The sequence below is a fragment of the Lissotriton helveticus genome, chromosome 8, assembly GCF_964261635.1.
Source record: "Lissotriton helveticus chromosome 8, aLisHel1.1, whole genome shotgun sequence".
Lineage (NCBI taxonomy): Eukaryota > Metazoa > Chordata > Amphibia > Caudata > Salamandridae > Lissotriton > Lissotriton helveticus.
Window position 1 is genome coordinate 862,369,985 of NC_136069.1, and position 72,089 is coordinate 862,442,073.

Below are 72,089 nucleotides of genomic sequence, written 5' to 3' on the forward strand. Positions count from 1 at the left end.
CAAAACGAAAGCCCGGCTGAGGAACAAAGTCTGGTTTCCTGCCATGGACAGCATGGTAGATGACATGGTACGATCGTGTCATGCTTGCACCATCACCGGGTCAGATCCAGCCCCAGCTCGGATAATCACTGAAGACGCGCCAACAACCCCCTGGACTCACCTGAGCATCGACTTCGGGAGCTTCCCGGATGGCAGACACACGCTGGTGGTAGTAGACTCGTTCTCGAAATTCCCAATTGTGGAGATCATCACGTCCATAGCGTTTCATCAAGTCAAGAAAGCGTTAGATCACATCTTTGCCATGATGGGGCTCCCGGAAGAAATAAAATCAGACAACGGGTCGCCGTTTCAAGGAAAGGAATTTCAAGCGTATCTGGAAGGCCTCCGGAAAAAGCACAGGAAAATCACACCATTGTGGCCACCAGCGAACGGCGAAGTGGAACGACTCATGCGGACCCTCAGCAGGGCCCTCCGCATCGCCGTGGACAATGGGAGTGACCCGGAGGCAGCTCTGGATCAATTTCTAAGCGCATATAGACAGACCCCACACAGCACCACGAAATGCGCCCCGCGCACGTTCTATTCAAGAAAGCTCCACGGGGAAACATACCAACATCCCCCACCTGGACACCAGAAACAAGGGACAGCGATGCAATTCAGTCGCGAAGAATTAGTACCAACCAGAAAGCGAGTGAGGCTCGACATGCGAAACAACCTGGATTAAGGGAAGGAGATACCGTGGTGGTCCAAGATCGTCATCCAGGGTGGAAATTCAGGACCCCATTTGAACCAGAGAGGTGGACAGTGGAGAAGATCCGGGGAACCATGGTGACCGCACGCCGAGGCAGCCAGACTGTCACCCGCAATGTATCTTGCTTCAAAAGAGTAGGAGGGCCGGACGGCACCCCCGCAAACATTGAGGAAGCGTTGGGTGCAGAACCTGACTGTCAAGACGAAGACGGACTGTGGGCAGAAACCTCGGCACCATGCCTGAACCCGGACAGATCGGATGAGAACATCAGACAACAGAACACCCCTCGAGACACCGTAGCAAGACCTGTGTCTCCAGCACGGAACGCCGAAGCAACCCCGGCTGGGGTTGCCGGCTCCCATGCACGCCAAAGCCATCGGTATCACCTAAGGCCCAATCCCGGCCCAAGCCAGAGACTACGAGACTTTATGTGGACATCACCTTAACAATGAAAGAAATAGTTCCCAAAGCAAACTAAATTGAAGGAGGGATGTAGAGAGCCACCCGGCCTCTAACCAACAATGTGTCCATTCTGAACACGCATACATGCACCCTCGGGGCGGGCACGCCCCGAGGTATATAATAAATGGCGGAAGACCGCTCGGGGTCTTTCCGGCTTACCTGATACACAGTGTATCTGCGTCCTTACTGTCGGTCCACACTGATCACGTGCGAGGCCCCGACCTCGCACCTAACAGGTGGTAACATCTGCCAGATCTCAGCAGTGGAGGGAGAGCACCAGACAGCAACACAGGCAGGGGTAGGCTCCCCGAGAAAAACACAGTGGATAAAGACTTGAAAGGCAAAGTGGAGTGAGAGGCAGCTATGGCCGTCTACAGTCCCAGGCATTTTAACATTGGGTTCTCCCTTCCCTAGCCCTACGGCAAAGCACGCTCCCATTGGGGAACTGTATAACGCCTCTCCCCTCCCAAAAGCAAGCCAATTCCAGCTGGGCATGTGTAAGTTGTATTATATTATTTATATATGATTTGCTTGTATGTAACCTATAATTAACTGCTGCCCGACTCAGTGCTGAGAAAGATCACGCTACTTGGGGCTTAATTTCGCAATTAGCTCTGACGGCATAGCTGAAATCACGCAGACATTATGAGCTTGGACCTCATTAAAGAAGTGTTCTTTCAATGTTGTTACTTTAGATGAGACATTTTCTCGTTATTCAAGTGAACACAGTTACAAGCACTTATTCTTCGAGCAACTATCACCGGTCGACAGCCACCTTTGATATGGTGTGAAGCATACACTGTTGCCTGATGCAGTGTAAACATTGAGGGCCATGATATTATCAAGAAAGGGTGATACATTATGGCTGCTTTTATCGGCAGGAAACTGCCGCTAAAGCGGTGATAATGGGCTTGATAATATGTCCTTGTGAATTCCCATAGCAGCCCAGGTTCTGGTGTTAACCTGGGCTGCTATGGGAATTCACAAGGGCATATTATCAAGCCCATTATCGCCGCTTTAGCAGCAGTTTCCTGCCGATAAAAGCGGCGATAATGTATCGCCCTTTCTTGATAGTATGGCCCTATGTTTGGCCAATTAGCACAATGGTGACCTTCGTATAGTTTGTTATTTAAACAGGAAATAAACGCACAAACAAGGGATATTCATACTCATGAATTTGGTGTTATTACAATACCATTTTCACAGACTAAAAAACCGTTTAAATGCGAAATGTAAAGTACTGAATGTCTGATACTTTTATTTATATAGATCTAAAGAGGTGATTATGCAGCCTGGTATCGTTTTTGTGTACTTCTATGGCAATAATACCTGCAGTATATGGTATGTTACTTAGGGTAACCGATAACACATTTCTGCTATCATAATAGGGGATCTAGAAACTACAACTGCAGTAAATATTCTGCATGAATTCGAAGAAGTCTCTGGGAAGGAAGAAATGCACTTTATATGCATGTTTTGACACCCTGGTTCCTTTGAAAGATGCACGCAGGCCTTGCGCACTTCAAGTAGAAGTATTTTTTCACGTTTCATTGACTCTCTAAGAATATAGGTTGCCTAGTGTTGTCTTCACACAAAAGCTCACTGCATTTTCTTTGTCTCACTGAGATTAAGCGGCTTATATCACAGAACAGGAATGCCAGAGTTTAGATGCCCCCGATTTTAAGTTGAGGTACCCAGTTCCGTGCCTCTTAAAATAAACCTTTGCTTTGAATTTTTCAATCAATGTAGGTTTCGCCAGCATGGATTTATGTGTGAAAAATTATTGTACACCTAGATTAACCTGAAGTGCCTAATTAGTAATACATATCAGCACTTTACTATGAAGTGTGCTCGCTGTTTGAGAGTTAGGGGAGGTGAAATTGCAGTCTCTTCGCATACAAACAACACGCGTGAGCTTCACTTGCATGTGCACAGTTTGTCATTTTATGTTGGCTTCTTTGGATGTCTGAGAACTAACTAGTGGCGGCGGTCAAGCAATAGTTCATATCAGTCTGAAGCCTAACAAATTATGCAAAACTCGAGCTATCATCTAAATGTTGCTTCCAGAACAGATTGTGAATATAGTAGGTGTTCAAAAATAACACAAACCACTACTCTTACTGAAGGAATAATTTATTGTTAAATAATGTTTTTCTTCTCTCAGTGAAGAAGGTGGTACAACTGTATCTTTACTCTGTGAATTTTTAGAGCCCTCTCTTTGGGAAAAGCACGTAATTTATTTTTATATGGTTGCAATAGCACACATTACAGAACAATGTGCACTACATAATGAGGTATATGTCATCAAACAACATCATGATTCCAAAATGACCATTGCATCTGTTTTTTTCTGTGCACAGTTTTTAAACTGTTGTTTACTACATATTATTGAGTAGTGAGTGTACATGTGTAGTGTACAGCTTCCTTACACAGAAGTAATGAGGTAGGTGGCGGGAACATACAAACAGGCTTCTTTATTTTGTAAGCTTCAGTCATAAAGGAAACAGATATGTCCAGCTCCTCTGCCACAGCAACTCCTGCACAGAATGCTGGACAGTGGAACCTCACTGTGTTACCATCTACCAACCTCTACATTCCATGTCGCTTTGTAAGCATACAAACCATAATACCCCCTAATAATAAAACAATACATCTTCCCATAACCCCTTGTCCCAAACTAAAGGTAACAAGCATTTGCAATGCAATAGGTCTTGCATTTGCGAGAGTTTGAGCGCCTGGCATTGTAAATGACAGGGCCTTTTGTGTATGTGTTTTTTAAAGCTGCAAGGGGTGTATAAACATGCACTTTGCACTTATAGTCATTGCTTTCGAGAAGCAAGACTGCACCTTTTTTACTGCCAGCCTTGGTTCTCGTAAGCAAGGACTATAGTTACCAAGTGCGTGTTTACGCACCTCTTGCAGGTTTTTAAAAGACATAAATAAAAGGCACTGTCATTTACAATGCCAAGCACTCAAACTCTTGCAAATGCAAGACCTATTGCATTGCAAATGCTTGTTTTATTAGCTGTGTGGCGTGTTGCTGTGGAAAATATGGGCCAGACTTACATTTGTGTGAGTTTGTGAAAAGGATGGCCGTGTCTTTCTCTGGAGCAATGAGCTACAGGCTGGGAGCTGCCGAAAGCAGATTGGGTTGCCCAGCTTTGTTCAGCCACAGAGTCAAAGCCCTAAAGTTATTGTTTTACATTCCTCACTTCTAAACACAAACGTGAAGCTCTCACTTCCTGACTCTGCCCTCAAAAAAGGTGGTGCTCATTTATTCAGTGAACTGTACTTCTTGTACCCTAGGCTACAGCATGTAAAGCTCCCCTTTTTGGGCAAAATAAGGCTTTACTAGTCCTACACTTTTCTTATGTGCCTTTCTTTTATTGTCAGATAAAATTGCCACAGCGCACACCTGATAGAATTATAGCACTGGATGATTCATTCTGCTGGTCGAGTGGCTGACATTTTTTAGTAATTCCGTGTTACAAAAGGAATAAGGGTTACTAAATTCCACCAATTCTGACAGTGGAATAAACAATTCCGCCCATCCCTAGTCATTACTCTGCTGTATTATCTGCCTGCCTGTAGATGCAGATATGAAAAGTAGATGCTGTTTCTTTGCTGAACATTAGTTATTATGCATATTGTATGCGCTAGGATAAGACTTTAATTATAAATACATGTTGAAAATATATCCCTGTTTTCCTGGTGTTCTTGAGTGTACCCTTACAGGATAAAAGAGAGTTTGGGTTTCACTAATTCTCCAAGCGAAATCTCACAGGTTTGATCGTTACCTAGAATGCATTGCAGTCAAGTAATGCTCATCAGGTTGTATGGTAGTCTCAGACTGTCTCGTTTTCTGTTTCAGGTTGGTACATTGACTAATTCCTTGGTGCTAGCTGGTTCAGGACACCTATTTTGTGACATTTTCTGAAAAGGAATCTAGAAAACTATCAGTACAATGCTTCTCCTAACTTCGCTGATCGTTACCGCCTTCCCCTGAGGAAAGAGGCCTTCTCCTGTTTACCTGATCCATTTGTGGGTTTGGCCTGCTCTCTTTGGAGCTACCTTGAGCATCTGGTTGCTGGAGGGATACCTCATTGTTGTGGATGTGGGTGTTCTTGAAAGGCCTAACTGTACTGAACTCATCCTGGAAAAGAGAATTTTCATTGACAGCAAGTAATTGGACATGACAGCGCAAGTCATCGTCATCACTTCAACCCGCTTCTATGCCCTGAAGATGCTGAGGAAGATCTACAAAGGCCTCCCAAGCAACACTTGAAAAACTTTCACTTGCCCTAGTCTCCAAAAAGTTGGACAATGGGATCACCCTCTACACCGGGATCACCAAGCACCTCACTAGAAGACTACAAACCATCCAGAACTTGGCAGCATGGCTCATCCTCAATGACTTACAAAGAACTCACATCACAACACCAGTAGCTCCCAATACACAAAACACCGAATTAAAAGTCATCACATATTTCAAGGCAATAGACAATTCAAGCCCCACCTACCTGAACAGTCACATCTCCATCCACAAACCACCTCTGTTCCTCAGGGCTCCTACTCACACACATTACTCACATACACACAACCATATCAGAAGGAGAGGAGTTTTCTTACATTGCTCCTAAAGTGTGGCACGACCTCCCATTCCACATAAGAGCCTCCTTCTCTCTTCTTGAATTCCGCCAGATGCTGATGACCTGTTTTTTCAATTAAACAACCTACTCTAGGCAGGGCTATGCAGACACACACCTACTCAGTGCCAGTGTACCCTCCAGGGTGATAGTGCACTTTACAAATACACATAACATAACATATAATAACATAACACAGTATAACAAATATAGATCTGTATTGCATATACAATATCAGAGAAACATCAAGCAAAAACCATCCCATGAAAGAGCAAATCCTATCCACTATTAAACTCTACCTACTGAATTCCTATGAATTCATCCTTTGACAAGGATGTTGCTTATAGTTTGGGGGCTATCCAATACCCCGTGAGTCTTGATTAATAGAGATTATTTGTTTATTTGTCTTACTAAATATCCAGTTACATTTCATGTTGTGGAATTTGAGGTTCTTTAATACATTTGGCCCTTTAAATGGCGTTCATTCAGTGATTATTGGTTGGCTCTCCTTTTCCAGCAGGAAGACTCCAATTCCAACATGTGGCAACCGAGGCCCTCATATCCCCCACTCTTCACCTTGTGTAGATTGATTCTGAACTTATTCTCCACTATACATTCATTCTTATGGAATGAGTGCAATCAACAGTATTGAAGTCTAACATTTAGGGACTTCTAAACAGAACTCAACCCTTAATCTGTACCACTTACATTGAGAGCATTGTGTCCTTGAACATCCTTCTTGAAAAAAATGGAAAGTGTCTTTCCGTGTAATGAAACCTAAGGGGCTTATCAATCCTTCATTCAATTTCCTGCAACATCACTTCCAGGCTGGGTGACTTTGCTGGTTCCATCAAGCCTTTAGGATTCTCTCTAGACTCTCTGTAACTTAATCTACAGAAAATTACAAAATATGCTTCTTATTAATTTATTATTCTCCAGAACATTACGTCTCATATAACTGTTGATTCTCATATCATGAGGAAGACTTTAAAAGTGGTGTAACATCACTTAGCTTCTCTCACATCAGGAAATACTGAACTGTAAGGTAAACTAAATCCACCTTGGCTTCAAAAAAGGTCGGCCACCATGCAGCAGCTTGTTTAATTACAAAATCAAAGAAATCTAATCTCAACACATTGGTTCCCACTCAATCTCCACAGTTAAGGAAAATATTCTGCTTAGGCCGTTGTTCTAATTTACTCAGAATTCCCTATGTGGGCTGAAACAGGAGTGTGTGCTTAAATTGGGAGTTTTGAACAGGGCAGTCACTTTGCTAGTGGTCTTCCCACGTGCAGAATGTATACGTTTACTATGTCAAATCAGACAGAATATGCCCCCAAGGTATTTCCCCATTCCATTAAGGAGAGCTCATGATCCCAAGATAATTCTGCTTCCCGTAATTACAGATAACCACAATATCTCTAACTCGAAGGGTGAATTACAACATAAGGAATTCCGTTCTGTTCTTTTCTTGGTGTTGCATGTTCCCTACTCCCTTGAAAATCAATCAGAACCAGCAAGATTGTTAAACTCGCAGTTTCCAAAAGGTTCCCAAGGGTAGGGGGGAATGGGAGGAGAGAAAGAGACAATACACTGCCTGGTTGCATCTGCGAGTCTTCGAGAGGATGCCTCTGGGTGAATTCTGGGAGATGTAGGTGTTTTGACTTGACCAAGTTTGTGGGTGTTGTCCTAGAAGAATAAACCAACAGATAAAAATGAGTATTTTTCCAAATAATACTGACTGGGTTTTAGTCCTACTATCTTAATACATAACATACCATGCTAGTAGACAGTGACTCTTGTACTCTTTTCTTGTATTATTGATTCAGCACTTTCCCATATTACTAGTTGGTCTGACTTGTCTAAATAAAGACAAATAAATAAGCACACTTAATTCCTGCTAACAATTCTCTTGTAATTTAGGGCCATATTACTAGTTGGTCTGACTTGTCTAAATAAAGACAAATAAATAAGCACACTTAAGTCCTGCTAACAATTCTCTTGTAATTTAGGGCCATGTGTATGAAGCGAAAATCCCGTCGCAAACGCTGCGAATCGCTAAAAATAGCGTTTGCGACATAACAAATCGCTAATCACAATGTATGAAGGTGAAAATCCATGCAAAAGAAGGAATCGCTATTTAGCGAGTTCCAAACCTTGCGAAAGTGCTAAATAGCGATTTCCATAGCAAATTCCAAATTTGCGCTGAAACCTGTTAGCGAAATTCGCTATTCTGGAAATCGCTATTAAGAATTCGCAATGGTATGTATCAACCATTCGCAAATAGCGATTTAAGCAAAATCGCACTTACCATCAAGTGGGAGCAGGTGGTAACCAGGTGCAAAATATAAAAAGAATCCCAGAATGCAACACACTCTTTTCCACAATGTCTGGGCTCTACATGATACTGAGGAGGCGAAGACTGAGAGCTGTGGCGCAGAGGAGGAGGCGGCAGGAGAGGATATTCCGTTTGTGCACCACCATCTTCCAGCGCACTGAGGAGGACATATACACCCATTACAGACTGGAGGAAGAGAGCATACTTGATTTAATTGAGGAACTCAGGCCCCACCTAGAACACCCCACCCGCAGGACACAAGCCATACCCACACACATCCAGGTCCTGTGTTCACTACACCTGCTGGCCTCAGGTAGTTTTCAGGGGGTCATAGCCTCACCAGGAGGGGTGTCACAAAGTGCCCTGTCGCGCTTCTTTCATGCGTTCCTCAACGCCATGACACATAGGATGCAACACCACATCCACTTCCCCAGCACCCCACAGGAACTAGCACAGACCAAGCAGAATTTCTACAACATTGCCCAATTCCCCCACGTAATAGGATGTATAGATGGGACACATGTTGCCATTTCACCCCACTCAAACATACAGTATGTATTCCGGAACAGGAAATGCTACCACTCGCTCAACATACAGATGGTGTGTGATGCCAAAAACATAATCACCGACATAGTGGCAAAGTATCCTGGAAGCACACATGACGCCTTATATTCCGTCACAGTGGGCTATACCGTAGACTCTCAAGAGGTGAATTTGGAGAGGGATACCTACTAGGTAAAAGCACACAATGACAGGCCACATTTCTAATGACTAGCATGTGCATTACAGTGACTGCATTACAGTGACTGACCTTTAAACATGTTCACCCACAGGGGACAGTGCCTATGCAGTCCGGGATTTCATCCTGACACCCTACCTAAATCCTGCCAATGCTGGGGAGCGGCGCTACAACCGGGCACACATTTCTACAAGAGGAACCATCAAGAGATCATTAGGCATATTGAAGAGCAGATTCAGATGCATACATAAAAGCGGAGAAGCCCTCCAATACAGCCCTGAAACGTGCTGCAAAATTGTAGTAGCTTGTGCCATGCTGCACAACATTGCAACCAGGAAAGGGACACCAATGGAGCTGAGTGACTCAGAATCCTCTGACGTGGAGGGACCTGGACCTGTACACATGGAAGCTGGCGTAGCTGTTGCTGCAGCAGGGTGACAGAGGCGTGATGAGATCATGCGCAACTACTTCTAGGTGAGTAATAATGATACAATGACAACTTAAGCCTTTGCTAATGTGTTTAATTCCCAATAGCAACAATGTCACACATCCAAATAAACAGAAAAGAACTCTCCCAATCCAATGCACATGTTGAAATCACAGTGCAACAATTTTAGTGTACTAGCAGCAAATGCTACACTGTTGCTGGCCCTATTTCTCCCCTGTGAGTTATTGTCATTTGGCAGCAGTTCCTATTGGTGTGTGGCAGGCATGTTGCTCCTGCCACTACGGCGCCTCTCAACAGTGGGTGGTGGGGTGTTGGAGCTCCGCACTGACTGGGAGCCCTTCTCACTGGGGGTCAGCACCCCTGGACCAGCAGTACACAGGGCATGCATTTCATCAAGGGCAGCAGTTGACTGCACTACCACAGTGGCGATATCCTGAATTCCGTGAGAGAACTCACGCTGGGTCTCTGTGGTACGCCTTGCCAGCATATTGGTGGAGGAGGCCAGCCGGATAATTGCGCGAGTGTAGTGGTCCATGCGGGCAATCTCTTTGTGCCTGGCTGCGCGTTCTGCACGCAACTCTGCAGTTAGCTCCTGCACAGCCCCCTTGATTTCTTGGCAAATTGCCCTGTTCCCTGCCCTAATCTCTCTCTGAATTGCCTTCATATTTTTTGCTTGTAGGCGGTGTACCTGAAGCATGTGCCATTCGAGCCCTGCAAAAATAGAATCATCCTGATGCTCCCTGGAGCTGAAGCCCATGCGGGGTCTACGCCTGCCTGTGCCGCGTGGTCTTGACTCCTGCTGCTGGGAAACTGGTGCTTCAGACTGCACTGACTCATTGTTGTCCCCATCCTCTTCTTCCATGATTCTCAATGGCCTCACAATCCTCCTTCTGTGTCCCTGTGGTGGGATGAAAGGACTGTCCTCCCCATCTGTGTACTGGCCCTGGCTAGCTTCTCCAGAGGCTTGGGGTCCTGTGTCACATGCACTGGCTGTTGCATTTCCACTTGCAGGTGCTGTGGATAGAACAGCACACATCAATTCTTTGTTCCTGTCATATGATGTTCAAATAAATTATTTCACACTTTTCCCTAACTTTACATGTGTCATTCACCTTCCCTGACCTGAACATGTGAAATTGCATTATATGGATGCTACTTCCAACATTACTAACTATTGTGACTACATGTCCCATAATGCATTGCTGTGACTGCCTGTGTACTTGCTCTAGGCTGACATGTGTTTCCCCTTATCCCTAGGTTGCTGCAGGGGGTTGCTGGGGGTGGTTTAGGGTGGGAAGGCATGCTTCTTACCTGGTCTTGCAGCTGGTTGGGCTGAGCTGTCGAGCACGGACACGCCCGCAACACTCTGTGGGGGCAGAGTGCCCTCTACCAGTTCCTCCAGTGGTGTTGAGTCTGTGACATTGGAGGTTCCCCCACCGGTGAGCTGGGACTGCCCCAGCCTGGCAGCCAATTTCTCCTTGGAGCGCTGGCGCAGGTCGTACCAGCGCTTGCGCAACACTTCTACAGTCCTGTGTGTCACTCCAAGGGCATTTACTTTGGCTTGAATGCCTTCCCAGATCAGTCTCTTCCTGGTTTCAGGCACCTTGTGTGAGTTCCTCCCAAATAAAATGTCATGGTTTGGCACCATCTCTGTAATGAGGGTTTCAAGTTCTGCCTCAGAGAACTTCAGCTTTCTCTTCCTGGCTGCTTCCCCATCTTGCTGCTCCTGCTGGGTTGCTGGAACATCCTTATTTCCACCTTCTGCCATGGCTCCTGAGTAGCAAACAACACTTTCACACTCTCTCCCAATCAACACTGCTGCACCATGGGAAATCACTCACTTCCTGGATGGTGATGTCATCATAAAGCATCAGGATAGCGATTGGATGTTTCCAGAAAATCGCTAATTAGCTAATTTTCCCGATGGCAAATCGCAATTTTGCGATTTTCATGGTGCAATCGCGCAATTTTGTGATTTTTTGGGTGCGAACTCGCAAATTTGCGATTTTATGGGTGCGAAGTCGCATTTTTGCGAGATTTTACCGATTAGGGAATCGCTATTGCCCATCGCGCTAATATTTAGCGATTCTGGGCGAATCGCTAAATATTTGCGAATGTGTTGATACATGCCGATTTGCGATTCTGAATTTGCGATTCGGTAAAATTCGCAAATTCAGAATCGAAAATCGTGTTCTTGATACATATGGCCCTTAGAATGTTAACATGCATTTAAGTACTCAGTACCTTAATTACACCTGTCCCAGGTTCCAAAGGGGGTTCTGTAATTATAAATAAAAGAATACAGAAGAAACAAATAATCATACAAACAGTCACAGATTTATGCTTTCCTCTGTGAATGTACACTGTGGCTTTAATCAGCCATCCGTGAGATTTTTCAATAAACACAATCACTTCTTTTTTAAATGTCTTTTTGGAGCTCCGATAATTACACACTGTTAAATGTTCAAGAAAAGAAGTCTTTTAGTAAGTGCACTCAAGAGTTAAATAACTGTCTTTGAATGACTCTTGAGCGTTTAAAAGAATGTCTCATAAATAAAATCCAAAACGTGAAACAATGAATACCTCCGAGTGGAAAGCGCTCAAACATTCAATAATCTTTTGTCCACAAGCGGTATTTAAAGTCTTTCGATAATTCTTGTCCTTGTCAAATTATACAAGAGTTTTTCGCTTAACACTTTATTGTTTTAAAAGTAGACTCAGCAAAACTCACAAACCCATTGTCTTGGCAACGATTTGGTAATGTTCTCTTTCTTTTCTTTGCAGGAAGCGGAAGCAGGAATCCAGAGGAAGTCCTGTGCCGTAAGGGGAAGCCAGAGACAGAAGGGGTTTATCTGGGTTTTGGGCATGAAAAGATTTTACAAGTCATGGAGCATGCACATGTGTGTCAGGTTCCCAGGAACGTTCTGAAGCATCATACCCTTTCCAATCTATCAAGTAATGTAATCGATCATGGATACGTTTTGCATTCAATATGCAATTTACTTCGAAGTCTACATGATCTCCCACTACAATTGGTGGCAGGGGATGATCCTGTCTTGTATTTGGGTCATGTGGCTTCAAGAGATATACGTGAAAAACTGGATGAATAGTGAAATCAGTGGTAAAGTTAATTTTATGGAAACAGGATTTATGATTTTTTTCAATTTGATAGGGAGCAATAAATCTTTTTTCAGCCTCTTAGGACCTTCAAGTTGAATGTTTCTATTGGACAGCCAGACTAAGTCACCTATGTTGAATGCTGGTGTTGGATTCCTATGCTTATCTGCGGCACTTTTCATTATTTCTTTGTTCTTTGCTAAACTTCTCTTAGCTTTTTCCTGCAAGTCATGCAAAAGTTGAATCCTTTCAGTCACAGCTGGCATTGTGTGGTAGGTATCTCGCAAGATGGTTGGAAGGGATCTGGGATGTGTGCCAGTAAGGAAGAAGAAAGGGGAACAACCTAAGGCTAAATGACATGTGTTATTGTAAGAGAATTCTGCGAGAGGCAGGATTTCATCCCAATTGGCGGAAACAGTCGAGGTTAGACATCGTAAACTCTGCTCTAAATATTGGTTGAGTTTTTTAGTCTGACCGTCGGTTTGTTGGTGAAAGGCAGATGATAGAGCTACCTCAATTTTCAGATGTTTACAAAGTTGATTCCCAATTTTTGACACAAATTGAGGGCCCCTGTCTGAAATTATTTTACTTGGCAATCCGTGTAACCTAACAATGTGTTTTATGGAGATGATACTAAATTCCATAACAGATGGCAACTAAAGGAACAAAATGTCTTATTTTAGAAAGCTGATCTACGACTACAAGAATCGTTGTTAATTTATGAGGTTCGGGTAAATCCATGACAAAATCTGGACTAATCGTGTGCCAAGGGGATGATGGAATGGGTAGAGGCTGTAAAAGCCCAGTGGGAGATTAATGGGATGCTTTCTGTCTAGCGCAAGTCAGGCATGATTTTACGTACTGTAGAACATCGTGACTAATATTTTGCCACCCAAAATTTTTTTGACATAACTCCAGTGTTTTTGAATTCCTGGTTGACCTGCAGTACTGCAATCATGGTTCCATTGTAGGACCTGCTGTTGCAATTCCTTTTGAGGGAGAAAAATTCTATTTTTGTGAAAAAGATAACCGTCTTGAATGGAATTTTCTTTTTGTTTTAGCCAATCTTGTTTGTTAATAATTTGAGAGAATAATATTACTTGAGCTAGGAATGTCTCAGCTGTTGTGATGGACACTATTTTTTCAGAAGGAATGATGTTGGGTGAATTATTTTTTCCTCTGATTTCTGGTCACAAACTAACCTTGATAAAGTATCGGATAGTAATTGCTTTTCTCCTGGTTGATATGTAATAAGGAAATCAAATTTACTAAAGAAAATCAACCATCGCATTTGCCTGAGGGTTAAAGCCTTGATGGTTGTAAACAATTGTACATTTTTATGGTCTGAAAAAATGGTGACCGTGTGCTTTGCTCCTAATAGATGATGTCTCCAATCAAGAAATACCACCTTTATGGGTAATAGGTCTTGCTCAGCAATTGTATAGTTTTGCTCGGCTGCCAACCATTTACGCAAGTAAAAGGCGATTGGATGGAGTCGTCCAGAAGAGGAATCTTTCTGCAATAACACCCCTTGTTGGACTTGGCCCTTCTGGCGGGTTCACCCCTACACTTTTTTGCTTTTAATGGTGACCCAGTAGTAGTGATTTTTGGTTACTGCGCACTTTCACTGTGTCCCAGTAGAAAGTGCATGCGCACTCTGAGTGCATGTGGTGAGATAGGCCTGCCCTCCCATAGGAATGCATGGGGAAAGTATGTGTCCCTGGTAGTTCCTGATGCGTGGGGTGTACAGGCTCGAGTCTGGTATGTGCGGACTCGAGTGATTGAATGCTGCGAAATGATGTATGTGGCGTGTATGTGTCTAGTGTGGAAGTGCCACTTCTAGACATGGCTGTATGTGTCCTGTAAAGATGCTGGTATGTGATTGGCTGGAGTTGGCTGGGATGCCAGGCTCCATGAGTCATGATGGGTCTGCCCGGTGGTGAGTGTGGAGATTAGCATGCTGATGGCTGGGGAGGAGTGCACCTGGGTCCTGAATGTGGCTGGGCTTTCCCCACACAATGCTGGCTCCGCCCCCTGTGGTGCGTCTAATGACCCCAACCCTGCCAGTGACTGGAGTGAGGGGCTGAGCACATCAAGGGTGCTCCCAAACCAGCTGCGACTGGTTTCTCCGCCACCCTGCACCTCAGACAAAGGAATTTACAGTATAAGAAGGGGCTGTGTCCCCTTACAATTTGTTCTCTTCCTGATCCTACTTGAGGGGGGCTGCTGCTGCTGTCGCCAGGAGGAACCGCCACTTGGGACTGCCTTCCTGTCTTGAGGGCCCAGTGAGTTGGCCCCTGGCCCAGCCTTGCCCGCCCCTACCTTGCTCTTCTGAAGGACCTTTTGCTGGACTTGTTGCTTCCTAGCGCTGGCAGCGCTTTATTTGCTCCTCTAGCGCCTGGGAGCGCTGTATTTATTACTAGCGGCCAGAGCGCTTTATTTTTACTCTAGCGGCTGCCCACGCCGCGTATTGCCGTGTCCTGGCCCTAATTTGCCTTGTGCCCGCTTTTTGCACCCTAGCGGGTGCTCACTCCAGATTGTGCCCCAGATTGCCCCTGCCGTCGCCCGGCGCCCGAACCGGAAGTCAGGCAGGCCGGGGGCGGGACGAGCGGGACAACACAAAGCTGACGGGAGCCCACCCCGTGCTCCTGCACCAGAAGAGATAGCCGGAAGCTGCCTGCCAGGGCTCCCATGTGAAGGAAGAGCCCCGGGGAGAGAGAGAAGAATCCGCCGCCTGTAGAGAGCCTTGCCCTGCTCCCAGAGCCCGCTCGCCGCCTTTAGCAGTACCCGGTCCCCAGGAGCGGGACCGGGTGACCAGGAGGGCGCGGCATTCGCCGAGGAGACCGGCCGCAGCACAGAGGCAGCAGCCGCGGCTCCAGAGAAGGAGAGCCGCCGCAAGACAAGAGGCCCGGTGAGTGTGGGCGTCTTGAGGCTCCGGGGCATTGCTGGTGTTCGGGCCCAGCCAGGCTCGGGCCCCCGACGGCCTCTTCGTTCTCCCGAGTCCAAGAAGGACTCCAACGATGGGCCACACTTGATTTAGAGCCAGAGAGGCTCTACCTACATTCAGGGGGCATTGTTCGGTGGTAAAGCGACACCGGCAGACAGATGGCCGCTCCCCCCGTTGGTGCCACATTTGTATTTACGAGCTGCGAGGCTCGAGGTGGCATTCCTCTTGTCTTAGAGTCTCCAGGACGGGGAATCCAACGACGGCCCATTTGTTTAGTTAGAGCTTGAAGGGCTCTGAGGGCATTGCTTGTTTTTGAGCCCAGCAAGGCTCCAACGACGGCCGCATTCTTGCAGAGTCCACAGAGGCTCTGGGGGCATTTCTCATTTGTCTTGAGTCCAGCGAGTTTCCCAGGGGGCAAGTTGTGCTCAGAGCCTGCGAGGCTCCAACGTGTTGGCCCCATCCTTGTTGATTACAGCTGCCCAGCACTTTGTGGGCAGCTGCCACGTTTAGGCCCCTGACATTTGGGACACAGGGCGTCCTAGCCCTAGAGAGGCCAGTTGGCCTAGGGACTGCCACAGGTGGTGGCTTATGTGATTTTCGTGCAATTGTTTTTACACCTCTGAATGTGTTGTTTAGGCATCATGTGTTCTCCTGTGCGGCACCTCTGAATGTGTTGTTGATGCATCATGTGCCTTGTTCTTACACCGCTGATTGTATGTTGATGATTCATGTGTTTTGTTCCCATGCTTATACCCCTACAGGTATTGTGATACTTAGGTGGTTGTTCTTGCTAGTACAGGTGGTGCTAGTGAGGTCCTGGTTCCCTGCGTAATATTTTCCTAAGGTGGTTAGGGTTGTGTAAGTGGTACTTAACATTTACCAGTGGTTACTGGTTGTGTACTTTATGTTCTAATTTGTGCTACAGTGATTATTATTATATGTTCTAAGTGCTAATTCTACCAAGTGCTAAGCTCTAAAAGTGCTGATTCCTGACAGTGGTCCAGGTGGCCCTGTCTTGTACATATCCCCTGTAAATTCTTCCCGTGCCTGTTGGCACATTGTAAAGATTTTTTTTTATCTAATGTGTTTTGGTGTAATACAAATTCTATTTTTATACATAACCTTGTGTGGAGTTTCCTTTGTGGTGGGCCTTGGGTGTTGTTGGTGGGGGTGCATGCGCAAACACTTAACTTACATTGGCTCCGAGTTTAGCCTTAATGCTCATGCTACGTTACCAAGGGGGTGAGCAGGGGTTATCTTGGTGTGTAACTCCCTTGCCCTGACGTGGAAGTGGTGGTCTCTGACTGACTTTGGCACGAGCCCTGGCCAGCCAGGTATCCCATTTCTAACATTGGCGGCAGCGGAAAGGATAAGGATTTGTGTTTGTGCTGTACCACAGTGGCAACTGGCCGCACTACAAAACTCTGCATTTAAGATAAATCACATTTTGGGGGATTATTGTTTCTAAATTGTTCTTAAAGTCATTTCTTTGGAAATGTGTTTCTTGTGCACTGTGAGTTAGGTGTCACTAGCTCTGGGTGTTTTTCTATGCCCTAAGTGCAGTTTGAATTTTCTGGATTCACCAGAGGGTGGGATCCAGTGGTAGCAGCATATTAGTGTCCAGTACATTTGTTCCCCGCCCTGCGCCCAGAGTCTGGTACCTGTGTCACGTGTGGTCAGGTTGAGAAATCAGGGGTGGTAGAAACTGCCTTACTAGTTCGGGGGGGTGGGGTTGTGTGTGGATGAATGGTGTGTGGCACTAGACAAGTGAGTGTGAGTTCTCTGGGATAGGGAGCTCGCTGAATGTTTTGTAAATTTTGTACTCTTGCTTCAGCTCTGACAGTTAAGTCCCCTGTGTTGCACGTGTCTATGAGCATCCTGTCAAGATGGAGTCTGCTTTTAATGTCTGGGGTCTGTTTATGCATGAGCTGAGAGAGTTTTGCGAAGAGAGAGACATTGCAGTGAATGAGTCAGACACCCAGTCCCAACTTAGGGGTAACCTAATCCAATGGCAGAAGGATGACTGGGAGCGTGAGCACAGTGAGGAGAGGGCCCGGGTCTCACAGCATGAGGGTGGTGGGTCTGAGGGGAGCCCTGGAGAGTCTGAAGAGGAGGAAGAAAATTAGAGTACAGGGACGCCTGCTAATAGTGAGGGCTCCATAGATAGGGAGTCCCTTGCTGGGTCCAGTGAAGGAGGCAGTGCCTCATCCCTTTTCCTGTCCCCAGAGGAGTGGGAAGATAGGAGGAGAGAAAGGGAGCACCAGCTGGCTTTAGAAAAGCTCAGGTTAGAGCATGCCCAGGCTATGGCACAGCTGGGTGTTAGAAAGCAACAGCTAGAGACTCAGAGTGTCTTAGCGCAGGAGAGGATAGAGGAGGCTGAGAGGGCCTTCACCAGAGAGAAATTACCTCTGGAGGGTAGACTATCCCCTGCGCGCAGTTTTAATTTTCTGGACTCCCCAGGGCGGGTTGAGTCCAGTGGTGGCAGCTATATAGAGCCCAGTGCGAGCAGTCCCATTCCCAGTTCCCAAAGTATGGTACCTATTTCCCAAGAGGAGGAGTTAAGGTTGAAATTCAGGGGCAGTAGGAAACTGTCTCACCAGTCTTGGGAAAAGTTTGAGGATGAATGTCATGGAGCACTGTTTGATTGGGTACAGGTTCACAATGAAGATGATTTTGACGTATTGTTCGGAATGATTGTCAAAGAGCACCTGCTCAATTGTTGTTCACCAGGGTTGCGCCAACACCTATTGGAATGTGGGTTTACTGATCCAGAGTTCCTTGCAGAGGAAGCAGAGCACTGGGAAGGTGCTAGAGGTTCTCTAGAGTCATTAGGGAGTGATTCCAAAAGTAGTGGTTCAGGTATCTTCCAGCCCAGCATGGTGGAAGAGGTTCAGTGTAGCCCAGCTAGGTCCCAGGATAGCGAGGAGGGTGTAGGGGCTTACTGCCTGGCTCAGTGGAGCAGGAGTAAGTGGGTGACCGAGGGTCCCCAGATCCACGAAGCCCTGCCTCAGGACTTGAATGGTTTCTGTAGGGAACACCAGGTTGGGGACCTAGGCTGTCCTGTTAGTCCATTTGAGGAAGATCTCCTAGTGAGTAGAGGACCTGGAGCATCTGTAAACAGAGCTCCTGAGGTTCTAGTGTCTGGCAGTACCGCTCCGGTAGGGAGGGTACAGGAGTCCAGCTTGAGGAGTGATTGGGGGATGAGTTCCCCAGTGGAAGAACCATTGGGTCAGGGACTACCCAGTTGAGCGAGGTTCCCTTGTAGTGACCATGGTGACACCACTTCTGTTCTGGGGGATCTTCGCGCACTGTCAGGTGGACAGGGGATGGGAGATCTGCGCCAGACAGACAGTCACACAACATATGAGTCATATGTCAGCCTCAGGGGGATGGCGTGTGAATTCCCAGAAGTCCTAGGGTGCCAGGCAATTATTCCACCAAAGGTTCTAGACCCGAGGTTGGAAGGCCAGGTTCAGGATCCGCCTGACCTGAAGGGTAGGACTTCTGTAAGCAGCGTCCTGACCGGTTCTTCTTCCAGAGGTACCGCTCCAGTTGGTAGGGAGCAGGACTCTGGAAGGGGGTGCAGAGGGGGGAGAGCCCACCTCTGACCCCTGTGCGACCTGAGGGGTTAAACCCTGGGTTGGAATGGCGTTCTAGGTGTACCCCTCGCAGGAGGTGGAGGAACCCTAGGAGAAGAGGTAGGGGGAGGAGAGCCTTCCCTGAGACTCTTGGTCCACCTGAGGTTGTAGACCCTAGGCTGGAGATCCAGTGGCAGTCTAGTCCTGTCTTGCAGACAGGAAGAGTGGAGAATGGCTACTATGTGCCAGGGGTTACTACCCCCCGCTCTGCGAATAGGCAAGGACCAGTGGCACCTGGGTGGCCCAGGGCCTGGTCCTGGCCGCGGACAGCTTGGTAGTACCAGTGGGGTAGCCCAGTTGTTCCAGACAGTGGTTTTGGAAGGAATCCCATGGGTTCACCGTGGCGTAGAACAGGAGGGTGTCCCTGCAGTTGCGGGCCCGCGTCCGTGTTCTATTGCCCCAAGCAGGGAAGTCCATCACGTTGGTGATTGGTCTCCCCTGCGTTTTGGCTGGGAGGGGGTTGTGTTGGACTTGCCCCTTCTGGCAGGTTCACCCCTAAACTTTTTGCTTTTAATGGTGACCCAGTAGTAGTGATTTTTGGTTACTGCGCACTTTCACTGTGTCCCAGTAGAAAGTGCATGCGCACTCTGAGTGCATGTGGTGAGATAGGCCTGCCCTCCCATAGGAATGCATGGGGAAAGTATGTGTCCCTGGTAGTTCCTGATGCGTTGGGTGTACAGGCTCGAGTCTGGTATGTGCGGACTCGTGTGATTGAATGCTGCGAAATGATGTATGCGGTGTGTATGTGTCTAGTGTGGAAGTGCCACTTTTAGGCATGGCTGTATGTGTGACGTAAAGGTGCTGGCATGTGATTGGCTGGAGCTGGCTGGGATGCCAGGCTCCATGAGTCATGATGGATCTGCCCGGTGGTGAGTGTGGAGATTAGTATGCTGATGGCTGGGGAGGAGTGCACCTGGGTCCTGGGCTTTCCCCACACAATGCTGGCTCCGCCCCCTGTGGTGCGTCTAATGACCCTAACCCTGCCAGTGAATGGAGTGAGGGGCTGAGCACATCAAGGGTGCTCCCAAACCAGCTGCGACTGGTTTCTCCCCCACCCTGCACTGCAGACAAAGGAATTTACAGTATAAAAAGGGGTTGTGTCCCCTTACAATTTGTTCTCTTCCTGATCCTACTTGAGGGGGGCTGCTGCTGCTGGCGCCAGGAGGAGCCGCCACTTAGGACTGCCTTCCTGCCTGGAGGGCCCAGTGAGCTGGCCCCTGGCCCAGCCTACTTGCTCTTCTGAAGGACCTTTTGCTGGACGTGTTGCTTCCTAGCCCTGGCAGCGCTTTATTTCCTCCTCTAAGCGCCTGGGAGCGCTGTATTTATTGCTAATGCCCAGAGCACTTTATTTTTACTCTAGCTGCTGCCCACGCCGCGTATTGCCGTGTCCTGGCCCTAATTTGCCTTGTGCCTGCTTTTTGCACCCTAGCGGGTGCTCACCCCGGATTGTACCTGAGATTGCCCCTGCCGCCGCCCGGCGCCCGAACCGGAAGTTAGGCAGGCCGGGGGCGGGACGAGCGGGACAACAGGAAGCTGACGGGAGCCCACCCCGTGCTCCTGCACCAGAAGAGGAAGCCGGAAGCTGCCTGTCGGGCTCCCATGTGAAGGGAGAGCCCCAGGGAGAGAGAGAAGAGTCCGCCGCCTGTAGAGAGCCTCGCCCTGCTCCCAGAGCCCGCCCGCCGCCTTTAGCAGTACCCGGTCCCCAGCAGCGGGAGCGGGTGACCAGGAGGGCGCAACCCTCGCCGAGGAGACCGGCTGCAGCACAGAGGGAGCAGCCGCAGCTCCAGAGAAGGAGAGCCGCCGCAAGACAAGAGGCCCGGTGAGTGTGGGCATCTTGAGGCTCAGGGGCATTGCTGGTGTTCGGGTCCAGCCAGGCTCGGGCCGCCCGAAGGCCTCTTCGTTCTCCCGAGTCCAAGAAGGACTCCAACGACGTCCCACACTTGATTTAGAGCCAGAGAGGCTCTACCTACATTCAGGGGGCATTGTTGGGTGGTAGAGCGACCCCGGCAGACAGCGGGCCGCTCCCCCCATTGGTGCCACATTTGTATTTACGAGCCTGCGAGGCTCTAGGTGGCATACCTCTTGTCTTAGAGTCCCCAGGAGGGGGACTCCAACAATGGCCAATTTGTTTAGTTAGAGCTTGAAGGGCTCTGGGGGCAGTGCTTGTTTTTGAGCCCAGCAAGGCTCCAATGACAGCCGCATTCTTGCAGAGAGTCCACGGAGGCTCTAGGGGGCATTTCTCATTTGTTTTGAGTCCAGCGAGGCTCCCAGGGGGCAAGTTGTGCTCAGAGCCTGCGAGGCTCCAACGTGTTGGCCCCATCTTTGTTGACTACAGCTGCCCAGCACTTCGTGGGCAGCTGCCACGATTAGGTCCCTGACATTTGGGACACAGGGCGTCCTAGCCCTAGAGAGGCCAGTTGGCCTAGGGACTGCCACAGGTGGTGGCTTATGTGATTTTTGCACAATTGTTCTTACACCTCTGAATGTGTTGTTTAGGCATCATGTGTTCTTCTGTGCTGGACCTCTGAATGTGTTGTTGATGCATCATGTGCCTTGTTCTTACACCGCTGAATGTATGTTGATGCATCATGTGTTTTGTTCCCATGCTTATACCCCTACAGGTATTGTGATACGTAGGTGGTTGTTCTTGCTAGTACAGGTGGTGCTAGTTTGGTCCTGGTTCCCTGCGTAATATTTTCCTAAGGTGGTTAGGGTTGCGTAGGTTACCAGTTACCAGGTTACCAGTGGTTACTGGTTGTGTACTTTATGTTCTAATTTGTGCTACAGTGATTATTATTATATATTCTAAGTGCTAATTCTACCAAGTGCTAAGTTCTAAAAGTGCTGATTCCTGACAGTGGTCCAGGTGGCCCTGTCTTGTACATATCCCCTGTAAATTCTGCCCGTGCCTGTTGGCACATTGTAAAGTGTGTGTTTTTATCTAATGTGTTTTGGTGTAATACAAAGGCTATTTTTATACATAACCTTGTGTGGAGTTTCCTTTCCACTTAACTTACATCGCCTCGGAGTTTAGCCTTACTGCTCGTGCTATGTTACCAAGGGGGTGAGCAGGGGTTATCTTGGCGTGTAACTCCCTTGCCCTGACGTGGAAGTGGTGGTCTCTGACTGACTTTGGCACAAGCCCTGGCCAGCCAGGGATCCAGTTTCTAACACCCCTCCCAAGGCTGTTTGAGAAGCGTCAGCCTCCACAAAAAATTGTTTATGTGGATCTGGGTGTATAAGGATGGGTGCTGTAGTGAAGGCTTTCTCTAACTTAGTAAAAACTGACTCTGCTTCCGAATTCCAGTGAAGTGTAATTCCTTTTTTTAACAACTGGGTGATTGGTGTTACTATTTCTGAAAAACTAGATATGAATCGCCGATAAAAATTGGTGAACCCTAAAACTCGTTGGATGTCCTTGACTGTGGTTGGGGAGGGCCAATTTAAGATAGCCTCAATCTTTTTTGGGTCCATGGTTATGCCTTTCGGAGAAAGCCAGTAGCCTAAAAACTCAACTTCTTGGGTGCGAAACACCCATTTTTCAAGTTTACATATAGAGAATTGTCTTTTATCCTTTCCAAAACTGAATGGACATGAATGATGTGTTCTTCCATTGACTTTGAAAAAATTAAAATGTCATCAATCTAAACAATGACACAGACGTCTAGTAGATCATGTAACACCTTATTAATGAAATACTGAAATGCGGCTGGCGCATTGCAGAGGCCAAAGGGCATCACAGTGTATTCATTAAGCCCAAACTTTGTGCGGAAAGCCCTTTTCCACTCGTCACCCTCTTTAACGCGCACTAGATGGTATGCACCACGTAAGTCAAGTTTAGTATAAATACTAGATCCCTGGACCTGATCCAGCAGGACCGGAATTAATGGTAGAGGATACCGGTTTTTAATAGTGGCTTTATTCACGGCGCAGTAGTCTATGCATGCTCTCAAATCGCCATATTTTTTAGCTGCGAAGAAGAGCGGCAAAGAAACTGGTGATGTTGAATGACTTATGAACCCTTTTTTGAAGAAGTTCCTCAAGATAAATTTTTAAATACTGATGCTCTGGTTCTGTCAAGGCATAAATTGTACTACAGGGCAAAGCTGCACCAGGAATCAAATCTATGTGGCAATCATAAACCCTGTGAGGTGGTAATTTGGTTGCTTGAACTGGATCAAAAACTGCAGAGCAAAACAAAGGATGAATAGGGTCTTGTGTATCTTGGTAACAATGATTTCTGCAGTAAATTGAGTCTAAGGTCAAGGTTCTTTTAACCCAATCAATTCTGGGGTTATGATGTTCAAGCCAGGGGACTCCTAGAATGACACTAAAAGTCGGGGTATCTATTAAATCGAATATGGTTTCTTCAGTATGTCCATTATCACCGACAATTGTCAGTGGTTGGGTATGAAACTTTATTAGTCTAGAAGATAGGACCGACCCATCTACAGCTCTTAAAACTTCTGGTTCAGTTTTTGGAATTTTTTTAAGGCCTAATTTATTTGCTAATTTGAGATCAAAGAAATAGCCTGTGGCTCCGGAATCTATCACCACAGCTAAACTATGTCTTTGCTGAGTGGAGAAAATTAACGTCATTCTCAGTGTCAAATGTTTTGGGGTATTAGTTATTACATTTTTAGCATAATGGGAGATCTTAGACTCTTGTACCCCCGAAGAAACAATCTAAACTTCCCTCAGGGACATTAGTTTTCCGACTTCGTCAGAATAGTATTGGTCAAGGCAACTGCTTTCTTTTTAGTTGGTTTAACCTGTGAGTCATTGACAAAATGTCCTGGTTTACTGTAGTAAAGACAAAGATTTCCTTTTCTCCTGCATTCCTTTTCCTCAGGGGATAGTGGTCCTTTTAACACACCTATCTGCATTGGCACTTGTTGGTTATTCTTGTCTTCCATTTCTTTTCTTTCAGTTCTGAAATGTAAGGCTCTAAAGTCACTCTTGGGTTTTTCATGTTTTCTCTTACCTAACCGGTGATCGAGTTTGACTACTAGGTCTAAGAACTCAGTATAATCTTCTGGCAAATTAACTATGTGAGCTAATGAATCTGTCAGATCATCCCAAAGCCCACGATAGAATAAAGAGATTCTTTTATCTTCTGGCCAGTGAGTTTCTGACAATAATCTATTGAAATTTGTAACATATGTTATCAGATCCTTAGATCCCTGACGGAGTTTTAGAAGCATGTATAAAGACATGTTTAGTGAATAACCCTGACATAGCTGTTTTAAAAGCAGTGAGATTGTGTAGTGATGGATCATTGGTATCTACGAGAGGCATGGTCCTGCTGGCTGCCACACCACCCAAGTAGGATATGATAAAAGCTACCTTTGAAATATCATTAGTAAAAATGTGTGAATTGCACATAAAATGCAATTGGCACTGACTCATAAAAGTGGAGAACCGGTTAAAATCTCCCCACAGACGTTCAGGGTTAGCTAATAGAACTGGACTAGGAGTCATTACAGTAGCCTGCTGAAGGAGTTGAAAATTGGGGATTGAACTTAGCTGGTGAAATAATTGTCTTTAAAGACCCTAGATCTGATTCTCGCCAAGTAGTAAAACCTGATCTGGTTTTATCTAATGTGTGTTTTAATGCCTGGTTTTCATCTCTTAAGCTATTCATTTCCATAGACAGTTTCCTAACTAATGCTACCAGTTGGGAAGAATCTAGAGTTTCCTCTCCTAACTCCTCCATTTTGCAAGACCAAGGAAAGAGCCTTTTTTTTTTGGACTTCGCTTTCTGTCATGAAAACTCTCACCTGAATTCCGTTCTGTTCTTTTCTTGGTGTTGCTTGTTCCTTACTCCCTTTAAAATCAATCAGAACCAGCAAGATTGTTAATCCTTTGGCCGTGGCCGCGATTTCGGGGCAGTGCGGCACTTCCTTAAAAACGGGTGGGGCCGCGTCGGCCGTTGGACATGCGCAGCACTACGAAGGTAGTGCTCGCGATGTCTAATGGCCGACAGCAGCACTTAAGGGGTTAAACTCGCAGTTTCCAAAAGGTTCCCAAGGGAAGGGGGATATGGGAGGAGAGAAAGAGACAAAACACGGTCTGGTTGCGTCTGCGAATCTTCTAGAGGATGTCTCGGGGTGGATTCTGGGAGATGTAAGTGTTTTGACAACCAATATTGTGGGTGTTGTCCTAGAAGAATAAACCACAAAGAATACTGAAGGGGTTTTAGTCCTACTATCTTAATACATAACATACCATGCTAGTAGACAGTGACTCTTGTACTCTTTTCTTGTATTATTGATTCAGATCTTTCCTACATTACTAGTTGGTCTGACTTGTCTAAGTAAAGACATATAAATAAGCACACTTAATTCCTGCTAACAATACTCTTGTGATTTAGAATGTTAACATGCATGTAAGCACTCCGTACCTTAATTACACCTCTCCCAGCTTCCAAAGGGGGTTCTGTAATTATAAATAAAAGATTACAGAAGAAACAAATAATCATACAAACAGTAACAGATTTATGCTTTCCTCTGTGAATGTACACTGTGACTTTAATCAGCCATCCATGTGATTTTTCAATAAACACAATCACTTCAATTTTAAATGTCTTTTTGGAGCTCCGATAATTACACACTGTTAAATGTTCAAGAAAAGAAGTCTTTTAGTAAGTGCACTCAAGAGTTAAATAACTGACCTCGAACGACTCTTGAGCGTTTAAAAGAATATCTCATAAATAAAATTCAAGTGGAAAGCGCTCAAGCATTCAATAATCTTTTGTCCACAAGCGCTATTTAAAGTCTTTCGGGAATTCTTGTCCTTGTGAAATTATACAAGTGTTTTTCGTGTGCTGCTTTATTGTTTTAGAAGTAGACTCAGCAAAGCTCACGTCTGGTTGTCTTGGCAACGATTTGGTAATGTTCTCTTTCTTTTCTTTGCAGGAAGCGGAAGCAGGAATCCAGTGGAAGTCCTGCGCCAAAAGGGGAAGCCGGAGTCAGAAGGAGAGCGCCGGGCGAACGAGCATGCCAGCCGGATACCTCCAACCGATCAGGAGATGCACGGAACAGGTAGGAGTCGCTTTGTGAAGAAGCAAAGCACTGGGAGAAGGTTTGGTGGTGTTTAAATAGGCTCTGCTCACGTTTCTGCACACCCGTTCAGTCATGCTAATATTTGACAGTTGGAAATACACACGTTCAACCTTGCGTGTGAAAGGCCATGAGCACTAGCTAGAAACTCAAGTACTAGAGACTGGAAAGCACAAATAAACAAGCATTGGTAATCACAAGTAAACAAGCATAGGTCACAACAAGGAAAGTCATTCATCTTGAATTCAATGAATACCCAAACATTAATTACTTATTGCGGACATGATTGTTTCAAAGCTCATTTGGGAAGATAATCAGCCACATGATGGCCTTTTGGTAACAGCGAGCGTGGAAAATAAACCTCCTGGAGAGATACTCAATGCGGGGAGGTCAGGTTTCTCATTGTGAGTGGTCACGTATGCTTGTGACCGCTCGCGATGAGAAACTACCAGTCCGCGTTGAGAAAGCTGCCGCTCGAGTAAAAATCTACTTGAGCAGAAGAAAACTACAGCTCGCACTGTGCAAGATGCCGTTTTCAATGATTGCACAGTGCCGGATGCTTGTCCGCACTGTGAAATCATTTAAAACGGCATCTTGCACAGTGCGAACAGGGTACTACGCAGTTCGTGTAGTGCTACCCATAGCTTGCGTAGTGCGAAGTGCGAATTCGCGAAGCTACGCGTAGTGCTACTTCGCGAACTACGCCCAGGGTTAGTCAGGACTGATTTGCATATGGCTGGGTCCAAACTGGAATGGCATGGTGAGCAAAATAATGATGGGTTTAGGCCCAGATCTCTGTACTAGGGTGAATGTATGAAATTGTTCTGCATTCTGTCCATCAATTGCTCTTTTTGCATCTTGTCACTCCTCATGCGGTCCATGCAGTCTTTCACTTTTGCCTCCACCATGGTGTCCATGCCCGACCACCAATATTCCGGTTGTACTTTATTTTTTTTGTAAGACTACGTCCTAAATGCCCTACATATGCAAGGTCAATGATCTCATCTCTCATTTACTCTGTGGGTACTATATTTTTGCAATTGTACACCATCTCACCATGTGTACTCAATTCAAATCTAACCACCCAAATTTTGGATAACCTGATAAGGACTATTTCCATGGCCTCTTTCATGTTGATATCTCTCTCTTCCCCTTCAGGTGTACGAGAGAGAAAATCCGCAACCACATTTTAGGCACCTGGGACATACTGTACTGAAATTATACCTTCAAATCCAGGAATCCATCTGGAAATGCTGGGTGTGGTTCTGGCTGATCCTTTGGTAGTAAATGCATACGTTAAAGGCTTGGGGTCAGCTTTGACTGTGAAAGGTATGCCCCATAAAAAGAATTTAAAATGTCTGACTGCCCAGAGACCTGCAAGGACCTCTTTCTCCACAACAGAATATGGGTTATCTGCTCCTTTCAATGCTCATGAGGCAAAGGCAACTACTTGCTCTTTGCCATCCACCCATTGTGTGAGACTAGCTCCTAAACCTTTATTGCTGACATCAGTGGATAGAATGGTGGGTTTGGTGGGGTCAAATATGCCCAGAGAGGAAGGTCAGTTATGCTGATTTTTACAGAAGTAAACACAGTTTGGCTGTCTTTGTTCCATATGAATGGGACCTACATCTTAAGTAAAATATGCATAGGCTCTACTATACTGGTATAATTACAAATCAATTTTGAGTAATACTCTGAAAGTCCCAAAAAGGATTAAGTTCTTCAACATTGGTGGTATTTAGGATGGATTCTACAAGATTCAGTTTGCGTTTTATACTGTCACAAGAAATGGTGTACCCTAAGTACTACTAGGTAGGTGAAAGAGGGTTATTTTAGAACACACTGTGGGTTCCAAATCTCTGGCAATGAAAAGAGATTGAAGAAGTGGATCCTTAGAACACAGATAGAAATAGGTAGGAGACACGTTTCAATTTTTGTTTATAGTACTATTTTGCAGGATAGGCATAAAAAAGTACATATCTCTGAAAAGCAGCAAGTAGAGCATCTAAAATACTCTAATTTATTACTTTGATTAAAAGTGTGGGTACACATTTGCCCTGGTGAATGTAGCCAATCCATTTAATAAAGGTTAAATATGTGTTGCCCACATTTTAGAGTGGTGTTCAGCAAACCATTACGTAAGTTAACTTATAAGTACTTAAAAAGCAAGTTAAATTAATTGTTCCTCTGATGCGGGCAGATTTGAAATCTTCATTACAGTAACATTTTTATTCATGAACCAATCACATTCGGGAAGCATTATTTACACCTTCAGCCAAGAACTGTGTTCTATTCGTACAGAAATGATTACACATTTTCAAATATGACAGCTTTCCACATTCAGCATCAAATATCCAGGCATTGAGAGAAGTGGAGATGTGCTAAAAAAACACACTCAGTCGCTGCTATTTCTGTCTCTAGCTGATGGTGCTTTTAAAGTGTAATTTATCTGTCAGGTTGATCTTAACCACTGCTTTTCTCTTGCCATGCTGTGTGAATCTGTCATTGGAGGCTATTAATGAACATGCATGCAGATGAATATTGCCTGTTCATGGTGAGCACTACAACTTAGGGATGTGTCATTCATTCAAAATCTCCTTACCTTAGCGGAAAAAACATTTGGGGCCAGATCACGTACATTGCAACAGCGCTGAGCAATTTTGCCTTCGTATACACCAGTTTGTATCAGCTTCGAATGTAAATTATTATTTCCCAAAAAGTAGCAAGTACTTCCAAATAACACACGCAACCTAGCACAGCACCTGGAAAGAACTAGCATTTGGAATGCAATAGTTCTCGCATTTGCGAGTTTGAGCTATTAGCATTGTAAATGAAAATGCCTTTTATTTATGTGTTAGAAAACAAAATGTAAATAAAAGGCATTGTCATTTACAATGCCAATAGCTCAGACTTGCATAAATGTGAGATCTATTGCATTGCAAATGCCGTTTATTGTGTAGAAGAACAAACACCACTGGGTATGGCCTCCCAACAGTAAGGCCAAGCCACTGACCTAATAGAAAACTAAACAATTGCCAAAACTGTTCTCTTTAATACTTCTTTTTAACCATGGTACATTGGATTTAAACACAATGTGGGTACAAGACTTGTAATTCAGTCTGAATCAATCACTTTTTTATTCTTTCTTAAAGTACATTTGTTGGTTAGATTTCACCAATTTAACATTTACAACTTTACATTCAACATACAAAAACAATTTTGACAATAAATAAAACATTGAACTGTACATATTCTAAATCATTCAAAACTAGCAGTCACTCAACACATCCCACATTCAACTGATTCACTCTCACACACACAACCAAAAAACTCTATTTACAATTGAATATTAGGTACAATGATACCTATAATTGTAGCCATATAGAACAATTTTTTCTAATCTCGATAATTTGCAACAATGTTTTTTGTTGGAGATCTTATGGCACAAAAAATAACGGTCTACGCGTTTCAAACTCCTACTTGGTAGGGAGTTCTCATCAGGCGCTCACAGCTGTGGAGAAGCAGAAAACATATTCATTGTCACATGGCTCTGTAGTCTAAAAGAAACTATACTGCTACCACTTCATTCTGTCCGCCTCTTACCTTTTACTGGAGAAACACCTTGCTCACTTACACCCGACGTGACACACTGCAGTGAAAAAACCAATGGACCACAGTCACTATAGTTTACAAACCTCCACTCAAAGCCGTTATCAAAAAAAGTTTATTGTGTAGAGCACCGGAGACTTTTCCGCTTTGCTCTGAGAGGTCCACATCAGTACTTTTTAAAAAGCTTTCGCAACAATAAAATACAAACACAGAAACACGAGGGAGGAATGTTGGAAAGTAAACAGACCCCCCAGGATATAGCGGCATGGATTAGCAAATTTAGCGGCACAAAAATGGAAATTTAGCAGCACAATTATGGAAATTTAGCTGCAATTTTGCGGCATTTTATTTGGCCATTCTTCCTACAACAAACACAGATATCTTAGTTTTTCTAGTTATTCAACCCCTTCCATGCTCATGACGAGCTCAGCTCGTCATGAGGTATACCTCTCGTGTGCTCATGACGAGCTAAGCTCGTCAAGACCACACCCATTTCTACTATGGTCCAGCACAGCAGAGGGATAGCTCCAGAAGTGATGTGGTTAAAACATGAAGCTATGTATATTTGGTTTATTTACAATGTTGACACTTTGTTTCCCTCGAAGAGCAAAAGACTGCCTGCAAGATAGCAGACATCCACAACAGCTTCAACGCAATGACCGCCCCAACAAACACTGAGACCTCTGCCCCCACGACCACCACCAGCACCAACCGCATACTCTCCTGGACCAACATCAACGACGACGACACCATCACGATCATGAACACCATCCACTCCGGATCTCAGTCAGACCCATGCCCACACCACATCTTCAAGAAAGCCAGCACAGCCATCACACCCCATCTCCGGAAAGTCATCAACATCTCCTTCGAGATAGCTACCTTCCCGGAGAGCTGGAAGCACACTAAAATCAACGCCTTACTCAAGAAACCCAAGGCGGACCCCAAGGACCTCAAGAACTTCCGGCCCATCTCCCTGCTCCCGTTCCCGGTGAAGGTCATCGAGAAGACCGTCAACAAACAACTGACCTGCTACCTTGAGGAGAACAGCATCCTGGACCCTTCCCAGTCTGGGTTCCGCAGCAACCACAGCACCCAAACTGCCCTCATCGCCACCACCGATGACATCAGGACCCTACTAGACAACGGAGAAACAGCAGGAGAAACAACTGTTGGTCGATCCCGGTGGTAGGTTTGGCTCAACAAAGAACCAGTGAATGGCGGCGCGCAGGCCATATCAGCGTCTGCCTCTCCTTCATTCCTCGGACCAGCACGTGCTTCTCATGCGTCGCGAGGGGTCCCACGAGCGGCGCCACACCCAGCGCGCGCCTGGCACCTCTGCACACAAGTGCTCAGACATGACAGGTGCCCCGTCAAGGAAAGTGAGAGTCCGATGGAAGCACAGACACCAGGGCATGGACATGGCCACTCCAAGAATGCTTCACAGGCCCGGGAGTGACAGCCGTTTCCTGGCCACCGGCCCCATCAAATCAAGGAAGGGAGGTTTCTTCCAATGAGAAACTGTTTGCTCTTATCCTAACCCTGCCAATGCTATCCATGCCACTTCCTCCCAATATACATTTAAAGCTGGGCAGGTATACAGCATGTGTAAGATAGCAGCAGATTGACATCTACACTTAAGGCATCTGATTGTATCCGAATTTACATTTGCACCCCACCTCGTTAATCGGTCCGGTGTTATATACCTTTGCCATTTCTTTCATCTAGTGATGCAGTGTTCAGTGGACTGGGGAATAAGAAAGATTAAATGTGATAACAGACAATACAACAGATAGTTTTTGCCACATTTATTAGGTAGGTCGTTGTTATTTGAGGAACTTCAGCTACCGGAGTAACTGTTATCTCAAAATGCACTCTGGTGACTAGTGCCAAACTCTTTGTAAAGATATTTAATGCACACGTACACACTGTGCAATCCCAGCCTCGGTGTTGCACCTGTTCGAAATTTCGAGGGCCACCACTGGGTTTTTCTCCTGTAAGTATCTTACCAATCTGCATCTTTCCTCCCCTCTTACTTTCCCCCTTCCATCGCTGCACCTATTACCTGTCCTCATCCTCCAGACTGGTTGTTTTTTCTCTTCCTTTTCTTTCATCTATGCTTTCACATACTCTTTCACTGCCATCTCCCCTTCAACACAGCCTCCTCTCTACCCTCTGTTCCCTTTAACAGTTTTTCAGGTTCGCTTCTTGTTCACAGTCTCCTTAACTTCTGTCTGCCCCTTCTTTTTCTTCCTCCCTTCTCTTCCTCTTTGCACAGACTTTCCCTTCCAGATTGCCTTTGATTTCCCCACTCACTCCTTTCCACGTCTGCGCGTTATTCCACCCATTCAGACCACCAATCGCCTGCAATTCCTGAGATAAATCGTGCCGCGTGTTCAGAATTAGGGATGCGGCCAGAAGCGGTCTTCCTTACATTCCTCTCCCTCCCTCACGCCTTCCTGCTCGAGCCCTCCATTCTGCTACAGCTCGCACGCACGTCCAGTCTTTACTGCAATTAAGAGTTAAAGCCCATGGAATAGGTAACAACAGCGTGGGACCAGACTTACCGCTTGTAAAATCACAAGTACTTGACAGTTCTATGGGGTTTAATACATATATTTTCCTCCTGGTCTAAGCAGGTGATGAATGTATGCTGTAGCCTCTGTGGGGTGTGGATGGAAGGGGGGTAGGAGGGGTTGAGGAGAAGGAGAAGCTAAATTCTGAAGGTGGGTGGGGCAGAGGAAAAATAGGAGGGTGGCTTGGCTGCTAAAGCGCCATGCAAGTTGTCAGGCAGAATTACTGCCTGTTATATTGTGTTCGGTGTTCCAACACCCTGGAAAACCAGGTGTGGTAACATGAGCCTCGCCAGGATCTGGCGGAACGGAATTCCACACAGTAATTCTGCCCTGTCTGACTCATAATCAGGGCCTGAGTGAAGCCTAGATTATCGGCTGACTGAGGTCAGAAAGGTTTGGCACTGAGTTAAAAGGTGCATAGGTTGACTGTGCGAATTATTCACATCTATGGAGATTTACACCACTTCCAGTGAATTTTTAAAAATATTTTTTAATTTTTGGTTGTCCGTGGAGGTTGTGATGGATTGTGTTGCTCTTTACAATTTTAATCAAAGGCACCAATCCCAGCCCAGAGTTGACAATCCTATTAAGTCTTTACTGATGGATTGTGTGGCAATCTCCCCACAAGGGGCTGAAACGAAGTCCGTCTAGGTAGGAGAATACCAGAGGAGACATGGAGCTTTGTGACTGGAGAAAATACTCAAGAGCGGCTGACATGGAATACAAATGCCACTCCGTTTTTAAATGACCCACAATGCAAATGTCTACCTCAATCCTAAACCTATTTTTTTTCACAGAACCCAAAAGTGTACGACCACCAGAAGGATGAGGTTCGAAAACCCAAAGGTAAGGCATTTGCTGCCCCTTCGTCAGGGGCTCACAGGTTGAGGAAAGGAACAGGGTAGTCAGAGTACACCCCTGGGAGCTTAACACACTTTAAGAGAAATTTCCCTCGAGCGATACACTAAAAGGACAGCAGGGGGTACCACTGGAAAGCCGCGAGTCTACTCATCCTGTGAGTTACCTGGTACATGCACGAGACCATATTCAGACCCCCCAGGATATAGGGGCTTTTCTAAACCTGCCGCAATTTCTACAAAAGTGCTGATTTCGCGGGCACTTTTGTAAAAATCACGGCATTTTTACAAAAGTGCCGATTTCGCGGCAAATCGCGAAATCGCGAAATCCTGGAGGGTCTGAGTAAAGCAGGATAGAGGATGGGGTGTGGTGGTAGGGGGTGGGAAAGCAAGCAGAAACAGCTGAGAGGAGGCAGGTGGGAGGAAGGGCAAGAACACAAGATACAAGCTTGGTTGCTGAGAAAGTAAACCAGCACAAAGGGGCTAGAATAGGGTGACCCGTTTCAGAAATCTAAAAATCAGGACAGTCCACAAAAAAAAATAGAAGTAGCACGATAATTTTGCATGGACTGGAGAAAGGCTGGAGTTGCCCAAGGATACAAAAACATATTTGTCTGTGATACAATTTTGCATTCCTAAGAAAACATATTTTTTGAATTGTGAAATAGCATTTAAGTTTTCTAACTTCATTTCAAATGAAAACAGTGCAAATAACCCATTTCTTTCTCTACCACAAGTTGAGGGGAAAGATTAGGCATCAGTTGAGGGCTTCTAAAATGCAGATTTGCCCCTTTTACATTTTGCTGTGTACTTCGCTAAGACACTAAAGCGTCCGTAAAACAACTTCATAACAATTGACTTTTATTCCTGTGGTAATGTAACAGAGGAGTGCCCTAGGAATTGTGAGATTGCACTCTATTTTATATGTAACGGACATGCTCATAGATCCTCTCCCTAAACCCGGGACATTCATTTGTTTTGATTAAAACTGTTGGAACACTGGCAATGAACATGAAAACCGAGGATTGTCCGGGGAAATTCAGGACGTCTGGTCATCTTAGGCAGGAAGTGAGGGTCAAAGAAAGCCTGAAAACAAGGTGCAAGCAGTTGTGTTTTCATGCCATCCTTGTAAGTTTAAATCAATTAACGTGGATCATCTAAAAACACAAGTGCTGATTAAACAAACATGTTTTACCCATCTACAGTCATCATGCTGGGGAATGACTTCCTTACCTGAGCCCCGGGAATATTTATGGTGACAGATCCTTCCTTTTCCCCCACCTCCTTGTCTATGGCTGGCTGCTAGGCTAAAGTGGGTTGAAGGCGGGTCTTGGGCAGCTGCTAGAAGAGGCACCGCTGTGTGTGTGGCAGAGGCGGGGTGGAGTAAAGGAGGGTGAGGGTTGGCATTTTCTTAGCTGGCAACTCCGTTTCTTTAGACATGGCTCGTCTAAAGAAAGGGAGGTGGCAGCTATTAAAGTGAAAGTGCGAATAGGATGCTTTTACAAAAAAACATTTGTTTCACTAGTTGAAAAACAAATGTTTGTTTATGTAAAAGTGCCCCATTCGCGCTATCACTTTAAAAGCTGTTGCACCCCTTTCTTTAGAAGAGCCGCGTCTAAGAAAAGTGGCACAGCAGCCATTAAATATAAAGCGTGGAATGGGGCATTTGTTAAAAATAAATAAATAAATAGCTCATAAAAAAGATAATAAAACCCTCCAGTGTAATGATACTGTAGTTGGCTGGTGCTCTTTGCTTGCGAACGGAAGTGATATAGGGAGCACCGGCCAATAAGGAGCCACGAAACAAGAGCAGAATAATTTTTAACCAATGGCTAGCAGCAGCTGTAATTACACTCAGTAAAGTGATTACAGCAGGTCTTGTAGACAGCGCATGCGCTGATGCACGACCTAAAAACCTTTAACATGGTTAGCAGATTGTGACTGTGTTTTGTGTCGGGTCCCTCGAATATCTGCTTGCTTGCTACTTTGGTAATTGTGGGCCTTAGCAAGTACAAATGTAATTTTTCTATCTACACAGTGGGTCAAATATCTCTAAGAAATGTTCCTGAACTAGTGCTACATTGTCCAAATCCAATATCAACCATTCCATCACTGGTGTAATCCACACAAATTGACCTTTACTTTCCTTGGGTGCTGCATACATCCACGTCAGCATAGGCCCAATGAACAAATGATAGCGAAGTTACAAACTATATACAGTTCCTCGGAGTTACTACGTGCTTTACAAAACCATTAAATAAATAAAATAAATACACAAACTTTTACAAAGAAAATTAATGACCTGTATCCAAGAAAATACAATGTCGCTTAAGGCGTCAGTAATTATAGGTCAGAGGAACTGCATGGTTCCTGTCTGTTGGGAGTGATGGTCAGTAGAAAAAAGAACATGTTTAACGATACTGTCGAAAGGAAAATGGAAACCAGGAAAAGAGGAACATTGTAATTGTTTGTGCCTCAGTGACATTATAAGTATGCAAAGTTTTTATGGAAACACAGTTTACTTGCAAAATATTTCAGGAAGGGATGTTCCTTTGTAAGTGGAATGGACTTTTGTAAATAACCTCTGTAATTTTGGAAGCATTGTCTATCACGTATCCCTACCCTCAATTGTCCAAAACATCTCTTTATAAATCTCTGAGCTGCGGTATGGTTTAGGCATCGATCTAAGATGGCGTGATTGCATGGAGCTCCGGTGAACCAGGGAAACCTCTTTACGGCCGGAGACCATTTCAACGCTTACCGAGGAACAAAACTTGTGGTGTCTCTTCCTCACACTGCTGTGAGTCGCTGGAACAGTTTTATTCCTATGCTTCAGCCATTTTATGGCCATTTTGGCCCCGGGGGATTGTCTCTCAGTTTGAAATAGCAGCCATTTCGGAAGGTGAGCATATTTTGTTTTCACAGGAGGCAGACTTTTTCATACAATATAACTCTCCTGGTGCCTTAAAAAACCTCAACTGGACTAATATCAGACCTTTTTCATACCACAATTGTTTTTTCTTCTCTTTTCATGCTACTGGCATATTTATTGCATAAAAGATATGCCCATTAAGCTCTGGATTCCTTCTCTCTCATGATGATTCATATCTGTGGAAAGTTTTCTTCACTATATGTTGGTCAGATAGGTAATTTTCATTATTTGGAATTACTCACTGATTATTTAACCTACATAATTTTTTAACGGACAGGATCATTGTCCCTGCGGTTCTCTGATGTATTCCTGTGTGCTTCACTTTTTCTAGGACTGTGATTTTTCTCTCCCATTGTGTGAATCTTATCTGCTCTACATTTTTCGAAGGTTATGTTCCTTGCACAGTGCTTCACATAACCTTCCTCTTTTTTTTTTCTTCTTTTGTTTTTATGGGGGGATTAAGAAACCTCAAACTCTCAATTTCCTCCAAACATATTACGCACTCTGGCTCGTATTATACTCGCACTGAAATGGAGGCTATTCTTTCTCACAAAATTGACTCCACATCAGGCGCCATACCAAAATCCTTGCTCCCAAGCAAGATATCTCTGGTGTTCACCAAATGACCAAAAAAGACCTCCTTCTCCAGTTCACTCCTCCTCAGCTTCCATGGAGGTATTTCTTGAGGAAATGTGTGCTTTGAAACCCTTCATAGAGGAAACCAAGTCTCGGAGTATTTAGATGACAAATGGGTTTCGCTGGATTCATGTGTACTACTTGTAGAAGAAAAAACGGACTCTCTTCCAACGACATGCTCGCGTATTTCCGATCTACAATCAGAAATAACTCTCCTTAAAAAGCACACAGAAGATTTAGCAAACCTCAGCATTTATGGTCTCTGTGAGAATATAGAGGGTTCAAATCCTACTGCTTATTTTCAGACTTTTCTACCCAAGCTTTTTGATTTGTCTGCTACTATGCTGCTCACCATAAAACAGGCTCATAGACTTGGTCCCAAGGTCTCAGCAAAACCAATTGGAGTCATCATGTTCTTCCTGCAATACACAGACCTCCTACAAGTCTTGTCGGCTGTCAAGTCCAAAAAACAAATTTATTGGAAGGGCCATTGCCTTTTCTTTTCTCAGGAAGTTGCTAAAGCTACTGCAGACTGTCTGAAAAAGTTTCTTGATATGGACTAATTCATCCTTGCCTTTTTAAGGTTACCTATAATGAGAAGACTACGACTTTTGAGGAACCAGCTGTTCTACAGGAATTTTGTCAGCAACTTGGAGCAGATGTGATGATCGCTTCAAAGTCTACCTGATTGTCATTTTGTTTCATTTTATATGGCTATTTCCTTATCTGTATATTTTTTTGAATATCTTACGCTCTTGTTTTAATTTCTTATGATGCTCATTCACCAATCTTTTGTCTCTTTTTCTCTTTTCCCTCTTTTTTATAAAAGTATTTTATTCATATTGTTCTTTTTCTTCTTAATACAGGTGTATTTTATGTTCCCCGTATTACATATGGGCTCCTCTTTCTGTTGTTGATATTTTTACCCATCCAAAGTTTCACTGTCATCTGTGGGAGTTTGAATGCTGTCGTCTTCTGGTTTCGCCGCCACCTCATTTTGTCCTCTGTTTTACAGGTATGTTCTTTAGTTGTCCTTTGCATGGCATGTACTGTCTTTTTGTTCCATTTCCATTTTCTCTTTTCTGATGTTCTTCTCTCTGGCTGCTTTCTACCTTGTTCTTTTTCTTTTTGTTATTTTATTACACTTTCTCTCAAACTTCTTTTCACTGCACAAAAGCCTTATCACTTTCATTTTTTCCCCTCATTTTTGTTTTATCCTGATTTCACTCTCACTACTGTAGGCATATTGATTGTTCATGCTCTCATTTTTATGTTACCTCCCGTGTTACCACTTGTAATGTTAAAGGGCTAGGTAACTGTGGGGTCTTCTCCACCTGCTCTAGTGTTCTACTCAGAACGTTCCCTGCGTGGAACACTTCCTTGATTCTACTCTGTGGCAGTTGCTGCTGGGGAGTTACTGTGGCTGGACGTGAATAAAGCCATTTCCCTACCTTCGTGTGGTTCCCACTTCTTTACAGTGGCGACGATGGTTTCCAGCTTCCAGCCTCCCCAACTTGATGTGGACTCCCTCTGAAGCGGTCCGGTTTTCTCATGTTCTGGTGTTGTCGAAGCTTAATGTCCTGCCAGAAGAAAACCCCCTTCGTTTCCCGTTGACCCCGCTGCCTGCTGCCGTGTCTTCTGTGCCTGCCTAACCCCAGCGTGTGCTCAAAGGTACATTTCCTTAAAAAGTTTCTGTGCGCGATAGAGCTGCTCCTTGCTCTCGCGCTGTAACGTCGATCTCGCCTGACCTGTCTGACGACGTCAGCGCGACATCCCACGTTGCGGGCGGCCATTTTAGGTTGCTCTGGTATCCCAGCAACTGAACAAACACTCGTACGACGCGCACAGCTGCTCTGCCTCTCCGTTTTCACCGCTGATGCGCACAGCTTTCCCACCAAAGCGTCTTATTTCGTGGATTGCGCACACATTGCTTGTCTTTCATTTTCCTTGGCATGTGACACGGATACTTCACAAAATTTTTTTTTTTACTCACATTTACTCCCAATTCCGTGTGCACACTGCATTATATTTTATAGACGTGTTTTGTCATAATGCATTTCTCTGCACATCAAACCTGATCTTCTGTGCTACAGTCCCATCGTTTTTTCAAGTGCATTTATTGTAAGGATTAAGCATTGGGGCAGCAACTCACCCACGCAATGGATCGTGTTTTGGCCCCTCCTCCATTTTTACAAACTGCCGGTACTCCCCCGTACCATGGGAGCAGTGGAAGGACACCTTTGAAGCGTATTTGGAAGCCATTGATGGTGACACTTTCACTGGCAAAAAGAAAAAAGCTCTACTTATTTACAATCTTGGCACTGAAGGCAGGAACATACTAAAAACCTTGACTCTCGAAGTGGTCAGTATTACAGTGAGTGGTGGGGATGCCGGAGAATCACTCTTGATTGATGATTATGCTACATTGATCAAAACTCTCGATAAAAGATTCTCTCCCAAAAGGAATGTTGTGCTTGAACGCCACAAGTTTCTTCAACGTGCCCAAACCCCTGGCGAATCTATTGATGACTTTGTGGCAGCCCTTCGTATTTTAGCTATCAACTGTAATTACAGGGAATTCAGGGATGAGATCATACGAGACCAACTAATTGAACGTACTTCCAACAAGAAAATTCAGGAGAAACTGCTTGCTTCTGGCGATCCTGATTTGGAGACTGCCCTCACTTTGGCTAAAAGCATTGAACATTCCCAATTTTGTGTCAAAGAAATGAGTTCCCCTTCTGTTTCCACGTCCTCTTCTGCTGTAGAGGTTAAGCTATTGAATTCCAAACCTCCTTTCAGACCTAAAGTCACCCCTTTGCCTAATGTTACCCGCTCAATTCCATACAATGTTACTACCAGAAGCAAGTCTGTGCAGAGTGAATTGATATGTTTTCGTTGTGGCAGCAGGTCCCATCTGGGTTCTGCTAAGTTTTGTTTTGCACTCAATCAAACCTGCTACAAATGTGGGAACAAGGGTCATTATTCCCGCATGTGCAAGGTTACTTCTACGAGTAAGGCTGTTCCTTCTATAAAAAACATTTCTGGGGAATCTGATGAGGAGTGTTATGAGCTGTTGATCCTGTCTGCTGCTTCACATGAAGCCGGCGTAGTGGAACTGTTTGCTTTGTCTGGTCTTAGGAAGAGGAAGTCTCCTTCTTGTTCAATAGCTGTGAATGGCGTTTTCTGCAAATTCCTTGAAGATTCTGGATCTCCTTTTACTTTGTTGAATTTTACTGATTTCAGCAAATTACCTAATGTACTTCTGGAACCTTCCAGTATCAAGATTTTTGCCTATAATAGCAAAAGGGTTGAGGTTTTGGGAAAATGTTCTGCAGAACTAGAGTTCCATGGGGACCACTCTACTTGCATTGTATTCATAGTGAGAGATGGTACCAACCTATTGGGGTGGGACGAGCAGGGGGATTTGAACATCGTTTTAGATCCCAATCATCCAGATATGGTGATACCCCGCAGTAAACTATGTGAGTTTTACTCTTCGATTCCTGCATCACCTAAACTACTTGCTGTTTCTCATGTGTCTAACACTAAGTGGGCGTCTATGTTTCCCGAGGTTTTTAGCGGAGAGTTAGGTAAAATGCCAACATTTGGATCGATCGGCAACCACTCCCTAATATCAACGAAATGCTAGCCACTCTCAAGGGTGCTAAATTCTTCACCTCTCTCGATATTTCATCTGCATACCATCAAATTGAGTTGTGTCCCAGTTCTAAGCACCTTACGTCTTTTGTAACTCCGGAGGGAGCTTACCGTTACATCCGCATGCCGTTTGGCTTAGCTTCAGCCTCAGCTGTCTTTCAAAGGTTGATGAACAATCTATTCAAAGACATCCCAGGTGTTGTTTTTTTCCAGGATGACATATTAGTCCATGGGAAGTCCGAACTGGAACATGATGAACGCGTGAAACTTGTTCTAAGCATCTTAAGGTCTAGTGGGCTAACCTTGAGGGAGGACAAATGCAAATTCCTCCAAGACGGAGTGGATTATCTTGGTCACCACATATCCCAGAATGGTGTTGAACCTAAAATCAAAATCATTGAAGCTATTCAGAATGCTCCTGTTCCCACCAACAAAGATCAGCTACGCTCATATCTTGGTCTGGTGGAGTATTACTCTAAATTCGTTAAAAACTTTTCTTCTAAAACTGCTGCTATGCGCAGTCTTCTTAAGAAAAATGTCAAGTTTGTTTGGGATGATAATTGTGTTAACAACTTTAATGTCATAAAGCAAGAAATTATTGGTGCTCGCCCACTGAAATTGTTCAACATCAACGACTTATGTATTCTTTCCACTGATGCAAGTAATGTGGGGTTGGGGGCTGTCCTCATGCAAAGAAGGAGTGATGGGCGTGAGGAAACTATTGCCTTTGCCTCCAGAACCTTGAGGGGTGCTGAGGGAACTTACTCTACTATTGAAAAGGAGGCTCTTGCCATGTGGTGGGGAGTTTTGCATTTCAAAAATTTCTTATGGGGGAACAGGTTTATCTTAAGAACTGACCATAAGCCTTTGGTCGACTTATTCACCACCAAAGGTGGGGGTAGGGCGACACCTAGAATCTCCAAGTGGCAGTTCAATTTGCAAGAATTCCAATATCAGCTTGAGTACGTAGCTGGGGCAAAGAATTTGGTTGCTGATTACTTGTCGAGGCTACCCCTGCCCAATTGTGATGACAACGTTGCAAATGATGATTTTGATGTGGTTTGTGCCGTCGGTTCTTTGTGTGACTCTGTTGGTTGTGCTCTTTCTGAGAGTGAGTGGTTGGAAGGGATTGCTTCGGATGATGACATGCAAGTAGTTATTGATCTTCTTCACAAACCATGGCCGTGTGAGAAAGCTTGTCCTGCCGCAATTGTCCCTTACATGAGAGTCAAGGACGAGTTATCCCTTGTGAATGGAATTCTGAGGAGAGGTGGTTTGTTGGTTGTTCCCGTTTCGATTCGCGGTAAAATTCTTGATCTTGCTCACGAAGGGCATACAGGTATTCGTTCTATGAAGCGCAGGGTGAGGCAAGATTTTTGGTGGCCGTCTGTAGACAAGGATGTCGAACATTTTGTTCGTGAATGTTGTGAATGTATAGTTAGTGATAAGTCGCAAGTCACCCATCTATTGCCTGTCGAACCTGTGGTAGTCAAGAATGTTCCTTGGTCTAAGTTGGCTTTGGACATCGCAGGGCCTTATGGTCTTGTTGGTTCGTCTCCAAAGTTTATCCTTGTGTTAATTGACTATATGACCAAGTGGCCTGAGGTTAGGTTTGTTGATTCCATCAGGTCTTCTGTGGTGATTTCGTTCTTACGCGATGTTTTCTCTAGGGAGGGTTTCCCTGAGGAGATAGTTTCGGATAATGGCACACAGTTGGTTTCTGCCGAAATGTCTTTGTTTTTCAAAGAAGTTGGAATCAAGCATATTTGCACATCCCTCTATCATCCACGCAGCAACGGTTTGGTTGAGCGCTTCAACCGTGTTGTCAAAGAGCATCTTCAATTGGCTTTGGTGAATGGGTTGCAATGGCGTCAAGCCGTTTGCGACATGTTGTGGGCTGTTAGAACCACTCCGCATATTTCGACTGGTGTTGCTCCTTTTACATTGTTGCGTGGTAGGGTAGCTGGTACGAAGTTGAACAAGGAATGGATGTCTAGAAAGGTTGTGGATGCGGGTTGTTTAGCCGGTGTAGCTGATGTCAGGTCTTCGGTCCAAGGCAAGTATGGTACCAGATCGGATGTGTTGCCTTCTTCCAGAGTGAAGGTGGTGATTGGGTGAGGATAAAGAAGCCTGGTTTTCTCCGCAAAGGGGAGTCGCGGTTTTATTCTCCCAAGAAGGTGTCTGTGGTGAAGGATTTTGTGGTGGTGTTGGAGGATGGAAGGGTTTGGAGCAAGAGTTTGGTTTCTATTGTGCCTGGCCCCATGGTTGAGAGTGTCAGTAGGCATTTAGGGGTTAGCATTTCCCCTCCTACTCCTGGCCCCATGGTTGAGGGTGGTGGTGCGGTGCATTCAGGGCGGAACCTTCCGCAAAGGGATAACCCTTCCAGAGTCAGATCTGCTCCTGCTAAGTTTCAAGACTATGTGATGGGGTCGTTTCTAGATCACATGGTGGGTGCATGGTAATGTTGTTGCACTGAAATGAATTGTTGCTCTTAACTGTGTAGTGATAGTGTCACTGAAATGAATTGTTGCTTTTAACTGTATAGTGATAGTAATGTAATTTGCTTTACATTGTTAAATGATGTATTTTGCTTTGTCTTGCTGTCTCCCTTTTATCTCTGTTCTTTTTCCTTCTGTTCCATCTTTTCTTTTATCCTCTCTTGTTCTTTTGTTTTCTCTTTGAAGAGAGGGAGGTGTGTGGGGGTCTTCTCCACCTGCTCTAGTGTTCTACTCAGAACGTTCCCTGCGTGGAACACTGCTTTGATTCTACTCTGTGGCAGTTGCTGCCGGGGAGTTACTGTGGCTGGACGTGAATAAAGCCATTTCCCTACCTTCGTGTGGTTCCCACTTCTTTACAGTAACCCTATTAAAAGGCAACAGATGTTATCTCATTTAGCTAAGCTAAAAACTGATATTGCATTGCTTCAGGAATTGCATCTCTCCGAGTCTGACACTTCAAGTTTAAGAAATGTTGGTTGGGTAATGTTTTTAATTCTCCTGCTTTAGGTAAGAAAAATGGGGTTTTGATTTTATGCCTTTTTGGACAAAACGTATCTGATAATCTGCTTTTATGTGACAATGAGTATATTATTTTTGGCGGTGACTGTAACCAAGTTCACGATCCTATATTAGACAGACACTCAACAGCGAAATTTGTCCCCTCTGAAATGCCTTCACAATTCACTTCCATAATACACCGTAAATCTCTAGTTGATATTTAGTGATTCTGCCCTCCAGACCTTCGTGAGTACAGTTTTTATTTGGCCCCACACCATTCACAATCCCATATTGATTATCTATTCCTGAGTAAGTCTTTGGCTCAGCATGCTATTCAATCTGAATTTGGATCAATTTTAATCTCAAGTCATGCCCCAGTATATGTTGATATAGACCTTTTCTCTTTCTACCTGGGTCCAAGTAGATGGCGCTTCAACAATTCCTTACTCTTAGATCCACAATTTAGCCAACAATTCAGTTCCTTTGCCTCACAATTTGTTACTATCAATTCAACCCCGGAATCTTCTTTTGTAAAGATTTGGGAGTCCTTTAAACAGCCACCAGGGGTTTTATATAACATTTTGTTTCACAAAGGAAAAAATCTTTAGAGGTCCAATCTACTCGACTACTTAATAAAATTAAGCAGAATATACTTACTATCATTCAATGATGAGTCTTCCCTGAAAACTTATTTTTAATAGATGAACTACAAATACTGCATCCTCCTATTTATTGAAAAGTAGTACTAGTTATTATGGGAGTCGAAATAAAATGGGGAGATTGCTGGCTAATTATTTAAAAATAAGAAAATATTGAACTAGAATAGAATCTTTGCAAAGTCCCACCGGAACTCCTCTTTTAAAGATAATGAAATTCTAAATGAATTTGTTTAATCTATAAATATCTATACTAGCCTGAAACACAATCAGATTAGTCCGATCTCTCCACTTATTTTTAGTTCAGTCCTTCTCCTCCCTCTCAACACATTGGCTTTGATTGCTTGGAGATTGATATTTACTTACCTGAAATTTCCCATACAATTTCAGTGCTGAAACGAGGGAAAGCTCCCGGGCTGATGGTTGTTCTATCAAATTTTATAATCATTTTTCAAAACCTTTCCTACCCAAACTTTTACTTTTATTTAAATCTTTTATTGATAAAGGTACATGTCAGGGCACATTTCAAGATACCTTGATTAGCTTAATCCCAAAAGAAGGTAAAGACCATTCACTCTACAAGAACTATCGTTCCATCTCATCAGTCAATACTGACTATAGAATTTTGCAAACATTTTGGCACTACGCATTGACCCTATCTTGCCTGATCTGATCAGTCCAGAACAGTTCAGCTTTGTTAAGCGAAGATTAGCCTCTGACAGTTCTAGAGTCTTTATTAATGTTCTCAGTAAGGCCTCAACTTTAGATCACCCTATTGCTGCTACTGCCCTAGACGCAGAAATGGCTTTTGATAGGATAGGTTGGGATTTTATGTTCCACGCATTAAGATGGATTGGTCTTCCATCCAAATTAATTACTTTAATCTCTCTATTATATTTTGGTCCTAGTGCCTCAATTTGCATCAATGATAAAGTTTCAGATTACTTCCCTTTGCTTAGAAGAGTGAGACAAGGATGCCCCTTATCACCTTTATTATTTGTCATAGCGTTGGAACCCTTTCTAACCAAAATTAGGCAAGATACTCATATCTCAGGTTTCCAATTTGGTCCACATCAGGTCAAAAAGTCAGTTTACGTGGATGGTATTCTCTTGTACTGTACTAAACCTGTCACCTCTCTCCCCCCTTTTCTATAACAAGTAGCCATTTTTCTCAACTTTCAGGATATCAACTTAATACTGATTAATGCGATGTTTTGCTTTTAAATGCTTTATGTCAAAAACAGATTTTTCTCCACACTTGTTTTTCATGGCAATACTCCAAAATAAAATATTTGGGATTGTGGTTTGCTCCGACAATTCCCGAAATTTTAAAATGAAATTTCAACCCAAGCACCGAAATTTTAAATGATACTATTACGCGTTGGCATCCTTTTTTTACCTCTTGGTGGGGCCGAATGGACTCGAATAAAATTATGTTCACTACTCTGATATTATAAATTATCTCCATGATTCCGGTTCAAATTCCTGGGTATTATTTTAAGAAAATTGATTCTCTCTTAACAAAATTTCTTTGGAAGGGCAAGCCTCCTTACAAAACCTTGTCTTCTTTAAAAAAAGATATATCTAGCAGTGGTCTTAGGTTTCCTGACTTCAAAACTCATCACTCTGCTTTTTCCTTAAAATAAGCTGCCTGGTGGTTCTCTTCAGAGCTCCCTGTATTTCCTCCATTATGAATACAGATAGAGACATTTTTCATCAACCCCTTTGGTTTTCAGGAAATCCTTGCTTTTACTACTAATGTTTCATTCTTACACTCCCCTATTACTTCTCATTCGCGTAAACTCTTAGGCCCAGATGTAGGTAAATCTAATTTACCGACTCATAAATACCGAATTTTACCGATTCGGTATTTATCAATTGGTAAATTAGAAGGAGGCAGATGTAGGTAATTCTTAAAACACAATTACCGAATCTGTAAGATTCGGTATTTACCGATTCGGTTACCGAATCGGTAAATACCGAATCCTGGCAGGGGGAACGGGGTGTCACTTTGACACCCTGTAGCACCCCATGTGCAGGCTTGTGTGCCATGTGGCACACATACATGCCCTAAGGGCATGTCTGTGTGTCACATGGCATAGGTGTACATGCACAGATGTGCATGTACACCTGAAATCGGTATTTTACCACCCAATAGGATTGGGTGGTAAATACCGACTCCTAAAGGGCCTGTGGCACGCTGTGAAGTGCCACCTACATCTTGATTTACAGAATCGGTAAATTTACCGATTCAGTATTTTACCGATTCTGTATATTTACCGAATCGGTAACTTTACTGATTCTGTAAATCAAATGCCCCCTACATCTCAAAAGCCAAATACCGGTCGGTAACGGCCGAAATCGGCCGTTACCGACCGGTATTTGGCTACCTACATCTGGCCCTTAGTTCTTCTCTTAACATCATCATATCCGTCAATTAACTCCTATCAGCATCAATCCACCTGGCATACTAAATTACTATGAGTCAAAAATCATTCTATATCTGGAGAAATTGGCGTTCTAAGGGCTTACGTCAGATTTCTCAACTCTTAGTTGAGGATCCATCCCTTTCTTTTACTGATCTCCAAACAAAATTTTCTTCACCAGCTTCCTTTAGATCACAATATGATCTTATATGTCCCTCACTCAACCAATATCTTCTTACATTACCAAATACTTCCAACCTCCCTGCAAACTATATAAAACGTTATCCAATATTAGATACCTCCCCCTCTGCATCTACTATTTACAAATCCTTACACTTGCCCTTGGGCAGAATCAAATTAAAGCTTGAATTGGCTTGGGGAAAAGACTTGTTACAATGTTGGCCTATTAGTACATGGGATAAGTTATGGTCTAAACTTCAAAAAACCTCCCGAACTGCTAATTCCACACATACCTTTTACTTTGTTTATCAATGGGTGGTATTCTCCTAATTGACCCTTGCATCTTTCTCATCAGAAATATCTTCTACTTGTTGGTCCTGTCCTTGCCCCACTGCTGATTTGAAACAAATGTTATTTGAGTGCCCCTGCACATTTTGGCAATTGGTTTGGTTTTAAATTAGGAACATTTTTAAAGTTAAGATCCCCTTTTCTTTAATAAACATATTTCTAGGTATGCTGTCACCCAAAAGGCCTCAGTCACCATTGAGTTTTAAACATGTGGATCTATTGTTAGCTGTTGCTTTTCATTTAATAACCTCAAATTGGAAACAGACGGATAAAGTAACTTTTTTAGATCCTGGTGTAATGCTGTGTGTTTCGTCATAGACTGGATACTGTATCCCCTATATCTTTAGCTATTAAAAGATCTCTCCTATGGCTTCTATTAACCACATATTTATATTTTTCCGCATCTGCTATTGTTAAAGTTACTAACGCAGCAGATAAAGTACACAAGCCACCTTAATTTCACTCTTTGCCTCTCTTTTTTCTTATAATTAAACGATATTTGTAATTTTCCATGCTTTTCAGTTTAAGTATTGTTATGCTTACAGTGTTACATCATGTATTATTCTAGTATTGTTTCTTAATATCATACATTAATTAATTATGTATAGCTCTCCTCCCCTGCCCCTTCCCCCTTTTGTTTTATTACTGTGTATACTCCTTTTTGTGTACAACTTGACAGCTATAATACTTTTATATTTTTGTTATCCTTATAACTTTTATGTCAAATAGGATTTGTCATTTTCATTGCATTGCTGTTCTTTTTTCCTGTTATCTCTCAATAAACTCAAACTTAAAAAAAAAATCTCTAGGCTGACCTGCTAAGTATGGAGTACACTCCTGTTCATAAACCTGTCTTTGCAGAGCACCTCATGACTTCATTACAACCATAACACAGTATTTCTCATAAAATATATTTCCTGGTCAGTTTCAAAATCTACCGAAAGCATCCACATAACTATTAAACGACTATGGCGTTAAAAATATCAGCTCCACAAACTGAACTTTAATTAAACGTCTTAAAATTTCAGATACATCTATGTATGCACTATTGTATTGGATGCTATTTAACACAAATATTCCTTGTAAACAAAGAAGCGTTTTGCATGAATGGCTCCAGGAAGAACAATTCAGAATTTTGTATAGGATAGTGATGATGTGGAATGTCTTCACGCTCTGCCTACGAGACGGCAGAAGCTAGGTAAATTGCTAAAGAGGAGAGCAAAGATGCTGCTTGAAGAGATGTATTTTCAATTCCTCTCCGACGTGAACAAAACGTGGAGTGAGTCTTATCTGTGTTGGGATTCTGTTCGATATCTTGAGTGCATAGCTTCACTAGGATTCTGGTGCATTTCTTTTTTAACAAATTGATTTTGAGCATGCTTGCCTCTGTTTGTTTACCTCGTGATATGCTAACTATATTCTGTCAGACAAATGGTGTTATCCTTTGTAGACAGCACAGTTTATTTTGAAAATGGTGTAGGTCTGAAGGGGAGCAAGTGTTTTCTGCCAAGATTAGGGTGATGTAGCAGTAAATATTTAGACAATTGAAAGGCAAGTAATGGCATGCAGGAACCGGTTCAATTTAATTATGTCGGTCTTGGGGATGCTGCTGACGATTGGGAGAGGGCCAAGGCTTTACTGGAGTTTCATACCTTTATTTTGGGAATGTTAGGTGTGACTTTGATGGATGGATCAGGCTATCTGTGCTGTCTTTTTGATGTGGCATCTGAAGAAGATGCAGCTATTATTGAGAATTTAGGTGAAATTACATTCACAGTGCTTTGTGGAGAACAACAGTTTGAATTCATAGAAACCACCGCAATGGAGCGCACACCGCTAGCCCCTCCTCCGGATCGCCCCTCGGGACTCTGGTACTTGTAGTTCAATAGTGGATCACCCAGGTGGGTGCAAGTCGGTACTTGTTGGACTGATGAATCTCTAGACCCGATACATGTCCCGGGTTTTTGGGTATCGCCCGAGACATGGCTCGGGTTTCGGGATAACTTCCCTCATCAGTAGAGAAATGGTTAGGGGTGGAGGAGAAGGCCGCCAAACAACCGTCAATGGCCTCGATGCCCGAACCGGCACGCAGGGCAGCTTCCAGGAGCCCGTCGGCTCAAAGCTCAATGGAGCCAATTAGTAGAAACCACCGCAATGGAGCGCACACCGCTAGCCCCTCCTCCGGATCGCCCCTCGGGACTCTGGTACTTGTAGTTCAATAGTGGATCACCCAGGTGGGTGCAAGTCAGTACTTGTTGGACTGATGAATCTCTAGACCCGATACATGTCCCGGGTTTTTGGGTATCGCCCGAGACATGGCTCGGGTTTCGGGATAACTTCCCTCATCAGTAGAGAAATGGTTAGGGGTGGAGGAGAAGGCCGCCAAACAACCGTCAATGGCCTCGATGCCCGAACCGGCACGCAGGGCAGCATCCAGGAGCCCGTCGGCTCAAAGCTCAAAGGAGCCAATTAGTAGAAACCACCGCAATGGAGCGCACACCGCTAGCCCCTCCTCCGGATCGCCCCTCGGGACTCTGGTACTTGTAGTTCAATAGTGGATCACCCAGGTGGGTGCAAGTCGGTACTTGTTGGACTGATGAATCTCTAGACCCGATACATGTCCCGGGTTTTTGGGTATCGCCCGAGACATGGCTCGGGTTTCGGGATAACTTCCCTCATCAGTAGAGAAATGGTTAGGGGTGGAGGAGAAGGCCGCCAAACAACCGTCAATGGCCTCGATGCCCAAACCGGCACGCAGGGCAGCATCCAGGAGCCCGTCCGCTCAAAGCTCAATGGAGCCAATTAGTAGAAACCACCGCAATGGGGCGCACACCGCTAGCCCCTCCTCCGGATCGCCCCTCGGGACTCTGGTACTTGTAGTTCAATAGTGGATCACCCAGGTGGGTGCAAGTCGGTACTTGTTGGACTGATGAATCTCTAGACCCGATACATGTCCCGGGTTTTTGGGTATCGCCCGAGACATCGCTCGGGTTTCGGGATAACTTCCCTCATCAGTAGAGAAATGGTTTGGGGTGGAGGAGGAGGCCGCCAAACAACCGTCAATGGCCTCGATGCCCGAACCGGCACGCAGGGCAGCATCCAGGAGCCCGTCGGCTCAAAGCTCAATGGAGCCAATTAGTAGAAACCACCGCAATGGAGCGCACACCGCTAGCCCCTCCTCTGGATCGCCCCTCGGGACTCTGGTACTTGTAGTTCAATAGTGGATCACCCAGGTGGGTGCAAGTCGGTACTTGTTGGACTGATGAATCTCTAGACCCGATACATGTCCCGGGTTTTTGGGTATCGCCCGAGACATGGCTCGGGTTTCGGGATAACTTCCCTCATCAGTAGAGAAATGGTTAGGGGTGGAGGAGAAGGCCGCCAAACAACCGTCAATGGCCTCGATGCCCGAACCGGCACGCAGGGCAGCATCCAGGAGCCCGTCGGCTCAAAGCTCAAGGGAGCCAATTAATAGAAACCACCGCAATGGAGCGCACACCGCTAGCCCCTCCTCTGGATCGCCCCTCGGGATTCTGGTACTTGTAGTTCAATAGTGGATCACCCAGGTGGGTGCAAGTCGGTACTTGTTGGACTGATGAATCTCTAGACCCGATACATGTCCCGGGTTTTTGGGTATCGCCCGAGACATGGCTCGGGTTTCGGGATAACTTCCCTCATCAGTAGAGAAATGGTTGGGGGTGGAGGAGAAGGCCGCCAAACAACCGTCAATGGCCTCGATGCCCGAACCGGCACGCAGGGCAGCATCCAGGAGCACGTCGGCTCAAAGCTCAAGGGAGCCAATTAATAGAAACCACCGCAATGGAGCGCACACCGCTAGCCCCTCCTCCGGATAGCCCCTCGGGATTCTGGTACTTGTAGTTCAATAGTGGATCACCCAGGTGGGTGCAAGTCGGTACTTGTTGGACTGATGAATCTCTAGACACGATACATGTCCTGGGTTTTTGGGTATCGCCCGTGAAATGGCTCGGGTTTCGGGATAACTTCCCTCATCAGTAGAGAAATGGTTAGGGGTGGAGGAGAAGGCCGCCAAACAACCGTCAATGGCCTCGATGCCCGAACCGGCACGCAGGGCAGCATCCAGCCCCTAACCATTTCTCTACTGAGTCTAGAGATTCATCAGTCCAACAAGTACCGACTTGCACCCACCTGGGTGATCCACTATTGAACTACAAGTACCAGAGTCCCGAGGGGCGATCCGGAGGAGGGGCTAGCGGTGTGCGCTCCATTGCGGTGGTTTCTACTAATTGGCTCCATTGAGCTTTGAGCCGACGGGCTCCTGGATGCTGCCCTGCGTGCCGGTTCGGGCATCGAGGCCATTGACGGTTGTTTGGCGGCCTTCTCCTCCACCCCTAACCATTTCTCTACTGATGAGGGAAGTTATCCCGAAACCCGAGCCATGTCTCGGGCGATACCCAAAAACCCGGGACATGTATCGGGTCTAGAGATTCATCAGTCCAACAAGTACCGACTTGCACCCACCTGGGTGATCCACTATTGAACTACAAGTACTAGAGTCCCGAGGGGCGATCCGGAGGAGGGGCTAGCGGTGTGCGCTCCATTGCGGTGGTTTATACTAATTGGCTCCATTGAGCTTTGAGCCGACGGGCTCCTGGATGCTGCCCTGCGTGCCGGTTCGGGCATCGAGGCCATTGACGGTTGTTTGGCGGCCTTCTCCTCCACCCCTAACCATTTCTCTACTGATGAGGGAAGTTATCCTGAAACCCGAGCCATGTCTCGGGCGATACCCAAAAACCCGGGACATGTATCGGGTCTAGAGATTCATCAGTCCAACAAGTACCGACTTGCACCCACCTGGGTGATCCACTATTGAACTACAAGTACTAGAGTCCCGAGGGGCGATCCGGAGGAGGGGCTAGCGGTGTGCGCTCCATTGCGGTGGTTTATACTAATTGGCTCCATTGAGCTTTGAGCCGACGGGCTCCTGGATGCTGCCCTGCGTGCCGGTTCGGGCATCGAGGCCATTGACGGTTGTTTGGCGGCCTTCTCCTCCACCCCTAACCATTTCTCTACTGATGAGGGAAGTTATCCCGAAACCCGAGCCATGTCTCGGGCGATACCCAAAAACCCGGGACATGTATCGGGTCTAGAGATTCATCAGTCCAACAAGTACCGACTTGCACCCACCTGGGTGATCCACTATTGAACTACAAGTACTAGAGTCCCGAGGGGCGATCCGGAGGAGGGGCTAGCGGTGTGCGCTCCATTGCGGTGGTTTATACTAATTGGCTCCATTGAGCTTTGAGCCGACGGGCTCCTGGATGCTGCCCTGCGTGCCGGTTCGGGCATCGAGGCCATTGACGGTTGTTTGGCGGCCTTCTCCTCCACCCCTAACCATTTCTCTACTGATGAGGGAAGTTATCCCGAAACCCGAGCCATGTCTCGGGCGATACCCAAAAACCCGGGACATGTATCGGGTCTAGAGATTCATCAGTCCAACAAGTACCGACTTGCACCCACCTGGGTGATCCACTATTGAACTACAAGTACCAGAGTCCCGAGGGGCGATCCGGAGGAGGGGCTAGCGGTGTGCGCTCCATTGCGGTGGTTTCTACTAATTGGCTCCATTGAGCTTTGAGCCGACGGGCTCCTGGATGCTGCCCTGCGTGCCGGTTCGGGCATCGAGGCCATTGACGGTTGTTTGGCGGCCTTCTCCTCCACCCCTAACCATTTCTCTACTGATGAGGGAAGTTATCCCGAAACCCGAGCCATGTCTCGGGCGATACCCAAAAACCCGGGACATGTATCGGGTCTAGAGATTCATCAGTCCAACAAGTACCGACTTGCACCCACCTGGGTGATCCACTATTGAACTACAAGTACCAGAGTCCCGAGGGGCGATCCAGAGGAGGGGCTAGCGGTGTGCGCTCCATTGCGGTGGTTTCTACTAATTGGCTCCATTGAGCTTTGAGCCGACGGGCTCCTGGATGCTGGCCTGAGTGCCGGTTCGGGCATCGAGGCCATTGACGGTTGTTTGGCGGCCTTCTCCTCCACCCCTAACCATTTCTCTACTGATGAGGAAAGTTATCCCGAAACCCGAGCCATGTCTCTGGCGATACCCAAAAAATCCGGGACATGTATCGGGTCTAGAGATTCATCAGTCCAACAAGTACCGACTTGCACCCACCTGGGTGATCCACTATTGAACTACAAGTACCAGAGTCCCGAGGGGAGATCCGGAGGAGGGGCTAGCGGTGTGCGCTCCATTGCGGTGGTTTCTACTAATTGGCTCCATTGAGCTTTGAGCCGACGGGCTCCTGGATGCTGCCCTGCGTGCCGGTTCGGGCATCGAGGCCATTGACGGTTGTTTGGCGGCCTTCTCCTCCACCCCATACCATTTCTCTACTTATGAGGGAAGTTATCCCGAAACCCGAGCCATGTCTCGGGCGATACCCAAAAACCCGGGACATGTATCGGGTCTAGAGATTCATCAGTCCAACAAGTACCGACTTGCACCCACCTGGGTGATCCACTATTGAACTACAAGTACCAGAGTCCCGAGGGGCGATCCGGAGGAGGGGCTAGCGGTGTGCGCTCCATTGCGGTGGTTTCTACTCATTGGCTCCATTGAGCTTTGAGCCGACGGGCTCCTGGATGCTGCCCTGCGAGCCGGTTCGGGCATCGAGGCCATTGACGGTTGTTTGGCGGCCTTCTCCTCCACCCCTAACCATTTCTCTACTGATGAGGGAAGTTATCCCGAAACCCGAGCCATGTCTCGGGCGATGCCCAAAAACACGGGACATGTATCGGGTCTAGAGATTCATCAGTCCAACAAGTACCGACTTGCACCCACCTGGGTGATCCACTATTGAACTACAAGTACCAGAGTCCCGAGGGGCGATCCGGAGGAGGGGCTAGCGGTGTGCGCTCCATTGCGGTGGTTTCTACTAATTGGCTCCATTGAGCTTGGAGCCGACGGGCTCCTGGATGCTGCCCTGCGTGCCGGTTCGGGCATCGAGGCCATTGACGGTTGTTTGGCGGCCTTCTCCTCCACCCCTAACCATTTCTCTACTGATGAGGGAAGTTATCCCGAAACCCGAGCCATGTCTCGGGCGATACCCAAAAACCCGGGACATGTATCGGGTCTAGAGATTCATCAGTCCAACAAGTACCGACTTGCACCCACCTGGGTGATCCACTATTGAACTACAAGTACCAGAGTCCCGAGGGGCGATCCAGAGGAGGGGCTAGCGGTGTGCGCTCCATTGCGGTGGTTTCTACTAATTGGCTCCATTGAGCTTTGAGCCGACGGGCTCCTGGATGCTGCCCTGCGTGCCGGTTCGGGCATCGAGGCCATTGACGGTTGTTTGGCGGCCTTCTCCTCCACCCCTAACCATTTCTCTACTGATGAGGGAAGTTATCCCGAAACCCGAGCCATGTCTCGGGCGATACCCAAAAACCCGGGACATGTATCGGGTCTAGAGATTCATCAGTCCAACAAGTACCGACTTGCACCCACCTGGGTGATCCACTATTGAACTACAAGTACCAGAGTCCCGAGGGGCGATCCGGAGGAGGGGCTAGCGGTGTGCGCCCCATTGCGGTGGTTTCTACTAATTGGCTCCATTGAGCTTTGAGCGGACGGGCTCCTGGATGCTGCCCTGCGTGCCGGTTCGGGCATCGAGGCCATTGACGGTTGTTTGCCGGCCTTCTCCTCCACCCCTAACCATTTCTCTACTGATGAGGGAAGTTATCCCAAAACCCGAGCCATGTCTCGGGCGATACCCAAAAACCCGGGACATGTATCGGGTCTAGAGATTCATCAGTCCAACAAGTACCGACTTGCACCCACCTGGGTGATCCACTATTGAACTACAAGTACCAGAGTCCCGAGGGGCGATCCGGAGGAGGGGCTAGCGGTGTGCGCTCCATTGCGGTGGTTTCTACTCATTGGCTCCATTGAGCTTTGAGCCGACGGGCTCCTGGATGCTGCCCTGCGTGCCGGTTCGGGCATCGAGGCCATTGACGGTTGTTTGGCGGCCTTCTCCTCCACCCCTAACCATTTCTCTACTGATGAGGGAAGTTATCCCGAAACCCGAGCCATTTCACGGGCGATACCCAAAAACCCGGGACATGTATCGTGTCTAGAGATTCATCAGTCCAACAAGTACCGACTTGCACCCACCTGGGTGATCCACTATTGAACTACAAGTACCAGAATCCCGAGGGGCGATCCGGAGGAGGGGCTAGCGGTGTGCGCTCCATTGCGGTGGTTTCTATTAATTGGCTCCCTTGAGCTTTGAGCCGACGGGCTCCTGGATGCTGCCCTGCGTGCCGGTTCGGGCATCGAGGCCATTGACGGTTGTTTGGCGGCCTTCTCCTCCACCCCCAACCATTTCTCTACTGATGAGGGAAGTTATCCCGAAACCCGAGCCATGTCTCGGGCGATACCCAAAAACCCGGGACATGTATCGGGTCTAGAGATTCATCAGTCCAACAAGTACCGACTTGCACCCACCTGGGTGATCCACTATTGAACTACAAGTACCAGAATCCCGAGGGACGATCCAGAGGAGGGGCTAGCGGTGTGCGCTCCATTGCGGTGGTTTCTATTAATTGGCTCCCTTGAGCTTTGAGCTGACGGGCTCCTGGATGCTGCCCTGCGTGCCGGTTCGGGCATCGAGGCCATTGACGGTTGTTTGGCGGCCTTCTCCTCCACCCCTAACCATTTCTCTACTGATGAGGGAAGTTATCCCGAAACCCGAGCCATGTCTCGGGCGATACCCAAAAACCCGGGACATGTATCGGGTCTAGAGATTCATCAGTCCAACAAGTACCGACTTGCACCCACCTGGGTGATCCACTATTGAACTACAAGTACCAGAATCCCGAGGGGCGATCCGGAGGAGGGGCTAGCGGTGTGCGCTCCATCGCGTTGGTTTCTATTAATTGGCTCCCTTTACCTTTGAGCCGACGGGCTCCGGGATGCTGCCCTGCGTGCCGGTTCGGGCATCGAGGCCATTGACGGTTGTTTGGCGGCCTTCTCCTCCACCCCTAACCATTTCTCTACTGATGAGGGAAATTATCCCGAAACCAGAGCCATGTCTCGGGCGATACCCAAAAATCCGGGACATGTATCGGGTCTAGAGATTCATCAGTCCAACAAGTACCGACTTGCACCCACCTGGGTTATCCACTATTGAACTACAAGTACCAGAATCCCGAGGGGCGATCCGGAGGAGGGGCTAGCGGTGTGCGCTCCATTGCGGTGGTTTCTAACAGTTTGAGTTCATTTTAGAGAGCCCTCTGTGATCTGGGCTTGTTTGGAACAGTTGATGAGGACTAATAAATGTTGTTTGGTCGCAGTTTTAGGTACACTCAACATGTAGGCTTGGATTAGGATGCAGACGTTCATGTTCAATTTTGTGTTATCGACATGCTGGCAATTTTTGTTTTCTGTTGTCGACCTGGAGGATTCAGAGAGGCTTCATCAACGTAGAAAATCATGCAAGGTAAGATTTATTCTTGGGCTACTCTGCATGCCAATATATGATACATGGATGTGAGTTGGAGAGGTATGGGGTGAACCAATGCATTATGATGCTATACAATCACATGCATATTGAATGGAAAAGTATTGAGGCTTGACAGTTGACTGTGCTGGATGAAGGCTGCAGACAAACTGAACAGGAGTGAGCTGTTGCTTGTGATACTAAAGGCATCCTTCATGATCGAAATGATCGCTGTGTCGGTGCTGGAGCAAAGTGTGTTTAAAACAACCAAATGGTGTATTCAGCTCCATTTGTCTGATGACTTTGAATTCTTTTCAATACACTCATTGTCTCTATCTTTTGAGATCAGGATACCCTAAATGTGCAATGTTGCCTAGAGTCGACTAAATGCTACCACTATAAAAGCTGTCTCATCATCTCATTCAATCTTTGGTAATGGGCAAAAAGCCCCAAAGGAAAATGAAACAAATCAATTGTGTGAGATGATCATTATTAAACATTTACTTGGATCTGTAATCTAGTAAAGTTCCATGAAAATTCTTCAAAGGTCCTATGAGGCAAAACTTGCTACCTCCAAACCCATAACAGAACACCCTCTAATCTCCCCTGATTGTGCTATGCTCCATTATCAAACCATTCCATGAATGCTTTCTCCCTCTCAACCCTTCTTCGTTGTAAAGCTATTTACCTGAAACATTGTCAGTCATTTCGCCACCATTCCTTCGTGTGACTTAATGACCTAGACTCTTTTAAATGCTACTTTGTGCAAATCCTCTCTACCATTACGCCCTCTTTATACATTGAAGACACCATCTCTCTAATGGAAATGACCTATGGCAGACATGATAAGCAGACAACTACATAGCAACATGCATAGACGGGTTTTCTATTCCAGTACACCGTTCAGATAACATCCACTTACTCAAATCCCTTTGCCAAGACAAACACAACAGAATTTGAGCCTTTCTAGTTCACAGCAGTTGGTTTTCTACCCCAATGCCAGCTACAGAGGCAGGAAGTGCAAACAAGCTTTAGTAGGTAGGATTCCCAGTAGACATACTTTAAAAGACGCAGGGAGGGACCAGTTCAGAAAAATGGCCTGGTGGAACTGCACATGAATCGCATATGAATTTGAGGCCTACTTCAGTGTCACAGACACTTCTTGCTTTCTCAAATTCGCTACAAAATGCTCCATTTGCTAACTTCTTTTTCAAAACTTTCCCAGGGAGAGAACGCCCCACCCCCCCTCGAACACCTCTTATGGTGGTCGGACAGACTCCCTACAATCGCCCACCAGAGGGCACTCATCTTTAACTTTTATGCTTACCACTTTCAAATGTCACTAGCCGCCACAGCAAACACCATACTGCACAGAAGAAATCTCAAATGTTTTTATCCCAAGGGAATTTTTGTGTGCCCTTAAAATAACCCCGAATCTCTCTGCTATGTACATTAATGAGGTCCTGATTCACAAAAGCATTTATTTTATGTACTTTATAAGACTTTATGAATCAGCCCTGAAATGTCCAACTTTCTGTCAGCAAAAGTGCAAAGAGGACACTGTCCTTGCTAGTTGTTCTAATTGCAGCTTAACATTCCTTACATATTCCCATTGTAGATGATTCAGGCCAAATTAGAAAGGTGTGTAAGAGTGTGAAAAACAGTACAACAGATGTATTACTTTACGTACTCCAAAAATACCTCCGTGAATAATCTCCTAAATTCATACAACATTGACCACTCCAATTCCATTAGCCTCTACTTCCACATTCACCAGTAAACTCGTTGAAAATGCTTTACATGTTCAATTGACCACCTAAACCGCTAAGCACAATCTTTAGGATGTTTTAAAGTTGAATTGAATTCCTTACTTACATGCATACACTTGTGTGCTGTTTTTTAACAGTATGGTTTTAATAATCTTACATTTTAATAAAACTGAAGCGTACTACAATGTATTACTTTGATTAAAGTGGGACCATTTATTTGTAATCCTCAGCATAGCTATCCATTTTAAACAAACATGAATATTCCTTGACATTTTTTTAAATCCTCCAGTGCTGTGACATTTATATTCATAAACTATTTGCCTTCCGGGGGCAATTAATTACATCTTCAGGCAATGACATTGCTCTTTACACTGTACCAACGAAATTATTTGAAATATGACAGACCACGTTTTTAACTCACCATGACATATTGTGGCAGAGGTTCAGGAAAATGCACTCAGAGGCTGCTATCTCTGCTTTAGCTCATGCTGTTTTTAATATGTAGTTTATATGTAATTTCAAAACCCAGATTGTTCCTAATCACTGCATTTCTCTAGCCGTGAATTAAACTCCTGTCACAGTGGGTTTTGAATCTACGCTCATGCACATATATACAGCATTTCCAGGGGAGCAGCACCTGTCTGGGAACTGTCAAGGATTCAAAAGTACCTTGGTGGAAAAAACATTTGTCCCAGATCACCTACATTGCACCAGTGTCAGGCAACTTTGCAATGGTACAGAACATCTTTCAAATACAACACAAAATGTAGAGCCCCACTTTACCATATCAGCTGACCTCCTTAGAGAAAGCAAATGTTTCTGCATAGTGCAACCCTCCCCCACCAGGGTTAACCCTTGGTGTTATACTTCATCATTGGGTTTCTTCTTGTTCCTCTGCGGAACAGGGGTGCTGCTTCCTGTGAGTTACACAGGAGTGCAGAATAGTATAAGACCAATAATGATGGAAGCTAGGAGATGGTGGTGTTGTTGTGGGTTAAAAATACCTTTCTGGTAGCAAATGTAATTTTATTAAATCCTGCAGTTGGTACATTTCAAATTTGGGAAAAAAAACTGAAGTCTGAAGGGGTTTAATAACCCTAACGTCCTTCTTATCCTGGGTCTACAGGTTTCTGCCACCCTTCCCCGTGACTTTTGTTTCACGGTATACAGAAAAATACTAATTTGAGCTCCATAGGTTCCACTGATGTGAGGCGAGCCATTAGTCACTCTTTTGTCACGGTCCCGCCTGGCCCATTCACCTATATTTGCGACATCCATGCCGGTGTGGTCCGTTGGACCTGAGGAGCACTAATTAGTAATTTTCTATATACAGTGGGACAAACACCAAGTAGGTGTAATAATTACATTTGGCATACAGAGAGCATGACTGTAATGCACTCAGCGTTTATGCCCTAACAAATAAGGAGTGATCTGAGGAAATGATATTCATGGTCCTGACTGTCCTATAGTTTGTACTAATCTGTGGGATCTGCAAGTTTGCTGGACAACATAAAATAGGGTCCTGGTGCCTAGACTGATTCCGGACACCCCCGCAGGATTTGTTGGCCTATAGACCAGCTAGCTCAGAGTGCCACCATAAGCCCCCCTAACCCTATCAGGGATCAGATGGTTTCTGGCAACCTCTGAACATCCCAACCCTGATCCCTCAGGGATCATGGAAATAGTAAAGAACCTTTCGCTGAGTCCCTCATTCTCACTTATTCTCAGAGAAGTATACAGAGAATACTCAGCAGGACATTTTCAATACGTTTATTGAACTAACGTTATTCCTGTATAAAATACGTGTGCTGCAATGATTAATAGACAGAAACAGATAAAAGTGATTACAAGAACCATAAGCTTAAATAGTAGATATAGTTCTACCATGGTGCTAAAATAATGTATATATCCAGGCATATAACGAGGCAGTAATCAGGCTTGCTCCTACTATGCAAACCCTACTATACGTATACCCAGACTGTGTGTAGGTGTGCAGCCAAGAATCCCCCAAGGGATGATCCAACCCCCATTACCTGATAGGAGAGAAGTAAGGAAGGACCCCATCTTGATCATGAACTGGACATGCCTCATGAGATGTCAGAGCAATATGTGGTGAAGTCTTAGCATGGAGGGATCCTAGGTGTCAGTTGAAGTGCCGCCTCTGCCAATCTATCAGGATCCTCATCTTTTATAATCGAAAGCAGCCTTTGCTACATGGGCCTAACAAGGGAATATAACATGACGAAAGCCACAGGGAAGGGTGGCAAAAATGATGTAGACCAGGCATAAGACAGACTTTAGGTTCATTAAACCCCATCAAACTTCTGTTTTTCTTTCCCAAATGTTACTATTCAGTGCTTCTCTGTAACTCACAGGTAGTAGCATGCTTGTTCTGCAGTAGAAAGGGAAGGAACCCAATGACGAAGCATGCCACTAATTGGTAACCCTGGTGGGTGAGGGTTATACTACACAAAAGCATTTGCTTTATCTAAAAGGGGGGCCAGCCCATAAGGTAGAGCGTGGCTCTCAATTTTGGGTTGGATTTTCAATTAAAGAGGATGGCCCTCCTAATTAGCACCTCTCTTCTCCTTCTTCTATGTTGATATACAGAACAAGTTGCACCAGCTTCAATTGTATTTTTCAATGGTGAGCTGGTGCAGATGTCATTTTTTAACTTAGTCAGGTCAAATGTCTCCAAAACATTGCCTGGAACTGTGCAAAATGTACCAGTTTCAGTGCAAAATTGATCATCACTGGTACAATTTACATGATCGGGCATATGATTCCTATAAGAGCTGCATACTTCAATGATAATACAGGCCTAATGAACAATGAATCGACCTTGTCAAGCATTTGGTGAAATAGGAGCTGCTCGTCACTGCTCCCAACCCGCCAAACTTGTAGTTCCCCCACTTTATTTAGAGTCTGAGGAAATGCCAGGTTTGCACCTGCAGAACAGCATTGCTTCACTGGTGTTAAACTTTGACCTGACAGCCCATCCATCAGGAGTGACAGTCATCCCGGCCTATTGAAGATGGGCAACCATTACTCATTTTCCAATCTGGTGTCCTCCATGCCAGCCATGAAGGAGAAGGGCAGGAAACAGTCCAGATGGCACCCAATTACAGGGGTCCTTTGTTTATTATTGATTGAAAACAAGATATCTCTTGTCATCACCTCAAAGCACAGTGTGCCAACAATAGTGTATGGTGACTGCCGCGCTGAAGAACAATCACTTACAGGCATGTTGTTTTCATACTCAACAAGAAGCACCAAGTACTTGCGGGAGAGCTGGGATGAACCTTACCCTAAGCAAAGCCTGAAAGAAGGGCCACCAATAAAAGCCTTCACTACTGCTGTGACCCTACAAGCAACAAGCTGCAAGACCAGCTTCCGTGCTGTGCCGCTAGATGCTGCGCTATATGGCCAGTTGCTGTGCGGCTCACTTGAATGCTGCTGTGTGCCACCAGGAAGCTCCCTTCTATCAATGGGGTCCTGCTGCTGCGGGAGAGGCACTACTCCAATGAACTGCCTGGGAGACTAAAAGAGACAAGGTCTCAGAGAGTAAGACAAAATGGGGTGGTGGAGCACAAGATGCACCCGTAAGCAGCAACCCAAACTCTGAACGCTCGGGGGGATCTCTCAGAAAGAGAGAAACTTTGAGGGACAGGTTAGCTAGCAGGAAAAGTCTACTGGAAGCATAAAGACTGACACCCATAAATCAGGTATCCTTGCATTATTGTATGTGTAGTAGAATTCCGTTTTTTTTGTAATAAAGTACTTGTCTTTTATACAAACATAAGCACTGGGCTGGACATTGATCTTACTGTGCTTGTGAAGGGGGGTGTTGTCTACTGAGCCTGAGTAGGCCCACACTAACTGCCCTGAGAAGCATGTGATTTCGCTACCACTGCGAGTCAAGTGCGGAAACGGCATTGTACCCAGTTTGCAGAGGAATAGAAGAACACTTACTGGAACAGTCAAAGTAAAATGCCTCAACCCCCACAGTTGTGGCCCAGTAGTCTCTGCCTTCCCTGAGCTCTCCTGAATTGGATCTGACACCTATCAGATTTTCTACAACAGCTACCTTCCAAATTCCTGTGTTGCCATGTTATAGATAGCATTCCTGCTTATAGGCCTGCCTTTGCAAAACACCTCTTGACCCCATCACGAGAAAAGCACTGTATTTCTAATAATGTTTCATCCTTGGATATTTTAAATTTTAATGGATTGTGGACTAGGGGTAGGTGCGGACCGGAATAACAGGCGTGGAGGCCGGATGTATTGCGCTATTGTAGCTGTTTTTATTATTATTCGGTATCAGGGTAGTCAAAAAGGGGTTGAAAAGGGTGTGAGCCTGGATGCTTTGAAGTTTTTTCCCGAAGCGTCAGCTGAACAGGGTTGCTCTCGTCTGGGCGGGCCGTCTGAGTGAAGAGGTCTTCGGGATGTCTTCTGGTCGACAGACAGAATCCGGTTTCGCCTCGGAGGGGAATGAGAGAGAGAACAGGGTGGTTAGTCCTTTTGGTTTGGACCGTCGGAGTACTATCGCCAACACCCGGGTTGTGAGGGGGCCAAAGAGAACGTGAGGACGGGGACAGTAAGGGAGGGCTAAGAGAAGGGGGGAAAAGAAAGGGGAAGGGGAAGAACGTGCCGAGGTGAGGGAGGAGTGCAGGGGCTATGATACAAAGTATTCGGTGAAGTGACACGACTAACTATTATATACAGTGCCTTGGTGATCTGTCAGTGGTGGTTACTTATGTACAGCTATTTTTACATCTATCTACAGAGAGGCACGGAGAAAAGATAACAGTGTACTCACGTGCCCCGCCGCAACTCTCCAGCGAGTTGCGGCCGCTCTCCAGCAACCTCCTGAGGACTCCACCAAAATTCGGTCCAGACGTCCTCCTCTTCTTCGTCTCTGCTCCTCACACTCCTTCCGCTCTCCTCCTCCGGTTCTCTGCACGCTGTCTCCTGCCACGAGTCCGCCGCCTGGAACGCTCTCCTCTCTTCGTCGTCGGCTTTTCTGTGTGTCGGGCCGGAGATGGGGATGGGACTTCCGGGGTCACAGGAGATCACTTCCGGTTCATTGCGCGACCCCGCTGGATACTCCGCTTCCTGTAGGGAAAGAAAGAGAGGAGAAGTCCTGGTCGTCAGGGACGCGGGAGGGACGGGATCAGAGGCCATGGAATCCCTGCTCGGGGCCGCCCTGTTGAGGTGAGAGGCGCTCCCCTTCCACATGGATGTACCCAAACAATGCAATGAGTCATTTTGTTAAAATCTGGCCCATGCATGATGACATTTAATTTATTGTCTGGCCAATTCAAATATTTGCATGTATGTTTTCCCATTTTCATGTTTTAAACATTACATATTTTTTAAATCATTTTTAATTGAAAATATATATATAATTTGATTAATTATGTACATGTTTTAAAATAAAAACAAACTGACACAAAAAACAATTTTAAGCATAACAAATACATATATAATAATTTAAAAAAATAATCCCCACCCTATTTACCTATCAACCCAACATCCCACTCTATAATATTTTTATATATAAAAAAATACCATACATTAAGGCAAAAATATCACACAAAATGAACTTAACAGTTGATATACCTTACAACAATATTACACAGCTATATTTTTAACTATATTAAAAGTAGTAACAAAAAACAATGGGGCAGATTTATGAAGGCCTTGCGCCGCCTTTGCGTCACTTTTTCCCATGTTAAAAGTGACGCACCGGCGGCGCAAGGCCTTCATAAATCTGCCCCAATATTCTTACCTGCGATAGTCTGACTCACAATATTTTCTACATTTCAATATTGAAGACATATTTGTGTATCATCATAATCTTCAGATGACATTTTGTTAGAACACTCACTAGTCTACACCATGACCTCAAGGTGCTCATTTGGATCAGCTTATGCTAGTTGGTGAAACAGAAGTCAAACGAACATAGTATATTGTCATAAAATTCAATGCATATTGACTGGATTATCATTGTTACTTGATGTTTGACTGGTCTGCATGCTGTTGATAGATTGGACACAAGACAGTAGTTGTCTTTGAAGTGCAAGTCACTCTCTATGGCCTGAATGACCTCTGTGTTAGAGCTGTAGCAGGGTTTGTTTTTCATAGCCAAATGTTGTATTCATGTCTACTTGTGTAATGACTCCTGTGCAGCCCTCGAGCAAGCCTTGCAGCAGGGCTTCAAAAAAACAACCACTACTAGGAAAGCGATCTGTTTCTTTCTCATTATTATTGTTCCACAGTAAATTTACATGCCAACTCATAAGGAGCTAGCCTTCTCATTGTGTGCTTCGTTCCTGTCCTATAGGCCACTGCCTTACCCTTTCCTGGTAGCTAGACCGCTGACCTGCTCTGTAGTCAGTTCCTTATAGGTAACATTACACCTTCTCACTTGAAAAAGAAAAAAATGAAATAGAAGACAAGAGATATAAAGCAAATTTTATAACCAGATACCACAGAAATGTGTTAAATTGTATAATGTCTCTTTTAGGCTTCTTAGTCTTTTCAACTTGTGGGTGTAGGGGATGGTTTCTGTTGCCAGGTATGGTTCGCAGGTGAGCTTGCCTTCACTCACCCACTCAGCATCCAAAAAATTATAAATTAATGTAAATAATCCATTTACTTCCCCTACTCTCCAAGAAGCTAGAGGTCCAGGCCCTTATACTCTCTTGATAGACTACGGAAAGTATCTTACTTGGGTGCTCCCAAAATGATACAAAAGTGGTGCAGAACTAAGCTGCCCCCCGAATGCTTCACAATGCTGCTAGACATCACTCCACCCACCAAAACCTTAAATCCCTTCACTGGCTCCCTTTGGTGGAGGGGATCAAATTGAAATCACTCTGTATTGCCCACAGGGCCCGCCTAAAAACAGGGCCTCTTTCCTCTCAATCCCTGACTTTCCCATATATCCAGGGGTGAACCTTGCATCTTGACTCGTCTGCATCAGGATTCATGCCATGATTAGAAAAAAATGTGTCCATAGAAATTTAGCTGAATCTTGCGGAACTCGCACTTGGCCAGATTTGCATTAAATTGGCTTTTTGAAGTGCATTCATATTTATTCCAGTTTGTGGTTGTATTCTCTTGTTGCTTTTCCAAATATCAGGATGTTTTCATCATAGTTTATTGCATTTACTCGTCTTATGACCTCTTGAAAGATCATAGCTGTTAGCTACACTCAGAAACTGAGTCATTTGTATCAGAATAAAACTGGGTGTTTGGTGAACGTTTTGATCTTTCTCAAGTCTTTCTGTAGTTCTAGCCGGTGATATCCATTGTGGAAATCCACTTTTTGAAAATATTTGAGCTGCTTTGAGGAGTATAATCATGACCAACAGGTGTGGCTCCTGGCAAAAGGTATCTTCCAATGTTGTTGAACCACTGGTTTGACTTGTTCTGTGATGTCCAGGCGCATGGTTAAGTCTTTCATTTTCATTAGTCTCTTGAATATTTAGAATGTTAGTGCACTGGTGGTGGAACATCCACTACCATTTAGGATTGAGATTAATTTAAATTGATCAGTAGTGGTAGGCTAAGTAGACATTCTGCTGGCACTGCACCATCCATTGTGTGTATGTGTGCTTTGTGGTCCGAGTCGTGTAAGTGTTTTTGTGAATTTCCCTAGGCAGGGTAGCTGTTATGTCCTATCTATGTATATACTAGTACCTTGGTGGATACAGATTTGTTCTTGGTTTCATCTTCCTTCATTCTGTTGCACTCATGTAGTTTAATTATGCTCTGCTGTCTAGTATGAAGTTGGTGCATTGGTTTGCCATGGTGATTTGGATCCACAGGCACTTGTTCTTGCCCTCTTCTTTGTAGGCTACCATTAGGAGATACTCATTGCTTTCAAACAAGACTGAAGATGAGGTTGAGCATTCTGTGGATGACGTGGATATTGACCACTTCGTCCTGGTCATCTTGTGTGATGTGCAGGATCGTGACATGCTGATTCTGGTGCCACTTACTGAATGTGCATGATGTCTAGCTTTGGCATCTGGTGAATGTCAGGTTACCAGTTCCTTGATTCTTTGCACATTTTTCAAAGTGGTTGTCCTTCACAAGTTTGTGACAATCTTCTCCCATTGCGGAACATGTGCCCACCTCCGGTATGAATTTCCACATTGATAACATTCTTTCTTTCTTTCCCTGCTATGCTATTTGTCTTTCTGTTCGTGTCAGTCTCTTGATTTTGTATTTCATGAGTGATTTTTCATTGATTTTCATCTTGTCTGGTTTTTACAGCCAGAATGTCTAATTTTTTGGTGGCTGTTTTCCTTCAACAATTCTAATTTCTTGTTCTTCTACCTGATCATTTCGACTTGTCAGTTATTCATATTTGTCTCAGGGTATGGCTCTCCCGCAGCAGTCAATGTTGAATTGAATCTGACTGGCATGGTGAATTTTCAATATTTGACCAACCGATGCAGTCTTGTGATAAAATCACCCAGTCAAACCTCTGCATGGGTACGGATTTTGCACCCAATGAGGCCCATACTGAATTGAAGGTCTGTGAGTGAGCTGGCAGTAGTTCTCAAATAAAATTGTGTATGTAATTTCAGATTAGGTTTTTGATTGTGGCTCAGGATTTGTTTTTCATCTCTTTACCCACAGGCCACTATTTCTTGAAGTAGTATAAGCACTCCTTCCATTTTTATTCCCATGGTGTTTCTTGATGAAAGGGGTAGCTGATCTGGGGGTCAGAGATATGGGATTGACCTTCTTCCTGGGTTAGTCTCCATCAACCTTGTTACTTCAGTGCTTTTGACTTTTATTTGGCTCTGAGGTGTTGTTTCACTTCTTGTTATATCATTCAGTGTCTATGGCTTGTGTCTGTCAGTTGTTGTTTACCCGCTCTGTTCTGCAGTGGTAATTTATAGTGCTTATCTTACTTCAAAATGGCTACCCAATAAGCTTCAATGGGTTTTTCTTAAGGTGCCTGACCTAAAATTGGCAGCCCAATAGACTCCAAATGGGATTTTCTCCAGGATCCTTGACCTCAAGATGGCCGCCTCATTGGTTTCAATGTGTTTCCTTGTGATCCCTGCTTCAAAATGGGAACCACTCTAGTTGCACAAGGAACGAGTGGCTGATGCTCATCTGCTGGGAAGATGGGCTCACTTCATTTTAAGCCTGCATTGATTAGTTTTCTGTCATATTTACTTTCACATGTGGGCACGCTTTGAAAACATTTACAATCGGTTGCATCGATATTTTATTTGTAGTGGCGAAGTAGCATTATGATCCTCACTACCTTGCAAGCCCGACAGCATTAAATTGTGCTGATTCTTTTTCTTGTAGTAGCGCTGATGTGCTTTGCTTTCTTACATCGAATACTGTTAATTGCACCAAATGTTTTTCAGGGCTAACTGCAGTCTCGGTTCATTCAGTACCCTCCTTAGTATTGAGTGGTTAGTTTTCTTCCAGCTTCTTTCACCTTCATAGCCAATGTGATGTATCCCTCAAGTCAGATTGGCCAGGGATGCAGCGAGGATTAAAAAAAACAGCCACTATCAGGATTGCAACCTGTTTACTTATTATCATTAATATTGTCCTAAAATAAATTTACATGGTCTATTCATGGAGAGTGAGCATCCTCATGTCGTACTTCGAACCTTATATGTCGGCCACTGCGCACTTCCTTGCCCTTTCCTGCATGCCCAGGATTTTTCTATTGTGCGCAGTTAGACTGCTGACCGGCTCTGTAATCATTCTCTATATTTCTAATGAGTCTAATATAAACCCTCAATGTCCTAAAGAGTCAGCTAGACATCACCATTATAGGTCCCTCATCCTCTCCTTAAAATGTGTTCAGTTCCCTACAAGCTCCAAACTTAAATGCAATAAATCAAAGACATTGATTGTGCAATACAATGAGCTCATTACTATCAAACATTTCATTAGAAAAACAGAAATGGTCTGGTAACAGTCCCTGTAGTCTCTGAAAATTACTCATAGCTCTGATCTAGAATGACAAAGCCAGCTACTACAGACGATTCACTGTCAAAATATCGAACTACAGGAATATCGATGCAGAAATATTGAAGGCAAGAAGATCGACATCCTATCTGCAACATGGTAAGTACAAAAATATCGAAAAAAAACATAGATGTTAAAAATATCGATGTTAAAAATATTGTTTTTTTTCTGTAAAAATATCAATGTAAAATAAAGTAAATAACACTAATAAATAAAATAAACATAATTAAAAATATCGAATAATGTTTAAAATGTATAAATAATACATATATAATAATAATACATTAATTGAACACATACATAAAATATATAATATATACATACTTAATAAGTTGTAATAATTATTTTTATAATATATAAATTAAAAAAATATTATTAATTACAAAGACATTTACAAACATAAAACAAAACCATAAATAAAAAGTAAAGAATTACGTTTAATAAATTAGAAACATTAAATATAACTTTAATATTTTTTATATTAAGTATATACTACATTATCTAAATTTATACAAAAAAATTAAATAACTAAATAAATAAAAATACTATTCAAAATCCATAAGTAAAAAAAATACAGTAATAAAAATGTTGGATAGCATAGAACTTAAAATTACCATTCCCACTCCAGAGAGCGAAACAGTAGAGAAACCGTTGTATAGCGTAGAGGTAAAAATTACTATTCCAACTCCAGAGAGTGCAACAGTAGGGAAAGCGTTGGATAGCGTAGGGGTAAAAATTATAATTCCCACTCAAGGTAGTGCAACAGTAGGGAAAACATTGGATAGCGTAGGGGTAAAAATTACTATTCCAACTCCAGAGAGTGCAACAGTAGGGAAAGCATTGGATAGCGTAGGGGTAACAATTACTATTCCAACTCCAGAGAGTGCAACAAAAGGGAAAGTGTTGCATAGCGTAGGGGTAAAAATTACTATCCCCATGCCAGCGAGTGCAAGAGTAGGGAAAGCGTTGGATAGAGTAGACGTAAAATTTACTATTCCAACTCCAGAGAGTGCAACAGTAGGGAAAGCGTTGGATAGCGTAGGGGTAAAAATTACTATTCCAACTCCAGAGAGTGCAACAGTAGGGACACATTGGATAGAGTAGGGGTAAAAATTACTATTCTAACTCCAGAGAGTGCAACAGTAGAGAAAGCGTTGGATAGCAAAGGGGTAAAAATTACTATTCCAACTCCAGGGAGTGAAACAGTATGGAAAGCGTTGGATAGCGTAGGGGTAAAAATAACTATTCCCAATCCAGAGAGTGCAACAGTAGAGAGAGCGTTGGATAGCATGGGGGTAAAAATTACTATTCGAACTCCAGAGAGTGAAACAGTACGGAAAGCGTTGGATAGCGTAGGGGTAAAAATAACTATTCCCAATCCAGAGAGTGCAACAGTAGGGAAAACATTGGATAGCGAAGGGGTAAAAACTTACTATTCCAACTCCAGAGAGTGCAACAGTAGGGAAAGCGTTGGATAGCGTAGGGGTAAAAATTACTATTCCCACTCCAGAGAGTGCAACAGTAGGGAAAGTGTTGGATAGCGTAGAGTTAAAATTTACTATTCCAACTCCAGAGAGGGCAACAGTAGGGAAAGCGTTGGATAGCGTAGGGGTACAAATTACTATTCCCACTCCAGAGAGTGCAACAGTAGGGAAAACATTGGATAGCTTAGGGGTAAAACAACTATTCCAACTCCAGAGAGTGCAACAGTAGGGAAAGCGTTGGACAGCGTAGGGGTAAAAATTACTATTCCAACTCCAGAGAGTGCAACAGTAGGGAAAGCGTTGGATACCAATTACAAATCTTAATTACCAATAATAAAACTAATGAGCAATTGAAATAATTATTTAGCAATTAATAATTAATTAGAAATAAAAAATTATCAATACTAATAAAAAATAAAAAAATACTTAATTACAATTAAATTACTTCCCACCCAATTCCCCTATAAACCCACAACCCGCTACAGAACTTGGATGCAAAAATTAATTAAAATTAAATTACAATTACTAAAAATTATAAATTAATTTACTATAATTAAATTACTTCCCACCCTATTCCCCTATAAACCCACAACCCGCTCCAGTACTAAAACATAAAATTAAATTAAAATTAAAATTTTTAATATACAAAAAATAGTACACATATAATTTAAAACAAATAAAATACTCAAAAAAACATATAACACATTCATATAAAATACGTAATAAAATACATAACAACAAACAAATATCGATATTAGTAACATCGAAATTAGTAACATTGATATAATTGATATCGATGTTACTAACTTCGATATTACTTACATCGATATAAAAAAATCGATATTACTTACCTTAGGGTCTATATTCTGTCCAACGATATTTTTGACCTCCATATTCTTGACCTTCGATATTTTAAACTCGATAATAATGTAATTTGATAATTAGGAATCGATATTTTGACTGTGCACCACTACAGACACTGTATCTGTACAGCCTGTAAACACCCAGGCATCCCAACTCTATCAGTGACTTTTTTAAGGATTTGTGGGGCCCTGAGCAAGATATATTTTGGGATCCCATGTTTGGAGCAACTTTCAATTTATTTCCACTTTTCAGCTCATTCAAACCTCATGATGCCAGACAATATCAATCACATGTTCGCCCTTCATATACGTGAGGCATGCCAAAACAGCCAAAAACTAAATCTACCTTGTGTCCACTTGCCCAATACTACCAACAAGAAGAATGAACAAACAAGGATACAGTCATTCATTTTTGAAATAGGATCTAGAGCTATTTACTTACAACATCAATACTTTACGCGGAATTCAATCTCTAACCAGTTTGTTTCTCCCATTCAAGGAAAAGCATGTTAAGAGTGACTTATTACATGTTTAGTGGACCACTTCATAATATTAAAGTAAGACATATGTATATATTATTGCAAATATAGTTTTAAATCATTGTGCATGTGTAACAAAATATATTTACTCCTTCACTACTTGTGTTGTTGTTGCAACCATGAAAATCAAAGCTTTGTTTTGATGATTTTCACCAATACATTTGTTAAAATGTAAAAGCTTTCTCCTAATTTATTTTCCCATGCCTTGTCCCTCTTTTCCTCTTTATATGTGTGCCCTTCTGTGGCAAGACGGTTACCGGTGAGCTTGCTGAGTAAGAAAAATGGGAAGGGGCTGGATACAAAATACAGACTGGGTACATGAAGTCAAGTGAAGTATAGTAGTGGGAGCTAAAGAAAGAGATGGTATAGAAAGATATGTGCGGTAGGGAGAGAAATAAAGTAAATAGAGAAAGGTGAAGTAGCCAGATGGAATGATAAGAAGATGTAGAAAGAGGAAGATATCAGTAGAGAGAGAGAGAGTGTGAGAGAAATAGGTAATGCTTTAGAGTTCAGTAGCGAGAGACAGAGATGGAGGGAAGGAAATGTAGAGAGAAGCAGAGGAGAACATTACTCCTATAAGTGGGGTAGAGCGAGAGACAATGTACAACTATATATGAATTAGAAATAGGTAAAGACTGTGTGAGGTAGACTTAACGAAACTTGAGGAAAAACATATAAATGAAAGTTAGAGAGAGCAAAATGAGAATAGGTCAGCTAAAGAGACTAGTGAGAAAGAGAGAAAGGTAGATGTAGGGGTGAAGGGAAAAATGAGGAACTTGTAAAGCAAAAACAGGACGTTGAGAGGCATAGAGGGAAAATGGATAGAGAGCTGAGGTTTACACAGAGGTAGAGAATTGCGAGATATAAAATAAGGAATACATGATGAGGTAGGGAGAT